Source organism: Xenopus tropicalis, chromosome 4 (assembly GCF_000004195.4).
Source record: "Xenopus tropicalis strain Nigerian chromosome 4, UCB_Xtro_10.0, whole genome shotgun sequence".
Classification (NCBI taxonomy): Eukaryota; Metazoa; Chordata; class Amphibia; order Anura; family Pipidae; genus Xenopus; species Xenopus tropicalis.
In genome coordinates, this window is record NC_030680.2 from 123443177 (window position 1) to 123515265 (window position 72089).

The 72089-nt window shown below is 40.4% G+C and overlaps 1 protein-coding gene across 1 annotated transcript; it reads left to right on the forward strand.

Annotated features, from left to right (window-relative positions):
* The first annotated feature begins 6204 nt into the window (after window positions 1-6204).
* Window positions 6205-59232, forward strand: cacng2 (calcium channel, voltage-dependent, gamma subunit 2). Its single transcript, NM_001102948.1, has 4 exons — window positions 6205-6532; window positions 49006-49089; window positions 57227-57367; window positions 57909-59232. Exons 1-4 carry the CDS (start codon window positions 6322-6324, stop codon window positions 58436-58438), a joined length of 966 nt encoding a protein of 321 aa, NP_001096418.1. The 5' UTR covers window positions 6205-6321; the 3' UTR covers window positions 58439-59232.
* The last annotated feature ends 12857 nt before the right edge of the window (window positions 59233-72089 follow it).

Below are 72089 nucleotides of genomic sequence, written 5' to 3' on the forward strand. Positions count from 1 at the left end.
AGTGTCACCAGAGACACTTGGGTTTAACAACAGTTTATATGTCCACTGTGAGCTGTAGTAATGATACACTGCACAGAGGTGTAGCCTATCAATAGAGGACTCCAACACACAACTGCTTGTGTAGTCTGGTTTCTCAGTGAGTCAAACTACATGAGATGGGGTAGTGCTGCCTGTTAAAGGGGGGATTCACCTTTAAGTTAACTTTTTGTATGTTAAAGAAAAATCAATTCTCAGCAACTTTTCAAGTGGTCTTTCAATGTGACACTTTCCAACTTTAAAATGGGGGTCAGTGAAAAAAAACTATTGCTCTGTGAGGCTAAAATGTTATTGTTTTGGCTATTTTGTATTACTTATATTCCAATTCAGGTCCTCTCCTATTCATTTACTCTCTCATGTAAACCACTCCCTGGTTGCTAAGGTAATTTGAACCCTGGCAACCAAACAACTGCTGAAATTCCAAACTTGAACAAAAAGTGAAGTAATTAAAAAAAACACAAATGTTAAAAAATTAAGGCCAGTTGCAAATTGTTTCTACATCATACTAAATGTCAACTCAAAGGTGAACAATCCCTTTAAGGTTCCTATACACAGGTGATTATTGGTTCCGTTCTTGAATCAAATACATCTACCCATGCATAGGACAAACACCTTCCCTGATCAATATATCTGTTGCCGCAGATGGATATTCTTATGGATGGATATTCCCTGCTGTTTAGCTGTTGTTATACTTTAGATCCCAGCATCATTCAACAGCAGGAGGCTGCCAGGGAAGGTTGTGGTTCCAGGCTGAGGATCCATGATCTCTACTGATTTATTTAAAACTGTGAAATCCCACCTTTATTAGAGTGCCTACTGCTTCTGTAACCCACAGATTTTATCTAGGTGAGGACATTTTAAAGGAGCTCAATGAATGTAGTATGGCTCATATCACTCCTGTGCCTAATACCAACCCAATAAATCTCCAATGAATAACAGGGCCCGAGATAGTGTGGTTTGTGGGGTTATTGTAGTTATAGTGCACTGGGTGTAACTTGGGTTCTTTAGGCCCCCTTCCCATGGGATCCTCTGCAACCCACTTTTAGCCTTGGCTGAGAATTTCTTTACAGACACCGATGCAACAGCAGCACTGCTCATATTATACAGTCAGCTTTTCTATAGATCTCTAAGCAGAGAAATGTTCTCTTCAGTCAGAATGTACTGTAAATGATTAAAGGGATTCTGTCATGATTTTTATGGGGTACTTTGTATTTCTAAATTACCCTGTTTACATAGCAAATAATTCACTCTACCATTTAAAATTGTATTCTTGAACCAACAAATGTATTTTTTGTGTGTAGGCGCCATCTCAGTGCATTGTGCCTGAGTCTGAGCTTTCAGAAGGAGCCAGCGCTACACATTAGAACTGCTTTCAGGTAACCTATTGTTTCTCCTACTCCTATGTAACTGAAGGAGTCCCAAGCCGGACTTGGATTTCTTACTATTGAGTGCAATTCTGATATCTACTGGGAGCTGCTATCTTGCTCCCTTCCCATTGTTCTGCTGATTGGCTGCTGGGACGAGGGGGGGGGATATCACTCCAACTTGCAGCACAGCAGTTAAGTGTGACTGAAGTTTATCAGAGCACAGGTCACATGGCTGTGGCACCCTGGGAAATGAAGACTGTGGCTAGCCCCATGTGAAATTTCAAAATGAAATATAAAAAAAACCTGTTTACGTTTTTAAAAAACAGATTTCAATGCAGGATTCTGCTGGAAAAGCTCTATTAGGTACAGGGGAAGTGCGTCAGATACAATGCACATTTCCTGGCCCCATGTTATATTGGTAGCCCATCCTGCAAACTATTGAGAATATCATCATTATCAGTTATTGATATAGCGCCAGCAAGTTACAAAGGGCTTTACATTAATTTATAATGGACAGGGGTCTTGCAATAATTTAACAAACAAGGGTTATAGGGTAAAAAAAATAGGATAAGAAGGACCTGTCACAAGAGCTTACAATATGGGCAGAGGTAGGTAGTTAAGACAACCATGTGGGCTTTACCTTGGGCTATGTATCTTTTGGAGTCCCCTAGGTCTTGCCAGTTCTTACATATAAGCCCATGATTTGAACTTTCTTGCCTTGCATATGAGGTATGTACAGAATAGTTCCAACAGACTGCAGCGGACTCAACCATTTTGTGGTCCAAGATGTATTTGGGCCTATATAACAAAATTGCATATGATATGTCTGAAAGGTAAACCTGCTTTCTAATACTGCGGAACTGCATATAGTGATGCACTAAGGAATGTGTATTATAAACACAGAACATTCTGGGAGGTTTGCATTTATACATACAATTGGGATTGTTGAATTATTTGTCTGAATTGTATGTGGTAGCTCTTACCAATATCTTGATAAAGGTAAGCGATTTTGAACAGAAATCCAGAACATGAGCATCAGTCTGGACCAGGGTCGGACTGGGCCGCAGGGACACCGGGAAAAATCCCGGTGGGCCCAGGCTCTAGTGGGCCCTGGCGGCCCAGACCGACCCTTGCGGCGCTCCCCCTGCCCGACCGCTCCTGCCCCGATGCGTTAAATTTACGCACTCGGGGAAAAACGTTGGGTGGGGGGCCCTGCGAGGGGGGTTGGGGGGAGGCTATGGGCCCGGGCCATATGGGCGGGGGCCCCGGTGGGCCCCAGTCTGACCCTGGTCTGGACCCTCATTGGATACCTTATCCTCCTATGCTTTTGCATGTGCTGCCTTCCTTGTTGATTCTATAGTAGCAATTGCAAAAAGCACAGGCACTTTACCACCACTTGAGGCAATGTTGTTTTTGTTGTTGCTGCAGGAATGCCTGGGCTGAGGAATATAATCACAATGTTTTTTTTCAAAAGTGCAGCATTTCATTTTCTTTCCAGAATTCCATTATTCTGGGCATTGGCTAAGTTGCATCTGGAAATGCCGCTAAACTATTCTTTAGAGCAGGCTGGGTGCATCGACTCCCTGTAATTACTCGCAAAGGCAAATAGTATGCATGGGTACAAAAACCCTTAGGAGTGGCATCAATGCTCACTCAATTTTTCAACTATTTTAGCACAGGGCAGTTGTGAAAAAGTAACTGTAATTTTTTACCATTTTTTTGAAAGTGGGGCTAGGACCACTAAGTTTTTATAATACCAGGGTCAGACTGGGCCGGCGGGGCACACGACCTGAAACCCCACTGGCGCTCACTCGGCTGCCAGTCTCCCTCCCCTGACGCGCTGGACTTATGCATGCTCGGGGGAGGGCAGGTGGCGGGGGGCCACCTGAAGACCTGAAGTGTGAAAACACACTGAGCCACTAGTAGCAGCTACTTTTTCATGGCTACTAAACTCCAGCCATAGACAATACTGAGAATTGCCTCTGCTAAAACACATACAGAGCCAATTATCAGTAAATGATCAGCATTGCCTATTTTAGTAGCCACGACAAGTAGCTGCTACAGTTGTTATATCAGTTACTGCCCTTCCTCTGATGCAGCTGAGAAATGTATCACCTAATGCGGTAAACGGTGGTGCAACTACATACAGTATACAGCAGATCCTGCAGTCACAGGGGGACCAGGGGACAGAGGAGCTTGGACCACAGGGGCTGCTGTATTGCCTCTCTCACCAGCCTCCCTAGTAGTATAAACTTAGCCACCCACCAGGAGGGGACTGGTGTGTCCAGGGCCCACCGGGGCTGCCACCCCAAGGCCCCCACTCCAGTCACGCACCCTGTTCCTGCACTTATAGCCTGCAACCCCACCTTGTGCACACCAGCCACCCCACTGTGAGCACGGCGTCACGTTTATTTTATTAGGTGCAAGTTCGAGGCAGCAGGGAGCAGATCTGGGCCAGCTGGGGCCCACTTGGTTTCCGGTGTCCAGCCAGGCCAGTCCAATCTAGAAAGTTGCCAACCTGTAGCTCTGTAGCTGTAGTAGCTCTGCGTGAGGCAACAAACCATTAACCTACACCAACCCACTCTCAATCCTAACCCGACCTTTACTTATATACCTGTACTTAACCTGCCTGATTCTGACATCACTGAAGGAGGCAGGAGTATATACATTTTAAAAAACAGTCATTATTTCTGGTGTACAGGCCTTTCTTGTGCTGCACCCTAGCCATACACAGAATTTACTGTCTAAATAGCCATACACAAAATTTACTGTCTATGTATAGAAATCTGTTTTTTATGAGACAGAAAAAAGACTTATTTTAACTTCAGACATTGGAATACATGATATTAAATATACAGATATTTGAATGGACTTCATATTCAGGGGCTGCTTATAGATTACAAAGTAGTATTTCCCAGTATATGACAATGAAAAGTGACTTTCCCTTTTTTCCCACTTTGGCTATGGAAAGTGTTCTTATTGCCTTTGTCTTTGTCAAATAGAGGGTTAATAATCTTCTACTGAGCATTCATTTCATCTCTCCCAAATGTTTCAGTATTCCAGAATTGGGTTGTCAGCAGTGCAGGGTGATTATCCCAATTAACTGGGAAATAATTAAACTGCAAAAAAAAATGAGATTCCTTAATATGTTAACTAGCAATGTAGGGCAGTTATAGAGTAGCCTTGTGAGAGTAAGGCAGTTAGGAAGTACCCTTCAGAGAAAGCTGCCTGGAGATATCCCCTTTCCCACTGTTAGTGCAGCAAACCAACAAACACTACTTGTATAAGATACACATACTGTATATGAAATACCCTATTTATCTGAAATAGTTACCCCCGCCCCCCCCCCAATAGGGACGGCAATAAGATAACCTATTCAAAGGAATTCTATTCTTATGCTGATAATTATTATAAATACATATACTGTGAATGGAAGGAGAGGAGAGGGAGGGGTAAACTCACTTAACTGCATTGTTAAAGACAATCGGAAGCAGAACATTTTAAATAGGTACCAATCTATTAGATCACTGAATGAAGAAGCGGAGAGGAGGGGGTGGGTGTGTTATCCTCTGGGGAGCAAAATGCCTGATTGAAGTTTTTTTTTTCTCTCTCCTGTTGGACTGATCGTAATATGAGGTTGTTATGTGAAGCTCTAGGCACGTATTGTTAGAATGGCAAGGAGACTGGGAGACAAAATCTGAAGAGAGCAGCCTCCCCCTAGCCTATAAGAAGCATCCCCCATCTTATTGCAAGGTTAAGGAAACATTTTGGCCGAGGAGCTTACAGGGGGATAAAAAGGGAAGGTAGGAGGTGGGCTGCAGAAACCGACACCCCCTCCTGGAATGTGAGCAGGGGTGGTGACTTAGGACAGCACAGAGAGGAGGGATATGAAGGTTCACATCAGCTGGCTGTTCCAGCGCAGGAGGTCCTGCATGAAAGTGCTTTCCAGCAGGAGCAGCCGCCGCCGCGGTATCTAGGAGCTGTCCACTTCAGCACCACATCCCCAGGCGAGGCGCACACCCCGACATTCAGCCTGAGCAGCTGCAGCATCACTTCCATGCAGCAGCAGCAGGAGCACAGCTACCAGCCCACCCTCCAAAAGAAGCCTGCCTCCCTCCCAGGACATCTAAGTGGGGGCCTCAGTGTGATCTTCGGTTGTAGAACCATGGATTGCAAAACCCGCAGTCCCTCTCAAGCCAAACCTTACAGCATCCAGAGGAGACTTGTGGTGTAATCAACAGCAGGGGAGGAATCCCACACTCCAACAGACATCCACACATACACACACACATCTACATACAGACACCAGAAGAGGAGAGGAGAGAGAGAGAAGAGAGAAGAAGAGAGATCTCTGGCAGGAGCAGGGGGCAATAGAGAAGAGGGAGAGAGAGAAATCGGGATTCTTTTTTTCCCCCTTTTTACATGGCGCAGGCTGCAGAGCAAAATAAGGAGAGCAAAAGCTGCATTCCTAACCCTATAATCTCCCATTGCCTTGGTCCAGATGCTGAACGCTGGTGATGAAGATGCTGCATTTATATTCCTGCTGAACAAAGCTCCCCAATTAGCCAACACTTATGGAAACTGAAGATCAAAATTTCAGGAAAAGGGATTAAAAAAAAAAACAAAAGGTTACACCATCTCTGTGTCTTAGCACTGCTGCTCCCCCTCTGTGTATGTGTCTGTCTATAGAATTCTCTCTTTTTTATTTTTGCTACCTGCATGTGGACATGATCTGATGGACACGGAGCTCTCCATCAAGAAGCCTTCCAGCTTTACTTTTGCTATTTTTTTAATACGATACCTCATCTTTTGGGCGACGTCCAGCATTATTGCTAACTAAACCCGTAACGTCCAGCGCCTATCACCCCCCACCACCCCCAAACCAGATCACTGTTGGATGTCTATAGAATGAAGAACTATGGGTCTGTTTGATAGAGGTGTTCAGATGCTCTTAACCACCGTGGGGGCATTTGCAGCATTTAGTTTGATGACAATTGCTGTGGGCACAGACTACTGGTTATACTCTAGAGGGGTCTGCAAGTCCAAATCCATAAGTGAAAATGAAACCAGCAAAAAGAATGAAGAAGTCATGACCCATTCTGGATTGTGGAGAACATGTTGCCTTGAAGGTATTTTGGTGACTGGATCAGACCCTTTCTTATCTTACATTCCCCCCTCCTCCTCCTCTACTCCCATGCTCCCCTCCTTCTCTCCTGAATCAGAAAACTACATATTCCTCCATCTTATCATTTCATTTTTTTAAACAAGGGGCGGCTAGACTGAGCTAATAAAACTGGAGGTGGGAGGGGGGGGTTGGGGAGAGAATGATCCACTTGCAGGCATTCAGTGTGATTATGTGAATGATAGATTTTGTTCAGATGGAAGCAGCAGGGCACAGTGAATAGTAAAAGGTGTGTAGAATGCATTACTCTGTGTTTACTGTGTATGCTCCTCTCATGCATTGAACCAAGTGGGATGATGCCGAATTCTTATTTATGGGAGAAGGGAATAAATCATGGGTCTGCTAAGTTACCTGGGCTGCTTACTGCTATTTAACTAAAATGGATGGCAGGGTTTGCAGATGTAGAGAGTATATGCTGCACAGGCCTGCTAGAGATTATACACAGGCTAAGGGAAATTTGGGGAAAATGTAGGAAATATTGAGTGTGTATAAATATATATATTTATATACATTGATAGACATAGAATTAAAATGAATGATGGTTTGTGATATATATATATTTATTTTCATGTATGTACTTAATTGTTATTATATTGATAGCCTCTTTGTCATGATATTTTGTAATTAATAGATATCTGGACAGAAGGCCTGGATAGCTGTTCATTTAGGGGTTAATAGCGTTATGTTCCCTTGCATATGATGACAGCTTTAAGTAATAGCACCCACGAATCCCAGGGGTTCAATAAACAAACCAATAGATGCCCCCTGCTCAGCTGTATCGTCTCCCTGTACACGTACAGGTTAAAGTGAAGTTTGTGTGGCGGCTGCCCATAGGTCTCCCGTCGTGGATTGTGTAAAAGTGATTGCCACCTCCTTGGCTGTGAGTGATATTGGTATTTGTGCTTGGCAGGGGAGGGATGGGAGATTTTATGAGGCCTGTAGCCAGAAGGCCGCTTATACTGTGCTGAAAGAGTTAATGGATGCTGATTTGAGGCGCCCAGAACTGCCCCGAGCCGCCTTTTCCAGTGACCTTTTCACGCCTGTGGTCCTGCAACACATTGCAGTGTGAAAGGAAAGGGTTAAAGGCAGCAAGTTAAAGGGGGCAAAGAGTGTGTGTGTGCCAGGTGGAGCGAGGTAACTGTATGATTAGTACAGTGCTACACAGACCACCCACCCCTCCCCCACAACTCCCCTCTTCAATCACTGCAGGTCAGCAATCCAGCCATACACACACACACACACAATCAGCTTTCTGCCTGGGGCACAGCAGCCGTGAGTGTGTTCACTATTTGTGCCTGACTCCTAATGTAGAGAGAAATAGAGATCTATTAATGATCAGACACAAAACCCCGCACTGTGTTGATATTACACAAATGCACACAATGCACCATTTATCCTTCCCCACAGTATATTTGGGTGACATTAATCACTGCAAGTGACATCAGTCTATGCTTGGAAAGGCTAATTCCTTATGATTGTGTGTATGTGTATGTGTGTGCATTGCTATCTCTGGCTACGCCAGGAACAGATTGTCACCACACATGTCCAGGCACATACACTTAGAAACACACAACATGCGGCTTCTGCCAAGTGCACACATTCCACACACCATATGCAAGGCCCAGACACAAAGTTTAGGCGCATATGTCCACACACACACATATTACAAACACACCAATGACACCTCCTACACACACACAATCATTTTCTCATTGCGCACCCCAGATTTCTTCTGATGTTCTTCAATGCATATGGCTCCTGATATCTCGTACAAGGGCACAGAATATACACTTTATACTCTGATTATCACATTTGAGCAGGGTAACTAAACAAACAGGCACAAAATACTGATTATTTCCATAGGCAGAAAGCTTGTGGAAAATAAACCAGGGATTGGCAACCTTTAGATCTTCAGTGTTGCATAACTACAACTCCCAGAATCCACAGCTGAACTCAGCTAGTGGGCCAAAGTTAGCCTCTCTCTAGGTTCATATATCTAAAGGATGGTAGAAAATTGTCAAGAAAAAATGGCCCATTTTAATGCATGAACACATTTATACAATGTACTACCCTAATATGTGCATTCATTCATTCACAATGCACATGTCCTACTGATACACCCTCCTCTGCAAACAGGTAGAACCCAGCTCCCTTCTCTAACTGTTGCCTCTACAGATGCACCAAATCCAGGATACAGGCTTTATTTAATTCTGTAGCATTTGGCTGAACCATATCGAACCCTTGTTATCATGTGACTCTACTGCACCGGACTGCAAAAGGCAACATCATATTTCTTTTTTAAACCACAAAAAGATTCATTTTGAATAATTAAATTTTAATGCAGAAAGTCATTTTTAGTGATTAAGTAGATATTAGGCCAAAACCAAAAATGATTGATTTGGTGCATGTTTTAATGCATCAGGCGTAGTGATTCCTTGTGTTCAAGAGAGCTATTACCTAAACCCTTAACAATGGGCTATATTTCCCATATTGTACAATGCAGAGCTGAACAAAATACTGTTATCCTTTGACTACAACTCCCAGAATGCCGTGAAAGCTGTAGGAGCTATAGTTATATAGTAACAGCTGGAGGTTGGACAACCAGTATATATTAAAGTACAACTCCCAGAATGCCCTGAAAGCCTTCAACAACATCTAGGAGCCAGCTGTCAACACCATCCTTGGTCAACAATCAATACAAATGCTCCACATTTAAAAAGAATATAGAGAGGGGCATTAACGAACACAAATTGCATGCATAACCCCCATAGAAACGCGCATGATTTAATTAGAACAATACTCTCATTGCAAATTAGATGTATCAACCCTTAATTCCTAATGTAACAATCAGACTGTGTAATGTCCTATCAAGAGCTCCAAACACACAAACATACACATACACACAGTCTATGATTTGAATTACACAGATAACAATAAACACAGACACAAACCCAGCCACATTACAGAAGTAACAGGTCCATTCATGAATCCCATTAAGTGGTAAACAATAATTTATAAGCAGACTACAATGCTCAGTAACACACACATCTGATTCAGTGCACAAACAGCTGAGAGTAACCACAAATTCACAAGCCTCTCTCTCTCTCTCTCTCTCTCTGCTCCATAGCTCCCTGCCCCTATCTCTCTCTATACCCTGTCTTTCTCTCCCTCTGCCCCTGTCTCTTTCTCTCTGCCCCTGTCTCTTTCTCTCTACCCGTGTCTCTTCGTCTCTCTGCCCCTGTCTGTCTCTCTCTGCCCCTGTCTCTCGCTCGCCTTCTCTCTCAAGCTCTACAATTCATATAGTCAATCTTTCTGTACCAAACCCAAGAAATACCCATGTTATGTTTATTCACATATAATACCAGGTAATAACAAAGTGGAAGGGGATACTGGGAATCATAGTTCTGCAACAGCTGGAATCCCAGAGATGCCTATCTCTATACACGTTCATAAACCAATGGATGGAAAATGCACATAATGCAGTGAACCCCATTAGAAGAAGTCTCTGCCAATGTATGTGGTCATATATATGTTTTATTAGACATCTGTGATCACTGTGGCACATATATGTACATTACACTAAAGCATTAACTCATAGAGTTCAGGCATGAGACCCAATACACATACCCAGATATCACACCAAATACATTGCCAGTGTATGGCCAACATAAGACAGACACACACAGACACCAGTCCAGCCTGTGGGACACTTTGGCCCTTCCTCCTCTAGAGCTGGGCTGTGATGGGACATGCTCTGAATTGCTAAGTGCCTCCACTGAGCGATGAGAACAGTTTGACGCATTAAACACGCATAGCGCATCCGCTGAGCCTCTCCTCAGCCAAGCCTGCCTCTTAACATAATCTGCAGAGAAACATTGCACAGAATAGAATATGCCGTCCCTCCCCAGCCGGGAGAAAATCAATAGCAATGAATTCACCCTGATAGATCTCAGTCCTCCCCCCCACCTCACCCCACAGCCACCACCATCCACAACACCTCAATCCCACCTCCCCTCCTTCCAGGAAACCTTTTCAATTGATGCTCCTATTTATTATGTGTCCCTAAAGTGGCTAGTGGTTGCAATTAAAGATTTATAGGATGCTTGTAGGAATTTTGTTTAAGCTGCTGCCTTTTTATTAACCGCTTTTGAAGCAGGACACTAGCAGACAACTCCAGCAATGAAAAAGCCATTTTATTGTAGGGATCACATGGGGCCGGTGGGGGGGGGGGGGGTACAGATGGGATGGTAGCATGGGTCTGGTTGCACTTTGGGAAATAGTCATTCCCTAAATACAGCTAGTTTAACTGTGCTTGGGGTATAGCGGAGGGAAGGTGTCAGTGTAGTACAGGTGGCTAGAATTTGTTTTGGAAGATGGAGGGGGTGTTCTGTCATGTGTGTTGGGGGGAAAGGGGCCATGCGCAAAATTCTGTTTAACTAACTGGTTAATGGGGGATTGTCTAATTTTCAAAGACTGCACAGGGTGTGTGAGAGAGAAGAAGAAAGGAGGGGGAGAGGAAAAGAGGAGGAGGGGGAGGAAAGAGAAGGGTGGGTGTGAGACAGGGGGAGGAAAAGAAGAGGGGGAAAGAGAAACAGACCTTTGGAGAGTGGGAGGAGAACTGATGTAGGAAGACAGGCAGAAAGAAAGAGTGTGATGGCTAAAGACTAAGGATCATCTTCTTAACTAGCGGCCCTGGTATACGAGTGTGTAAGTGTGGAAAGGGCTCTGCTGATTCCAGACATGACAGCCAGAGTGAGGATCTACTTCTGAACTTAGGTCTTGGGAATATGACCAAGTCATTGTGGCAGGGTTCTAGATATTACACTGCAACAGTTAGAATCTACTACTGAACTAGGGGCAACGTTAGGGGTGAGTGAAAAGTGTGTTGTCGGCCTTGCTTATCCTACCCACTCAGCCATATGCTCTTTATGAACTTCAGGCCATGATATATGAGTGTTTCCTTCTGCGGATTCTGCCGATCACTGCAGGACTAAAGCTATTGTAGCCACAACTGCATGACTGAGAAACAGCTTCTAAACTAAGGTCCAGTATGTGTGAATCTGTAAGTGTGAACAGGGTTCTGCAGATCCTAGGCATGCCAGTAAGACTGCAGTTTCTATAAATGACTGCAAGCAGGAGGATCCTCTGAATTAAGATTTCCCATGAGCATGAGTGCATATAACGTTCTACAGAGTTTAGAACTCAAAGGAAGAGTTTGACTTATTTTCTGAACTATTGTCTAGATTTGATGTAGGATTATGGCTCAGATGAGGCTGTAACATGCCACAAGAATGAGTTTCTACATATTAACTAAGGCTAATTATTTATATAGCTGTCTGGAGTGAATCATTTGATCTATCCCAAAACATATACAGTGTAGAAAAAATGTCCTTATAGTCCAGATTTGTTTATGGGATGGGGGTTGTGAATGGTAACAGGAGAAGCCCCTGCAAGAAGAGGGAGACAGTCTATTGCCTTGTCAGATTATAGTTGTACAACTTCAAATATATTATTGTGTATTTGTGTATTCCAGCCCCAAACGTTACATGTGAACCTATTCATATTCCACCATTTGGATATTCTGATCAGTTCTCTAACTACTCATGGTGTGAATAATAAAAAATATATTTTGTGTTCAAAGTTCTGCAGATTTTAGAGCCTGCTGCTATATTGGGGGTCTTCCTTTAAAACAAAGTTCAGCAAATATATATATATATATATATATATTTATATATATATATATGAAAGAAGGGCTGGCTGATGCACACCAGGACTTTGAAAAGCTCAAGTCACTTTTATTGATCCAAAAAAGTGACTTGAGTTTGTTCAAAGTCCTGGTGTGCAATAGCCTTTCTTGCATTTTTGTATACATCTTCACCCAGGCATATGGCTGAATATGTGTGTGCCTAAGTCAATAACTATATATATATATATATATATATATATATATATATATATATATATATATATATATATATATAATAAAGGATATTCCGCACTCGCAGGTCTTATAATCAAAAAAAGTATTTTATTGAAAAAGTGACTAAGTAGTCATAGTTACTTTTTCAATAAAATACTTTTTTTGACTATAAGACCTGCGAGTGTGGAATATCGTTTTCAAATACAGATGATTTTTTTGTATACTGCACCCAGGCAGACTATATTATTGGTTGACGTGAGTGCCTGCTTGGTTCCTTGGTTTTTTATATATATATAAATATATGTGCTGGATCAGTACCCTCTTTGTTGAAAAAGGTCCCCAGGAGGATCAAAACGTTGGAATTGATGCTGTTCAATAAATAAAATCATATTCTTCGAGGGTTCTGATCCAGTTTAGAACTATATAAGCATCATTTCATCTTTTGATCTCACACCTTGCATTACTTATTGGATTGAGTACTTTTATATATATATATATATATATATATATATATATAACACAGTCCACATGACAGCACCACTTGAAAAAGGTCCCAAAAGGGTACATGCAATTATAATACACAAGAGATTTTTTGAAACACAAAGACCCTTGGTGCTGGCTGTTTTATTTTGATTTATATATATATATATATATATATATATATATAAAAATTATTGCACTTACGGGAACTTCACAGGAACAGGAAGAGCACAGTTGGTGTTCGAAACGTTGGAATTTTTGAAAAAAATAGAGCAGTACAGATTTTGTAAACTAATATAAATGTGTACAATAAATGTAAATGTGACCTGGATGAATGAGAATCTTCATAGACAATATAAATGTGGTGATCTGTTTATGAAACTTTGGTTTAAGTTAGGGGTATTAATGGATTAATATATATGGTTCTGTAGTTTCCAGGACCTTTGGACTGGCTTTCAACATAAGGACAATGATATATGGATTAATGCAGAGCTCAGTGGGTTTAATGGCTCACTGCAATAGTCTGGAGCAAGTTGTATGTGGAAATGTGCCCCAAGTTCCGAAGATTCTAGAATCCACTGTAAAGCTGCTGAACTAAACCTAAGAGTACATTGCAAATACTGTATTTGTGAGAGTGCATGGATCTCACTCAGCGAGGGAATATAAAAGTGTATTTGTGCTACTGGAGTTATCGATACAGGATTTTATGAGGCCATAGCATCCTGCTGTATGTAAGACCCAATATTTTCAGAGTGGAACTATAAAGCCCACTTATTGATAAATTTTATATTAAAGAATTAGAGAGTAAAACATTATATCTGCTCCATGTCCTTAAAATAGGTAATCACTATTACTGGGGGAATGATTGCTGCTCCCAGGCCCTTACACTAAAGGATGATTACTATTGCAGAGTCCTTACGCTAAGGTATATTCACCTATAGTGAAGAGTGATTGCTGCTCCCAGGCCACCCACTCAGGGATTGTCACTTCTCCTACAGATGGCATTGATACTGCATCTGTGTAATAAAGCCTGTTACGCTGCCAAGAGCACTTTGTAACATCATTATTGTTTGCCTTATAACATTACTAATATATGCAGCACTATAGACAGGATTTGTAAGGCATGTGGGGGTCATTCATTATGGTGGTGCAGTATGAATATTCCCACTTCTTTTATCTTCCATGAAAGAAAATCATTGATGCATAAAGGTGCACTAGAGTGGGAATGCCAACTATAAATATTGTGCCCTGTGGCACATGGGGGTCCTCGTATTAGGAGTAGCCTGTGCTTTACATTAAAAACACATAACCTAAATCAAATGCTCTCAAGGACAGTGTCAGATGCATCTAAACAAATGTGCTGCTCTCCAGGGGTGCTACTTGTCAATACCCCATGCAGTGTAAGGTATATTCTGAGCAAATCACTTAGTGCCCTCTGATATTTTCCACTTCACAACTATCAGCAAACAGCTAACAAAACATTGTCATGGAGATGTGAATACCTAGAATGCTGGTCCTTCTATTTTAGCCCATTCCTTATACAAATCAGCTTCAGCTCTGTATGAGTTTCCTCACATGAACCGCTCGCTTTAGGTCTTTCCACAACATTTAAATTGGATTGGATTGGATTAAGGTCAGGACTTTGACTTGGCCATTCGAGAACATTCACTTTATTCTTATTTAACCAATATTTGGTAGAATCCTGAAATTAGGATCTTGAAATTTAGTTCATGAACAATGTCTTGACATTTTCCTTTAGAATTCTCTGGTATAGTTCAGAATTCATTGTTCCATCATTGATGGCAAGCCGTCCAGGCCCAGATGCAACAAAAAAGGCCCAAACCAGAACACTCCCACCGCCATGTTTCACAGATAGGATAAGGTTCTTATGCTGAAATGGAGTGTTTTTCTTTCTCCAAATATAAAACGCTCCATTCACAAAACATTCTTCCAGTTCCTTCTGGTTTGTCCCCATGATCTGTAGAAAACTGTAGACTGTCAGCAATATTTTTGGGGAGAGCAGTGGCTTTCTCCTTGCTATCCTGCCATACACACCATTGCTGTGTTCTCCTGATGGTGGACTCATGAGCATCACCATTCGGCAATGTGAAACAGGCCTTCAGTTGCTTAGAAGTTACCCTGGGTTCCTTTGTAACCTCTCGGACTATTTGATGCCCTGCAGTTGGAGTTATCTTTGATGGTCGACCACTTCTAGGTAGGGTAACAGCAGTCTTGAATTTCCTCTATTTGTACACAGTCTGTCTGACTATTGATTGGTGGAGTACAAACTCTTTAGAGATAGTCTTGTAACCTTTTCTAGCTTTATGGGCATCAACAGCTCTTTTTCTAAGGTCCTCAGACTCCTCTTTTGTTTGAGCCACATCCACAAATGTTTTGTATGTGTGATCAGGCTTTGCTGGATCCCCATTCTTTAAAGAAATAAAGATTCTTTAAATAAAGATAGGTTATTGGATCTTTATCTACTTTTAAAATATAAATATATAGAAAATTTTAAAGGGTTCCCACATTTTTAAGGACTACTGTATATATGATCTTTGCAGGGAAAATGAATATGATTTGCATCAGCATGTGGCACAGAACAGATCAGCAGCACAGTCTCAAGAAGGGATGGCTGGTTAGTAGGGACCTGCAATAGCCATGACGTGACATGATCAGAGAGCGTACATGAGTCTTGATGAACTCTGGGGTGAGGCAAAGTCATATCCTGGTGATGCTGCATAGATAGAAATGACAGCACTTTGATAAAGAGAGAATGTGGGGAATGAGGGAGAGAGTCAAAGATAACACCTAGGCAGCACCGTTGGAAGGCTGGAGCGATGGTGTTATTTACAGCAATGGATAGATCAGATATGGAAGTGATGGTTAAGGGAGGAGATAATAATAGCTCAGCATTGGAAATGTTTTATATTAAGAATCAGTGGAATAGCTATAGAAATAGGAAAGTTGATATAAGCAAATAAGCAAGACAGGCTGAAGGTATCTGGAATGTGAATAGGTTGTAGATGCCATATGATTGTTATTAAACCCTCTTTATATAATTAAAAAGTGCAGATAAAAACAAAAATATTAGAAAATAAAAACAACTAGCTACCATCTTTCTCAGACTTCAGAGAGTGCCCCCCAAAAATGCCTATAAAATGTTAGATATTCCTTGCGGTCACTATGCAACATACACTTGACATATTTAATAAGCTGACACTAATTATTGTATTTTTGATGGAGAAGAATGAATGTTATTGGCTCTAGATCCTTCTTGTTCATAGCCAGTGCATTGGTACTGCGAATGTGGCTTTTTGGGGACCCCCAAGGCCAACTTCTGCCAAAGCAATTAGGCTGGACATGAAGAGAGGATTTGCCCAACACAGTTTAGTCATTTCAGAACTGCATGAATGTGTGAACTGGAAACAGTTTGATCAATTAAACTCAAATTATGATTGTACTAGCATTAGACTAGATTTGAAGATGGCCCTGTGTGTGAATCATTGGTTAGACTCTAACTGTATGAGGCTGCACACTTATATAGAGAACATTAATATAAAGATCAGTGTGATTTGTCATGCATCAGATCCAAAAAATGCTTTTGTGCCAGTATAGAAATAAAAAGGCTTTAAAAAATTTGCCAAAACTAAGCAAACCATTCCCTGGTTAAATGTTATACCCTTGAGTACTTTGGGACTTAGAGCTAGCTTCTGAAGATGCAATTTAAGAAGGAAATATATGGAGGAACTGGACTCTGCAGCTTATCTGTGCATGTATGGGCACCCCCGACGGGGCTATCTGATCAACATCTGGCCTAAAGTTGGCCAAATCTTGATCAGGCAGGTTTGATTTTCCTGTCAGATCAAGGACCACATCTGCTCGTTTTTCAGCAGCTATCCAGTTTGACATATTAGCAGCTATCTAGTTGCTAGGGTACAGTTTACCCTAGCAACCAGGCGTGGTTTAAATGAGAAGGTGGAAGAAGAATAACATTGTAGCCTCACAGAATAATAGTTTTTTACCTGCTGGGTTTAGGGGCTCATAAAAAGAGGCAGAAGAGGAAGACAGACAAATCATAAACTAAAAAAATGAGCACCAAGAATATGCCATTCTATAACAAAAGTGAATTTAGATATAAACTGCCCTATTAATAAAACAAGTGTAAAATGTCATGAATCACAATATATTAGCAAAAAAATAAAACTGCAACGTAGCAGTGAATTTAATGTCTGCCTTAGGCTGGGGGTAAGTAGAGGGCTCCTTAGTACCACAAACCTTGCCGGTGCAACCTTACCTGTATGTCTGAATGATGAAGTTAGGGGGCAGGATAGGAGATGCCCATGTGATACCCCCAGCCCACCCATCATGAATACAGGACTGCCAAATGAAGCAAGCAATGTATATATCCTTTTGTATCAACAACAACACCACAATACACAATGGCAACTCATTTTTTTATAAATACCCAATATTTTTATTCAACGTGCAAATTCAAGGAAAGGAACTACTGAAAGGCAGCTTCTCAAACTATTCAGTAAAGAACACACCTCCCTATCTGCATTGCCCACCCACCCAGAATATGCAATGCTGCTATACATCACCTCTGTCGCTTCATTCTAGCAGATATTCCTCTGCAGATTTATAGACAAGAGTGGAGGCCTCTCTATAAAGAGGTTCTGATACATACATGAACAAAATGTAGCATTTTGTAGTGGAATAGTGTATATATATATCCAATCTATGGTTGCCGCGTTAATCTCCAGCCAAGCCCATGCAGCATAAACAAGCTGCGCATTGGGGAGAAAAGTAACATTTCTCTTTGTCTCTGATACAGCAGTTAGAGGATCAAAAGACTTTCCCATATTCCAACTGACTGAACTGTATCTTTTCATCTTATCTGCTTTGCAAGCCTATTACAGGGGATAAATGGCTGCCTGCTCAAAGTAGGATATGCACAGCTGGTTCATTGGCTGCCTGGAAAGCCATTCTCTCCTGTATACTCTGCTGGCTTCTCTGGGCACTTCTGCAGGCGCTACATTTTCTCAGATATATTGTTAGCCAATGTTAATTGCCATTTAAAGACAAACGCGTTATCCGACATTATATAGAAAGGATTAAAGTAAACCTTTGCAGAGAGATCTTGATCATTATAGGCAATGGGGGTATGGAACAACTGAAAAACATACATTTCGGAAAGATGCTGTTATTACTGAGTATACTAGGGATGGGCAACATGCAGTCTTCCTGAACATTTCGTGCTACAAAGTCATTTGTGTCCTTGGCTCTCAGTTGTATGCTGAATATGTTGCTCAACAAAGTCTAAAAGGTTCTCATTGCTGCCATATAACTCATTGGCTATATAAACAAGGGTATCAGGAGCAGCACGTACCTTGTGCAGGCAGCAAATTGGATCCCATTCGCCAACTGGGGGCTATTGACAGCCAGATCATGAATTAGCTGAGCAAACACCTAAATAGAAGAGAGATGCACTCATCCATTTGGTAATAAGCCAACCAATAACAATAACATTCCAATAATACTGTTAAAGTAGAGAAGGTGGAACACACACATTCCAATAACCAAAAGCTTAAAAAAAAGAGTGAAACAGACGTGGGTCAATCTTGGCCTAAACCTCTAAAATAAAATCTGTTTTTATTTGAAGAAATTCTTCTGTAATTTTCAGAAATATGCAGAAAAAGTAACTAACTATTTGGGGGGCAAATTCCCTTTATAGCCCTATTATTTACTTGGTACGGAATATAGGTAGGAATATTATAAAACCCTAAAAGGCAGGTTTCTGCTATTTAAAGGGTAACTAAAACAGAATAGCAAAACTTAAACTGCCATTGCCTGTGGAAGTTATACAATATCCCATGATCAGCAGCTTTCTTCTGTGGTCACTTCTATCTAGTCTCCCTATTCAATGATTATCCACAAATGCACCTTGGGCACCTCCATTTCTGTTGGTTAGTCTTCACAGAAATAGAGTAACCTGCAGAAAGGAATCAGACCAAGAAGATGAGCATCGGAGGGGCACAATTTTAATCTCGAAGACTTGCTTTATGCGGGAAATGCTGCAACTTAGAAGCTAATACAAGACCAAAGAATTGTCTGTGTATAGAGTTGTCTGACATGGGAACCAATATTTAATAGCAATATTCCAGCCTTTAACATCAGTAAATATTATGAAAGCATTTATTCTGCACAAATAGTCCAGCATATGGTAGCCCAAGGCTTTGATTGGTGCTCCAGAGTAATATATGGTTCAACAGACCAGCAAGCATTATCTCAGGCCAAGTATTATTCAATTTATTCATTTATCAAACCACAATCTCCTTTTCTTTTATAAAAGAAATGTGATGGTGGGTTGTTATATGCAACATGTCTGCTGATATGGTTCAGTTCATTTCCTTTAAATTGTGCAGCATAAACAGCTTATTTTTTTTTTAGTTATAAAATGGTCTATTCTTAGCAACTTTTCAACTGGTCTTCATTTTAATTATTTGCCTTCCTCTTCTAACTTTTCCCAGCTTCCAAATGGGGGGCGCTGACCCCAGCAGCCAAAAATCTGTTGCCCTATGAGGCTACAATTTTATTGTTATTGTTACGTTTATATATACAATATAAGATGTGCAGCAGGGTGCTTTATATAAAGTATCACAGGTCAGAATATTGCAGCATATTAAAGAAGCTTCTCTGTGAAGTTTAAGTTGGCATATAACAACAACATTTTCAAATAACCTTGGATGAGTATCATAGATCGTTATACCATGGCACAGGGCAGCATGATATGCCAGATATTCATATCCAAACAGTCTTCTAGACGAGCATATGAAAAAAAAAACATATAAAGCATGATGAGCATGTGGTAACACAAAGCAGCCAGTAGTATCACAGATCTGGTTATGGGGCAATAGCAGCTTCACCAGCAGACAGTATCCACTTCAAGTGCACACAGGGATATTGGATTACCAAGGAAAATAGAGGCAATCCAACATGGGGCACCAAGTTTAATCTCTTCCCAATGTTGTCATGGCAGTGACTTTTAAAGGAGGGTAAAATAATGCAGCTCATACTGGTGTGCCCTTTCTCTAGGCTTCTATTTTATCCATTAGGTCACTGGCACACAGGACATTCAGATCACATTGCTAATTGCTGTGCTCATTAACACACCCACTGATTACTTGGCTGTATAGGGATACATTGCCCATACTTTATGCTTGCATATAGTGGTATAAACCATAGCACCATTGAGTAACTATTGTTTCAGAATGGGAAAGTCACATTTTCCCCATGATACAGTATGCCCGAGGATTGTGGGTTTTCTATTCTGCTACATGGGAAGCTGATGCTGATGGAGATTTTCCATCTGTCCAGTTCTCCTTGACAGAACTGCAGTGATGAAAACACCTTATGTGCAATTACTATTACAGCTCCCTAGAAATTCTGTGCTTGTTCTTTTGACTGATTTGATTTTTTCTTTAGTGTCCTTATCTTTTCCACTCTGCCAAATTGTTCAACAAAGTGTCTTATCTAACATCTCTAATGTAAACAACCGAATGCCTATGTCTTTCTGATGGAGATTAATTGACTAGTCCTAGCAGGGAAAAGTCTTTAGGAGGTAGAGCCTACGCAAAACTAAAGTAAATGGCTATTTTTGAACAAGTGGGATGCGTCATTGTAATGCATAATGCCACACCACATAACTTCCAGCCCCAAGTAAGTGTCAAGTGATGCCAGGCAGATGCCTGGCACACCTCCAGATAGATCTTCTCTGTGGTACTATTGCCTTAAAGATCCTCTCAGTTAAACATGGCAGACAAGCTCATGGATACTCATCATGTGGTCACAAAGCAATTATACATATACAGCTATTAATAGAGAAATATATAATAGGTTGTTAATATAATAGGTCCATTTTTTGCCAATGACCTTTCTTGAGTTAGGGATTTAGGGAAAAATGCACCTCTGCCCTTGGCCATAACCAGTAAAGGTCAATGTTCCCCCTTATCTGTGTGTTTTATTAGGGCAGCGGTAACTAAGACCTTCCATTTTACTTATTGAGTTGCTCTTCTGCAGACTTTGTCTAGATCAGTATTATACATTTTGAATCTGGAGACCAAATCCACACTGCATGTACTGTACAGTGCTAAATAGAACTATATAATGTTTTACCACCCAATAATTCCATGCTTACTACAACTTGTTGTGTGTGCTGTAAGGGCCGTGACACACGGGGAGATTAGTTGCGAACGACTAATCTCCCCGCAATGCCATCCCACTGGCTAGAATGTTAATCGCCAGTGGGATGGCATCCTTGGCACCGCGATTTGCCTAAGTCTCTCAAGGCAACTTCGGCGACGCAGCGCCGTGTATGCCATCCCACTGGCAATTTATATTCTAACTCGTGGGATGGCATTGATTAGTGAGCATGGAATTATTGGGTGGTAAAACATTATATAGTTCTATTTAGCACTGTACAGTACATGCAGTGTGGATTTGGTCTCCAGATTCAAAATGTATAATACTGATCTAGACAAAGTCTGCAGAGGAGCAACTCAGTCAATAAGTGAAATGGAAGGTCTTAGTTATGAAAAAAGACTGACCAAGTTGTGGGTGTTTACACTGGAGAAGAGGTGCTTAAGGGCTCTGGCACATGGGGAGATTAGTCGCCCGCGACAAAACTCCCTGTTCGCAGGCGACTAATCTCCCCGGATTGCCATCCCACCGGCGAAAATGTAAATCGCCGGTGGGATGGCATACGCGGCGGCGCTATTTCAGTGAAATCTCGCCGCCGCGTTTGCCATCCCACCGTCGATTTACATTTTCGCCGGTGGGATGCCATTTTGGGGAGATTAGTCGCCCGAGACACAGGAGATTTGTCGCGGGCAACTAATCTCCCCGTGTGCCAGAGCCCTAAGGGGTGATATGATAATAATTGTAAATCTCTTTATTCACCAGTAAATCCTTTCAGGAGACACAAGGGCATCCAATCAGATTTTAGGAAAAGAGGTGCCATTTTAAGGTGAAGATAAATGGAATTTTACAGTGAGAGCTGTGAAGTTGTGGAATTCTGCCCCTGAATCAGTCATACTGGTAGATACATTAGATAGCTTTCCTCTATAGATCTGCTTTCCTCTAGATCAGCTGCAGTTAGGCAGGTATCATTTAGACAATATGGTTGAACTTGATAGTCTGATGTCTTTTTCAACAGGAAACAACTGTGTTATTTATTTTGACCTTCTCAACCTCTCTAAACATCCTTTAGAGAGCAAGATATTTTGTGTAAATGGCCAGTAAGACAATAGAAGTAGCATTGGTGAAGACCCTGAACTCCGATTTCAAAGAAATGTGTGCCAATTAAATCATCTTCTCCAAAGTCTGGGAAACAGGTGGGATCAATTTCTGGTGGGCCTTGTAATGTCCATTCATTCTGCCTCAAACTGTCTAAGCAAAAGAAATCATCCAGAGGGTATGCAATTATATCCAACCCTTGCACAGGGCTAGTAAATAAGGCCCAGTGTCTTGCCAGAGGCAATTGTACATACAGTATAAAGACAGCAGTTCCACTCAGAGCAAAAGAACACAGGAATTTAACCTGTCTCCTCGGCATCCACTGGTTTGTTTGGCCACAGCCTTGTAAGAAATTTCCCTGCTTAAAAGAACATTTTCAATGCACAGCAGAGGTTTTTCTCCCAGATCCTACTTTCATGCTCCTTCAGAACTCCCAGAGCATTCCCCCTCAGAAGGCAAATCCGCACCTTGTAATGATAAGATCCAATAGAATCAAAACAGCCTCTCTAGGAGCTGAAGTTGCAGCTTTGAATCCTCACCTGCACATATGCTTTAATGCTGCAATTCATTTGGCACAAAGGTACAAAAGTACAATTTACACACTACTACTTGCAATTTCTAGATAATAGGGAAAAAAAGCCTAATTCTTTGGTTGAATGAGTCCCCTAAAGAGGTTATGCTGGCAGATACAACTTATAGTTTAAAAAGAAGATAATACAGTAATTGTATCTGTATTTATATACTGAATGTTTAAGGCAGCAGCAGCTCCTTTTGTTGCATTGGGAAATGTTGCCTTTATATTTAAGGCAACTGTTATAGATGGTAAAAGCTGCTAAGAGTCCAGCCATTAGAGCAAGTGTAGAGGAGGTGTGCCTTAAACAAAAGGTCCTGTACTTAGTGCTTGCCCAAAGCCTACACCTTGACCGTGTTTAAGGTGTTGCATTCACATGCAGCTAAAATAAAGCTCACATAGAACATTTAAGATATCAATATATTTGAAGTTCATACAAGTCAAGAAAGCCATTTGGCCTCCCTCCCATGGCAGTATAAAAGCCAATCCACCTTTCTTCAGACTGGGTCAGAAGACTGAAGATATTTGCAAAGCAAAATTATTCTACTGTGCATTAAAGGAACACATAAATGAGGAAGCAAACTCAACTGGAATTCAGTACTACATACATCATGTCTTTATGGTTCTCTCAGTCAGCCATCCTGTCAGTCTGCATAGTGAGGGGGAGATGGCAAGGGCCCATAGAGTACATCTTCCTCTAGCTGATAATCCACAATAATCTTTATATTAAATATTAGATTCAGAAGAACAGTTAACCATCTAAGTTTTAGGTTTCTCAACCAATTTTGGACACCCAGCTAACACCTATTGTTAGCCTATAGCACCACAATTTTCAGAGTTGATCAGAGTGCTCTGAATGTAACATAGTACCAGAACCCATGGCAGCAAAGTGGCGACAAGAGCTGCACAAAGCCAAGCACATAGAGATCGGCAGGGGTCATACAAATTAGGTGCATAAATAAAGTGAGATATTAGTGGTTGCAGAACACAGTTATGTTAATAAGGAAAAGAATCCCACACAAAAAGAACAGGAAGACAATGAGGTACTGTACATATAGGGATGTATTACATGGAGGTGTTGCAATGCAAGAAATTGTTGTGTGTGTGTGGTTCTTATATAAGGAACCACACACACAACTAAGTATTATAATGGTGCTAAACCTATTTATTTGGCCACAGAGAGCACAACACAAAAATAATGTTTCGGGCATTCATGCCACCCTTTCTCAAATGGAGGTGTTACCAGAAACGGCAACAGTTCATGGGCCAAGAGACTGGAGAGGTAGGAGAGAATTAAATAAAACAACAGAAGGGATTTATGAGCAGTCGTACCCAGGCACTACACTGTACATAGGGGTTGTGCATAACATTCTCTATAGTAGAGGTTATAAGGAGCAGTTGTACCCAGGCACTACACTGTACATAGGGGTTGTGCATAACATTCTCTATAGCAGAGGTTGTAAGGAGCAGTTGTACCCAGGCACTGTACATAGGGGTTGTGCATAACATTCTCTATAGTAGAGGTTATAAGGAGCAGTTGTACCCAGGCACTGGACATAGGGGTTGTGCATAACATTCTCTATAGTAGAGGTTATAAGGAGCAGTTGTACCCAGGCACTGTACATAGGGGTTGTGCATAACATTCTCTATAGTAGAGGTTATAAGGAGCAGTTGTACCCAGGCACTGTACATAGGGGTTGTGCATAACATTCTCTATAGTAGAGGTTATAAGGAGCAGTCGTACCCAGGCACTACACTGTACATAGGGGTTGTGCATAACATTCTCTATAGTAGAGGTTATAAGGAGCAGTTGTACCCAGGCACTACACTGTACATAGGGGTTGTGCATAACATTCTCTATAGCAGAGGTTGTAAGGAGCAGTTGTACCCAGGCACTGTACATAGGGGTTGTGCATAACATTCTCTATAGTAGAGGTTATAAGGAGCAGTTGTACCCAGGCACTGTACATAGGGGTTGTGCATAACATTCTCTATAGTAGAGGTTATAAGGAGCAGTCGTACCCAGGCACTACACTGTACATAGGGGTTGTGCATAACATTCTCTATAGTAGAGGTTATAAGGAGCAGTCGTACCCAGGCACTACACTGTACATAGGGGTTGTGCATAACATTCTCTATAGTAGAGGTTATAAGGAGCAGTTGTACCCAGGCACTACACTGTACATAGGGGTTGTGCATAACATTCTCTATAGCAGAGGTTGTAAGGAGCAGTTGTACCCAGGCACTGTACATAGGGGTTGAGCATAACATTCTCTATAGTAGAGGTTATAAGGAGCAGTTGGGTAGAAAGGAAGGGAACTATGTTAAAGAATATGTACATAGATTATGTGGACAAGAAAGGGGAACATTTATTTGGTGTTCCTTTTCTGATCCTTTATTTTCCAGTCTAACCTTGTGTCTTTTCCTTTATTTTTTTTTACTTTATTGTCTATATCTTTGGCCATCTTAACTTATCTTAACATAACTATTTTATTTATCCTTTTCGTCCTGTCTTCTCACTACTCTGTTTCTCTTCCTACCTCCTTCTTTTCTCCTCCACCCCACATATTTATTCTCTCCCATCACCACCTTCCTCTCCTCCCCTCTTCTCTCCCCCCTCTGCCTCCAAATCCACCCCCCCCCCCCCCCCCACCCCACGGCCTTGGTTTTAGACCTGAGATGAATTGAGCTGGGGATCAGGGGAAAGATACTTTATTAAAAAAACAAATGCTCCCTGCTGTAAGTTATTAAGAGAGTCTTTTACAAAACTCACCCCCTGTGTCCTTCACAAGCTCTGGATGTCTTGCTTCTCACAAGCAGCTGTTCCATTTTGCCTGACAGGAACAAGATGGTCACTTTGTGGAGCTAGGCTACCCTCAGCTACACAGAACCTCTCAGGGAACAGATACTGCTCCTCCCCTGGAGGCCCTGGAAATGTATGAAACATTATGTGAAATATACAGGGACCCCAGGTGTGCAAATAAGGGGGGGGGGATGCTGTTTTTCTGAATCAGCAATATGTATGCCGCTGTACCTGGGCCGATACTATTGTATACATTCATGTGGGTAGACTGTATATCAGAGCTTTATGTGATTATTGGTTAATCCCTTGTTTGCCAGAGATGAAATAATGACCTCTCTGCATCCAAGAAGTTAAGCTTTCATAGTTCTGTAAATACACATTTCCATGGATTTCATGAAGATTCTATGGAAGAGAATCTAAGTAGGATATGGGGGACTTAAACGTGATTAAAAATCCTGCTCTATAAAACCCTCTAGAACATATCTGCTGTTAATAAAAAAAAAAGTATCTCCACAAAGAGCCCTTGGAAATTTATATGAACGCTGTTATGGGTGTGAGGGGGTTTCATTTATATGCCAGATTTGCATCCTCTCACATCGGACTCCTCATTCTAATAGCATTTATAAACCGGGGTAAAACAATTTACCAGAGGCAAATAGTGTAACAAATGGCGTAAAATGAATGGTGTATTTAGAAAGGACTCTTGTTGCCCTTACATAAATGCATTGTGATCACAGAAATCATCCAGAATCTATGGAAAATTATTTTACAGGTATAGGATCTGTTACCTAGAATGCTCGGGACCTGAAGTTTTCCAGATAAGAGACCTTTCTGTAATTTGGATCACCATATCTTAAGTCTGCTAAAAATAATTTTAACATAAAATAAACCCAATAGGATTGTTTTGCAACCAATACGGTTTCATGCAGCTTAGTTACCATCAAGTACAAGGTACAGTTTTATTAGTACAGTACAGTCTTTTTTTTCAAAAATTATAATGATTTTCTTATAATGGGTTTTATGGGAGATGGCATTCTCATAATTTGTAGCTTCCTGGATAACAGGTCTCTGGAAAAGGGATCCCATACCTGAATTACTATAGGTATTTTGTTTTACACCACTTTAGAACTGGTCTAAGCCATTTCAGGCAATGGAACAAAAAGACAAGTGGTAAAGAATAAATGGTGTAAAAAGCAGCATCGATCACCGCAGCTTTTTACAAGCAAATAGTACTTTATATGCCAGTTTTAGACCTTACTAAAGATAGGTTAAATTAACTCAACAGCTTTATAAAGTTGGCCTACTAAAGAATTTTACCAAAATGGAACATATATATCAGTAAATATTGCCCTTTTACATCTTTTACCTTGAGCCACCATTTTGTGATGCTCTGTGAGATCACCTGACAGGAAATAATGCAGCTCTAACTGTAACAGGAAGCAGTGTGGAGTAATAGACATAAATTTGTCCATTAATTGGTTAATGTGACCTAACATGTTTGTGTGCACTGTGAATCCTAAGGGGACGGCACTTTGTACTTAAAATAGCAAGTTTCTATTTAGAATTGCCTAATGGCACATACTACTAAAAAAAGTATATTTTTATGAAAATGGTTTATTTAGATGAAGCAGGGTTTTACATATGAGCTTCTTTATGCAATATATTTTTATAGAGACCTACATTGTTTGGGGGTATAGTTTTCCTTTAAAGTGCCAGGTTTGATGTAGTGTAATGCCACTTTTGTAACTCATGCTTCAGAAATAATAACATCAATACAAGATAATAATCTTAATAAGCTTTTAGGTAATGATGACTATGCTTGCACTTGCCTCTGTGCTGCCATTAATCAGTTGCATGGAATGGGGCTACCTTGGTCTTTCACTTTTCTTTAGAAACAAATCTGGTCCCAGTAGGTTAAGTAGGACTGCAAGATGTTACCAGACTAGGCACTGATGCAGTTTTTTAGTGCACAGTGTAAACTACCCAATCAGTGGGCATTAGGAGAGACAAGATTTTGTAAAGTAGGAGTATGACATTATTGGTTAGTCCCAGCAATGGGCCTATTAAAGAGAGAGCTGTGTATCTGTTGCACTAGGCCAAACTGGTTCGGTAATACAGACAATTTTCTGTTGAAATATGTACTGTTACAATGCAGAGTTGCCTGTATTTTAGAGAATTCTGTGACACTGACAGGTAAATGAGTATGCATGCCTTGATATGTCTTTAGATACTTTAAATATCCAGCACATTTTAACAGCAACTGCACTTTCTAGAAATCTGAGTGTCTGAAATAACATCTTGGCAAGTGGAAGTATTTCGGATTACCAAGGACAGACGGAGACAATGCTGAATTTGTGCAGAAGGTTATAAATTGTGACCTGTGTATAACATTGGGACAAGCATAGATGGTGCTGAACCTGTATCTTGCACAGGGGGATCCCATGACTTCAGGTTATCATGCACAGCAGTCACGGCTTTCTATATAACACGTGGTGGCCCCGTCACTGCAGACTAACAGGACAGACACAGACAGTGCCAATGATTATATAAATCCAGATTATCAGGACATGCATGGACAGTGGTGGCTTTTTGTCTAACACTTGGTGGTCTCAGTGCAGCAGACAGGTACATACACCATCAGTGCAGATGATCAGGACAGGCACAGAGGTCGCCAGTACTATCTTTTCTGCAGATTATCACAAGTAACGCACACAAGGATGACTTCATGGATGCAGATTATTAAAACCATTTTTGATGGATTTGGCTTTATATGTTCTGTAGGGTAGTGTAGATTATCATCGCCAGCCTAGAAAGACCTGAGATAGAAATATCATCTATTATGTCCCCATAACTGCAGATTATCAGGACTAGTTTACAAAACGTTGAGTTTGTAATATATGGTGACTTCACACTTGCCCACTACAAGAGCATTTTAGATAGATATGTACATGTACATCTGTGCCTGATGAAAGTTCCATTTAGGAACTGAAACGTTGGACTGAATAAAGCCTCACTCTGAATTACAGGAAGGCAATCTCCCATAGATTTAAATTTTAATTGAACGCATTACCTTTTTCTCTATAATAATAAAACAGTACATTGTACTTGATCCAACCTAAGATATAATGAATACTTACTGGAAGCAAAACAATACTATTGGGTTTCATTTTTGTTTAAATTATTTTTTAGTAGACTTAAGGAAATACCCCTTATCTGGAAAAACCCAGGTCCAAAAGCATTCTGAATAACAGGTCCAATAACTGTATTTTTAAAAAGATGGCTCAATGGCTAACATATGACTGCTTTTTATACATCTGTAACCTTAGTATCACAAATTTATAAGGATTTTGTAACTTAGTGCTGTCATACGTAATACAGGGTAACTCTGTGACTGTATCAGGGACATTTTTTCAGAGTTTGGTTTGTATGTAATGAATGTTGACCCCCATGGCTGCAGATTATCAGGGCAAGAATAGATACTGCTGAGTTTGTAAATAACACAGGGAAATCTCATGTCTGAAGATTATCAGAGAAGGATCAGAAATGGCTCAATTTCCCTTTATTCTAATGTAATTTCTCCAATGCAGATAATCTGGAGATACTTTTCTAGTACTGTGTTTGTGTCTAATAAAGGCATAACCCAGACCACCCCACACAAGGAACCCATTTGATATGTTGTTTCATTTATCATTTATAAACCTACAATCTTATTAGGCTCTGGGTTGTGTGACCATCAGTAGAGACAAAGTATATGTACAAAATGTAAAGTGACCTCATGCGTTTTAATAACATGACATGCACAGGCAGTGATGAGTTTGAGGTTGCAATCTCATGTGGGATTATTATCAGCCTCGGGTTTGTATCTAATGTGAGTGACCTCATACCTGCACTGAGCTTCTATATAACACAAGGTGACATCAAGATTATCAGATCTGGTGATCTCATGGCCGCTGCTTATCTGACCCAAAACAGGCATTGCCACGTTTCACTCCTATTTAAAGGAAAACTATACCCCCAGAATGATTATTTAAAGGGATTTGGTCATGATTTTTATGGTATACGTTTTATTTCTAAATTACACATAGCAAATAATTCACTCTACCATTTAAAATTTTATTCTTGAACCAACAAATGTATTTTTTAAGCTGTAATATTGGTGTGTAGGCGCCATCTCAGTGCATTGTGTCTGAGTCTGAGCTTTCAGAAGGAGCCAGCGCTACACATTAGAGCTGCTTTCAGCTAACCTATTGTTTCTCCTACACCCATGTAACTGGAGGAGTCCCAAGCCAGACTTGGATTTCTTACTATTGAGTGCTATTCTGGGAGCTACTGGGAGCTGCTATCTTGCTCCCTTCCCGTTGTTCTGCTGATCGGCTTCTGGGAGGGGGGGCGGGGGATATCATTCCAACTTGCAGCACAGCAGTAAAGAGTGACTGACGTTTATCAGAGCACATGTCACATGGCTGTGGCACCCTGGGAAATGAAGAATATGGCTAGCCCCATGTGAAATTTCAAAATGAAATATAAAAAATCTGTTTGTGCTTTTGAAAAACGTATTTCAATGCAGGATTCTGCTGGAGAAGCTCTATTAACTGATATGTTTTTGAAAAAACATGTTTTCCCATGAAAGTATTCCTTTAGGGCAGTGGCACACGTGAATATTAGTCACCCACATTAAATCCTCGTTACTGCGGGTGACTAATCTCCTTGACATGCCATCTCACCGGCAAGAACGTAAATCGCCGGTGGGATGGCTTACGCATCGCTTCAGTTTCCCGAAGTCGCCCTAAGTTGCCTCTCAGGGAAATGCCAGGAAACCGAAGCGAGGAGTATGCCATCCCTCTGGCGATTTCTTGCCAGTGGGATGGCATTGCGGGTAGATTACTCGCCCGCGGTAATGAAGATTTATCACAGGGCGACTAATCTCCCTGTGTGCCACTGCCCTTAACCAACAGATAGCGTATACAGTATAATATTAAGTGGCCTATAAAAGAACTTACCAAATCTGAATATATATAATTAAATACTGCTCTGTTACCTTGAGCCACCATTTAGTGATGGGCTGTGTGCTCCCTCAGAGATCACATGACCAGAAATAATGCAGCTCTAACTGTAACAGGAAGTAGTGTATGAGTAAAAGGCAGAACTTTGTCCACTAAATGGCTGATGGGGCCTAGCATGTATGTGTGCCCTTGGTTTGTTGATTTGTACTGTGAATTTTATGATCCCAGGGGGCAGCCCTTAGTACTTAAAATGGCAAGTTTCTATTTAGGATTACCAAATGACATATACTTAAAAAAAAGTATTATTATAAAAACGGTGTATTTAGAGGAAGCAGGGCTTTACAAATGAACTATTTTGTTTTATAGAGACCTACAGTATGTTGTTTGGGGGTATAGTTTTCCTTTAAATGACCAAATGCTTCTGTGATGAGCCTGAATTGCACATGGTGGTGTCATACTTGGGGGTTATCAGGACAATCCCAAATGGGAAGGGGGGGGTATCTATTGCGCGTGGCCTTGTGGCTGCTATTTATCAGCACTGGCTCATGTAATGCTGAATAAGCAGGGTTCCCTCAAGCCCATAGATAATTAGTAACAGGACTGGCTCATACAGTGTGCTGTTTGGATCCAAGGCAGGGTTCCCTTATGTCAGCACATTATTGGGATTGGTTCATGCAGTACAGAGCCTGCATCTAAGATAGGGTTCCCTCATGCCGGCACATTGCCAGGACTGGCTCCTGCAGTGCTGAATTATTTTAGAAAGGGTGTCTCTCCGGAGCAGCAAATAATAAATCAGTACAAGGCTCTTCCAATGCAACACATCCCCCAACTCTATATACTACAGCGTGTAGATCACAGGCTCTTGTCAGGCTCTCATGGGCACGGGATTCTCACTGTCAGCAGATTTGGGATTGCAACAGACTAGTCTGTATACGAGCGGCCATGAATCATTATTAAAATCTCCATTCATCCACATCTGCCTGTTATTCTACTGCATCTGCCTCCTCTGTCTCTTGCTTTTATTGACTTGTTTAAAAGAGCGTTAATGTTAAAAATCACTAATTCTCACTTCCAGACGTGACAGCAGGGATTTCAGTGGTGGTACTTTTGATTTTAGCGCATAAGAGTGAGTTTGGAGTGATATACTTTTATTATGGAGTTACTGTGGAATGCTCACCCCCCCCCCCCCTGCCTTCCCTTGCTACAGCTGATTGTGCAGAGGGAGTGGTGCTTCCATTGATTTCTTGCTGATTGATACATTAGTCTTGCGGCAATAAAAATGTATACACTTTCACTGTGCGCCCTGATTCAGCACCATGTTACCCTATGGACTAATAAAGAGCTTTGGTCCTGGCATGCTTCATCTTAAACACTGGGATATACTCCTGTGTATTACACACAATCTAATGCTCTGACATGATTTTTTACTTTTAACATTGGAATTTATTAATTCCTTAAACATCCTTTGCAGGGCCCCCGGTAATGTAGGAAGGCGGGGGTCTTCGAGGGTATTTTACCCATCTTCAAGGGTAAAATACATGAATCAGGGGTGTCCAACCTGCAAGGCTTTCAGGAGTCATTTGCGACCAAAAGGGTAGTTATCGTAGGGCAATTTTGAGTGCAACATCCATTTTTACCATAATGCATTGTTTTCTCCCAAAATTCCTGCACCGTTATGCTGTGGAAATTGATGGTACTGCAACTGCACTCTAAGAGGCATATTTATTATGCTGTGTAAAAAACGGAGAGAAAATTCACCACACATCGCCAGGCTTCGCGTAAAAACGGCGTAAAATCGGCGTAATTGTTTTACGCATTTTTTCTTCCACCGGAACTTATGGAAAATAACTGCGTGATATCCGGCGTTCAGATGCCGATCTTTTCCATTTAATTTACACAGTTTTTTACTCCGTTTTTTCGGCGAAATTAGTTTTACACAGCATAATAAATACGCCCCTTAGTCGTAAATGACCCCTTTTCCCTGTTGGTGGTTGACTGCTAGCATTTGCAGTTTATCAGCACCTGGATGACTGAAGGTTGGACATCCATGATGTGTATACTTAAAGAATATAGGATAAACGAAAAACAAATCTTGTAGGCAATTATGAATAATACAGGGTGCTAGTTTCACTCTGGGCTAAAAATTATCATTATTTTTAAAATTGGAGCTGCTGTGGCCCCTGTCTGTGTTTCAAATATGGGGTGAGCGTGTCCTAATGGTCCCTGCCAGAAGCACAGTAGGAGGGGGGTAGCCAGTTACAGCCCTGCAGTCCTACAAGACTTCAGTCCCCTTTCAGGTCAGCATAGCTGCTGATTGGTTCCTGTCCTACAGGGCAGTGTGTGAGTGCCGCCGCTCCCCCCTGCACAGCCTGGGAAAAGAAGCAGCAGGAAGTAGTACAAACGGGTGGGGCTAGTAGGGTTTTTTGGAAAATTCCTCAATAAATCAGACATGAACACTACTTTTTAAAGCACATTCCTTTTATATTTAGATAAGAACAATTCATTGGCACTATATTTTTTTACACAATATGTACCCTTTAATATATTGCTATTCAATATATGTTTGCATATATGTGTAGTTTTAACTATGTTATTTGGGAATGTAATAAAGTGTCCAATCTGCCCTATCCTAAAACTGGCCCTGGAAGAGTTTTTCCTGTTCCTGTGTCACCCCCCCACCCACTTTTTATCTGATGCATAATGTAAGCTGGAACTAGGTCATGAAGTCAGTTAGGCATGTAAGTAAAGGGTTTTTTTCTCCACTCTCTGTAGATGGGGGCATATACCTATACTGTATTTTTAACTTCACAAAAGTAAGGATGCACTGGTCCAAATTCATCATTTTGATGCAGCCACATACTAAATCCTCCACAAAAGAACCTCACTTAAGAGTGAGCAAAATCTACAGAATCAATGTATTATTTGATAAAAGTTCTTGCTGTCAGTTGTCCATCACTTGAGGGTCACATTACTTTAGAGATGGATATTCAGCTCTACAGAAAGGATCTGGCTGATTAAAAAGTGCTGGGATTTGGCTGAATAATGAATTTGGTGCACCACCCTTACATGTAAAGACCCATTTAGCTTTGGCTATACTTTATTGTAAGGCCCCAAAAGAAAATAAGAGGATAACAAATACTCTGCTCCGTTCTCTGGACTCTTTTGACTTTTATCACTTTAAAGGTGCCCTGCCCAGTGGCTTGTAAACTACTTCATATTATATCTTCATACCTATATTTACAATAGTAGTAGAACATATGAAAGCAAGTGCCACAGTTGTCGGCAGGTCAAGGTGTTTGGACAGTTGAGGCACTCCTTGGATATATATATCGTGTTGAGGAGATATCCTTGAGAAAAAAGTGATTTATCAAAAAAGAATTTGTCAATAGCAGTGCAAAAACAGTGCAATTTTACTCCAGTTTTTACACCAGTACTTGCATTCAGTTTCACATTGATAAATTCACATGTTGGTGAGACCTGAGCCTTAGTTAATAGAGATGCTATTGCCATAGGTACAGCAATGTTCAGGCCTCAGTAACATTTATTTCAGTAGATGTCAGTGAGAGTTTTACAATTACATCTTAATTACAGTTCCCACACTCATTCATCAAACTACCCACCAGTTCTTCATTTATCATCTGTCATCACTTCCACAGTTCATCTTTTGTCAACTGGGCAAAGGCACACTTGTCCACATTAGTGCCAGAAGCTAGCGGGAGCAACAACTTGCAATAGGAACACACTAATAGCACTCAGAGCCCCTATCAGAAAACAGGGGGATCTAATACCAGTTTAGTTTCATACCAGTTCTTCATTTATCATCTGTCATCACTTCCACAGTTCATCTTTTGTCAACTGGGCAAAGGCACACTTGTCCACATTAGTGCCAGAAGCTAGTGGGAGCAACAACTTGCAATAGGAACACACTAATAGCACTCAGAGCCTCTATCAGAAAACAGGTGGATCTAATACCAGTTTAGTTTCATACCAGAAACAATAAGGAAGTATAATACATTGACAGCTGAAACAGGAACAAATCCTAATTCTGCAGTAAGAAACACTAATATTTGACAGTTTCATATCTGAAAAGACCAGTAACAACAAAATCTAAAAGGGTTATCTATGGATATATAGAGTATGAAAGAGAAAGTATGCAGTCATGTGCAGAATGAGAGAGGGTAGTATGCAGTAGTACTTAGTATGATAGAGGGGATTATGCAGTTGTATGTGATATGAAAGACATAAGTATGCAGTTGTGTGTGGAATGAAAGAGAGAAGTATGAAGTTTTGTGCAGAATGAAAGAGAGAAGTATGCAGTTGTGTGCGGAATGAAAGAGAGAAGTATGCAGTTGTGTGCGGAATGAAAGAGAGAAGTATGCAGCTGTGTGCGGAATGAAAGAGAGAAGTATGCAGCTGTGTGCGGAATGAAAGAGAGAAGTATGCAGTTGTGTGCGGAATGAAAGAGAGAAGTATGCAGCTGTGTGCGGAATGAAAGAGAGAAGTATGGAGTTGTGTGTGTAATGAAAGAGAGAAGTATGCAGCTGTGTGCGGAATGAAAGAGAGAAGTATGCAGTTGTGTGCGGAATGAAAGAGAGAAGTATGCAGCTGTGTGCGGAATGAAAGAGAGAAGTATGGAGTTGTGTGTGTAATGAAAGAGAGAAGTATGCAGCTGTGTGCGGAATGAAAAAGAGAAGTATGCAGTTGTGTGCGGAATGAGAGAGAGAAGTATGCAGTTGTGTGCGGAATGAAAGAGAGAAGTATGCAGCTGTGTGCGGAATGAAAGAGAGAAGTATGCAGTTGTGTGCGGAATGAAAGAGAGAAGTATGCAGCTGTGTGCGGAATGAAAGAGAGAAGTATGGAGTTGTGTGTGTAATGAAAGAGAGAAGTATGCAGCTGTGTGCGGAATGAAAAAGAGAAGTATGCAGTTGTGTGCGGAATGAGAGAGAGAAGTATGCAGCTGTGTGCGGAATGAAAGAGAGAAGTATGCAGCTGTGTGCGGAATGAAAGAGAGAAGTATGCAGCTGTGTGCGGAATGAAAGAGAGAAGTATGCAGTTGTGTGCGGAATGAAAGAGAGAAGTATGCAGCTGTGTGCGGAATGAAAGAGAGAAGTATGCAGCTGTGTGCGGAATGAAAGAGAGAAGTATGCAGCTGTGTGCGGAATGAAAGAGAGAAGTATGCAGTTGTGTGCGGAATGAAAGAGAGAAGTATGCAGTTGTGTGCGGAATGAAAGAGAGAAGTATGGAGTTGTGTGTGTAATGAAAGAGAGAAGTATGCAGCTGTGTGCGGAATGAAAAAGAGAAGTATGCAGTTGTGTGCGGAATGAAAGAGAGAAGTATGGAGTTGTGTGTGTAATGAAAGAGAGAAGTATGCAGCTGTGTGCGGAATGAAAAAGAGAAGTATGCAGCTGTGTGCGGAATGAAAAAGAGAAGTATGCAGTTGTGTGCGGAATGAGAGAGAGAAGTATGCAGCTGTGTGTGGAATGAAAGAGAGAAGTATGCAGTTGTGTGCGGAATGAAAGAGAGAAGTATGGAGTTGTGTGCGGAATGAAAGAGAGAAGTATGGAGTTGTGTGTGTAATGAAAGAGAGAAGTATGCAGCTGTGTGCGGAATGAAAAAGAGAAGTATGCAGTTGTGTGCGGAATGAAAGAGAGAAGTATGGAGTTGTGTGCGGAATGAAAGAGAGAAGTATGCAGTTGTGTGCGGAATGAAAGAGAGAAGTATGGAGTTGTGTGCGGAATGAAAGAGAGAAGTATGGAGTTGTGTGCGGAATGAAAGAGAGAAGTATGGAGTTGTGTGTGTAATGAAAGAGAGAAGTATGCAGCTGTGTGCGGAATGAAAAAGAGAAGTATGCAGTTGTGTGCGGAATGAAAGAGAGAAGTATGGAGTTGTGTGCGGAATGAAAGAGAGAAGTATGCAGTTGTGTGCGGAATGAAAGGGAGAATGAAGTGATTTTACAGCAGATAGAACAGGTTTTATATTTGTTTACATCTTGTGTATGGCTGCTTCACCTTATGAGTAGCAAGTAGATTTATTGCCTAAACATCTGTTTTGATGCATAATAGGTTAATGAATTAGGTGGGAGGATCAACATGGAGCATCCAATCTCCCTATCTACGCCCTCCTACAGGCAGCTCCCCTTGCCTCTGTAAATACTCCAAAACCCCAAATTCATTTGTCAAGGATTTGTAGTATTTTTGTGAGAATTCTGTGGAGAATTATCTTGGGATAAATATGTCCTTTCTTGTTAAAAGTGGAGCACAGTATAAATAAAGGTACAAATACAAGTTTGTTATTTTACCTTATTTGTTGCCATGTTCAGCCCTCACTTTCATTATTATGTATTTAGATAAAAAGTTAGTTCAGCTGTGTGTAGCTTTCACATGGGCTCCCTGACTCAGCCAAGAAACTATTGCTAATGATATTATTTATTACATGTTTCTATTCAGGCCTCTCCTATTCATATTCCCTTCTCTCATTCAAACCGCTGCCTTTCTTCTAGGATAATTTAAACTCTAGCAACCAGATAGATGCCAAAATTCTAAACTGGAGCATTGAATACCATATGAAAATTGTCTCAAAATATCACTCTCTCCTAAAAGTTAATTTTAACCAACCCCCTTTAATCCATTACATCACCAAAATCAGGCAATCGCTGTAAAACGCTTCTGTATTTTTACCACTGTCACACCGCATCCCAGTAGAACTTTAATTACACTTTAGTTCTAAATTGCCAAGGCATAAAGCCAGCAAAATCTGCTCTTTTGACCAGACAGCAAATTTGTCCAAAATGGCCATTTAAAGGGGAACTCCGGCTTCCGAACCAAATTTTGTTAAAGAAACCCCTAATATACCTATTCCTGTAATCTGTTTATGAATAAATACTGTTTACTAGTGTAAAACAGAATAACTAAACAAATCATAACAACTTCACCACAGCTTACAGACAGCATGCAGGAATTACATAACCCACAATGATCTGTGATGTCCCTTTCCTTATGGAATTGTGGGATTTGCAGGATGCAGGCTGAAGGCTGAGGACAGCTGACTACTGTTATATTTTTTCTCCCCGTAGCCAGTCAGATCAACAGGGGGTGGGGCTTACAGAACTGTACCAAACCATATTATTACATTAGAAATCATGAAAAGGCTGCATGTTTTTAAATTGATGTATACTGCAAAGTTGCTTTAGATTATGTTTACTTATCAAAACCTTATGTTGTGTTTGGGTGGCGTTCTCCTTTAAAATGATACTGACACAAAAAAACTACTTTTTAAATATCAGTCTACATAAAAAGTTCCCTATAAGTCATGTTGATCATTTTTTGCTGATAAGGCTGCTTTTATAAGTAATTGCTACTTGAAGTTCCTAAACTTGACTGTTTTGCCAACCTGACTGTCCCTTCTCAGCCTGTCAGTTATAGCTTCTAATGCTAACGGACTACTGCTGCACAAATATGGCCGCCCCCTCATAGAGAAACACGGGGGATCAGATAGGGAATGTAAAAGCATCAGGGAATACTTCTTTGGCAAAATTATAAAGCTTATGCAAAGACAATGTTATGATAGATGTAAAAAATGTTTTATTTCTGGTGTCAGTATCACTTTAAGTAGACCAGATGACATTGATCCTTATCAACCCTCAGGTCCTTTATAAGAGCACATGGGGGGCCTGTGCAGACATCATCCATAACCACACTTGTTCCTCTGATAATGATTATAGATCAGTTTGGGCCAATACACTGGCCAACAGCCTGTAGAACTAGTCAATTGTGGTCTGTGCAAAGTCAAATCTGTACCGGCTCAATGTGCCAGTATCAGAAATAGGTTTACTGATTAGTCCACAAAAAGGAAAGCAGCTCGCACACTATTGGGATCATGTAATGAAAAGTGCAAAGTACTATACTGTTCTAGTAACCCATAGCAACCAATCAGCAGGTGTCATTAGCGGCCAGCTGTTGGAATGCAAATATCTGTTTGCTATGGTAACTAAACTTGGGCAAACTTTGCATTACATTAACCTGTATGCCTCCTTTGCAAATGAGTCCCTCTGCCCACATTTTACAGGCCTTAATAAGAGCTGGGTAATTCCATTGCTGAAAGATACTTCATTAGATGCAATTAGACTCTGTAATAATAGCTATATATCTTTGCTATTCATTAGGGTGGTTGTAGCTCTAGCCGGCAGGATTACAGATGTTCCCTCTTCCCCAACCCCAGAATGCTTCTGTGCAGTGTATACCACTCCAGGTCCTGGGTTTCTTGAAAAATACCAAAAATATATTGATTGGTTGATTAATTGGCTTCTGTGAAATGATGCTATAGTATGCAGATGAAGAAAAAAAAGCATCAAGTGAAAGGCAAATGTATCTTTGCATTGCAACAGGAAGGGGTTACCAACCTCTTATGTTCAGGTATAATCCCCATGGCAGATATTAGGCACAAGGTAATCACTTGCTCATTAATGCTGAGATATGTATTCTGGCCTCTGGTAAGAATGATCTCTTTGTTATTCTATTGCAGAGGTATCAGTTACTGCCGTCTCATAAGCAAGGCATTGATTCTTGATTTCTATATTTAATTTTAGCGTCTGGGATCATAAGTCAGTCTGGAAGTCTACAGTCCTACACTCCCTGCCCTCCCAGTGATACAACCATACGACCCATCAGCCCATGGCAGTTTGGTTTTCTGTGTGTGGAACAGCTATGTAATATTCTGCTTGTTCTGGCCCATGGGGGGTTGTGGCAGCTTAAAACCTGCTTGTACTGCAAGTGATGCCACTGATACCATGAAGTTAGTTGAAATACTTGTAATTTATAACATTTGCCCATATTTTTACATCTATTCCATCTCATAACACTCTACTAAAGGAGCCCTGCAGTGCCCAAGCCAACAGGCTATGCAGCAGGGTGGCCTTGTTTCAATTTCAGCAGCAAATGATTGTGACCTTAAGCAAGTCATGTAATTTCACTGTGCCCCCGAGTACCAAACTGAGTAAAATTTGCAGCATTATATAATAAACTGACTGGCCTAGATAATATAGGTCATTGCATTTCCCAAGCTCCTTGTACATGTGAGGAACATGGGTTGGATACACTTCTCTGCTCCTATTGATTGGATAATGTAGAATAGGCCTCACTCTGTTGCTCACTGGTAGTTTCTCTCTTTTTTGCTGGTTCTTTCACTTGTTTTCTAATGGTACAGCAGTCGTCTGTTTCATGACTCTCCCTTCATTTTCTTTTTCATTGTTGTTCCAGCGGTAAATCGTATGTAGGATGTTGTTACACATCTAGGATTTAACTATCAAAGGGAATAAAAATTATCCTCCATCGGAAGCAAATACAAATGTATTTAATGTGCCTACAAATACCCTTTGTTGGAAAGAGAGGCCCCACGCATGGATGCTTTTTGTGGTGGTGTAGCTCTATATAAAGCACTGGTCCATCTAAGATATAGGGCTTTCTCTGCTGTGGAACTACATCTCCCAGAACTCCCCCTTTAGTGGGTGGTACTGTACTGGGGCTTGTACAACGCTTAAAAAGCAGCTGGGCAGCACTCATGTACGGCTGTACTGTGTTTATCCAATGCCAATAAACAACCCCCCCAAATTAAATAATGTACTATGAAAATTTTGAGCCAATGCTTTACCAGTGTGATGCAGTGGTGCCTTAAAAAAGGGTGTAGGAGATTTATGTTCACCAAGAAAGTATATTTCTTCCTGAATTCCTTTTTAAATCAGAAGATTTTGGGTTTGACATCTGACTGGCTTGTCAAAATATGTAGGAAATTTACGCTAGCCAAAAAAGAATATTTCATTCTGAATTTTAAATCAGAAGATTAGGACTAGAAAGATTAGATTAGGAGATTAGGATTAGAAAAGAGTATTTATTCAAAATATTAAAAGATAATTATACAACCTCTTCATATGCTGCATAGTGGGTGAAAGAGAGAAAGCAGTACTTTATGTCATCTTCAATCATCTTCTTGATGGTTTGTTCCTATCTGTTGCAGGTTTTCTGCATCTGAAGACCCTATCTTGTAAGGGTCAGGTTTCATTTCAGTTCAATAGAGATGCATTGAGACCCCTCTAGATCCATTTGGTTGAAGTCCAAATAAGCTCTCAACCCAAAATAGTATATGTCCGCTTGAGGGCACGTTTGGGAACATATACCATGACCATATACTGAGCAGAAGGGAAAAAAGCCCAGTATAGAATACCCTAGAGACTAAGCCTCAGCCACTGGGTTTTAAAGCACCCAAATGCACACCTGCTTTGCCCTTATTGGGGCTCTTTAGTGCAATGCATGGTTTTCCAACCAGCATATAGGTACATCATATATAAACATACAAATATACACATACAGTTGTATCAAACCCTTTTATGTAGAACAATGAATACAAAAACATATATACTGTATATTTTAGACTTTTAAACATATACCGTCTGCAAGATGACCCAGTACATGTATTTATTCCTGAGAACTTAAAGTTGCTTTGTGACCAGGCCAGCAGCGGCAGTCAAGCCAAATGTACAACCCAAATGCAGCCCTTCCTTACTCCTGCACATACACATTCTCTACCTTAAAGACCACAAATAGATCTACAAAAATGAGAAGAATGTGAGAAAATACAACTAAACCTAAAAAATAGGGATTACCCAAACAGCTAAGTAAGGAGGGTACAGGAGCAGTTGCTCACAGATGAAGGACCATTCTAGAACAGACAAATCTGAAATTAGTCAGAATTAATTTTGTATGTTAAACACAAATGAGGTATCAAAGAAATCTTACATTGGGGACCTAGCTAGGAATCAGGGACATAGCTAAGATCAGTTTGACTGTGTAAAAACTATGGTAGTGTTCTTTCAGCCATTGGGATTATCTAGTCAAAGCTTGGCATTAATAGTACACCCTAAGTTATTCCAGTACCCCTCTCCTTCTGTGTTACACCAAGTCCTGAAGTTCTAGGGCCTTTTTTTACCTTATAAGTTTTACTGTATGTCTGTGTGCTTTTCAGTCCTACTTCTACTTCCATTTTTTAGGGTAGGACAGAGAGCATTTGGTCTTGGACCCCAAGCTCACGAGGCATGCTTGTCCATTAGCGTAGAGAACAAGTAGACACTAAATACTTTGCTATTTGAATAGTCATTACATGTCTTCTGTATTAATATGAGGGAATCTGCAGCCCTTTAGCTATTGTTGAACTATTCACTAGTTCAGCTGAGGAAGTGGATATTGTTTCCTTTAAGTTAGAATGAACAAAATCCCTGCAGTTCCCTGGGCTACTACACTGGGCATTGTTTCTAATAAGCCTGACCATCATTTCCCCTCTAGGCCTGTGCTAGATGCTTCTGTATTTTCTCCCTCACATTTCTTTTCTTCTTTCGTACTGTTTTCCCTTCTTTCTTGCTCTCACTCGATCTCTCTATCTTCTTGTCAGTCCGCTGCTGCAGCAATGGAAGCGCCCCCAGACGGCCCTGCTGCTAAATTCTATGTATTACTAAACGTTCCTGCTGCTGTCACCAGTGGGATGCCAAGGAACTGTGACCGAGCCTCTAAGCCACAAAGCAATTAATCACACCCTCAGAAATTACTCTAATAGCAGCTACAATTATTGTAATTATTGATTTGAAAGCTTGAGCTGTTATCCATTCATACACAAAGCTGGGGATCAAACACACTAACAAGCCCCTTAGGATGAGTGGGTGAGGACTTAGGTCGCCTAATATCTGCAACGCAGCACTGCTTCGCTCTCACACCCTTGCAGCAAACAAACAAGCATTTAGGGGGGCAAAGCGAGTGGGCTACAGGTGAGCAGAATAGGGAAATGGAAACTGCCATTCTAGGATAGATATGGAACTTAATGGGGTGGATTTGTATGAAGATACAACTGTCAGCTGCAGGAATAAAAGCAAAACCAAGACTTCATTGCCCCCTGCTCCTGTGTGAAGGAGTATTTTGGTATTCCTTTTAGTCCGAATGCTCTAACAGTTACAGCATGGATGGGTAACATGCAGGCCTCCAGCTGTTGTTAAACTTCAACTCTAAAAACTCCCGGACAGGCCTTGGGAGGTGTAGTCTAACAAGAGTGTCAGAAAAGGAATGGTCAGAAAGGGATCATGGGATGCTTATATTGGGATACTGCATAATATAATAAAATGTCAGTTGTAGAGGGGTCTCTCAGGTTCAGAGCCCAGGACAAATGCCCTCTCTGTCCTGCTTTAAGAGCTGTATGTTGTTAAATCCTGATTTACAGTATTTGTAAATGTTTGAAAACCATGTGACATTTGTGATAAGAGAGTACCATTTTTTTCCGCTGGTATCACTGATATTGCCAGGTTCTAAGCCCTGGAGCCTTACAGCAGGGCACAAAAGGCATCTTCTTCTTCTGCCCGGCAGACAGGAACTAGTCAGCTACTTGCTTTCCCCTATCCTCTGTGAAGGAGCTACCGACAGTCTGCAGTTTTATGCATGGGTATGCCAATAGTATGCCAATTAAGGCTAGGAGCAAGTATGGTCTAGAGCAGGGGTCCCCACCCTTTTTGACACATGAGCAACATTTAAATATAAAAAAAGTTTGGGAGCAACACAAGCATAAAGAAAGTTCCTGGGGGTGGCCAAAAGGACTGTAATTGGTTATTTTTTAGGCCCTATGTGGATTGGCAGACTACAGGATGCTCTGTTATGGTGATACCTGTAATCTTTATGCCTCCGAAACTTGCTTTCAAGATAGAAATTCAAGAATGAAGACCTGCTTTGGGGGCACTGAGAGCAACATCCAAGGGGTTGGTGAGCAACATGTTGCCCCTGAGCCACTGGTTGGGGATCACTGGTCCAGAGGGCTAGGGGGTGCTATGATGTCCAAGGAGGGAATCATAAGAATCAGCAACTAATAGTTTTCAACAAGCACAATCCTGTTAGTAATTCCCTAATCTGTACAGACATTTGCCATACAAATACAATAGCATACTTATTCCTTCCTATTATGCACATTTAGTGGGAAACTATGAGGGTTTAGTGACCCTATTTATAAGGAATGTAGAGACACACAGCACAAACAAAATAGTGAATGTGTGGGATGAATACAAGCAAATTATAGTGGTATTTCTATCTGAGTGCAGGAATAATTGTGTGTTCCTCCAATATTTTCACAGAATCAGCTGCCTGTGCCAGAATCTGCAAATTGTCCCTATTATTATAATTATTGGACCAGCGTGCCACAGTTTGACTATATTTATGCAGAGAAAGAAGTCCATTATTTGGGCTCATTTAACACCAAGGTGTAGGATGATGCAGTGTTAATAAGAGCTATTTGTGAATAAGATTTACAATTTTCTAGTTGATTTATACGCAGATCGGGCACACTTCTCTTCTTCTTCTCTTCTTCTCTTCACACGTTTCTTCCCAGCCACACGTTTGTACTGACAGTGATGGTGCGTGTGAGGTGGGGGCTGAAGTGTGCTGCAATCGTTTGCATGCTATTTGCTAACAGTAAGGAGTATAATACATTCCTTATGTGCCTCTGCTATACGTCTGTTTTACCTCTGGTCCTGATTTCATTTGTAAGGAAAAGTGCAAAAATGGCCATCATTTTCCAAACAGGTATAAGTTTTGTTATCCAGAAACCCTTTATCCAGAAAGTTTCAAATTAAGGGAAGGTCATGTGCCATAGACTCCATTTTAATCGAATAATTCAATTTTGTAAAAGTTATTTCCTTTATCTTTGTAATTATAAAACTGTACCTTGTACTTGATCCCAAATAAGATATAATTAATCCTTATTGGAGGATTTTTTAGTAGACCTAAGGTATGGAGACCTCTTATTCGGAAAACCCCAGGTCCTCAGCGTCCTGGATAATAAATTCTGTACCTGTATTTGCAAACCTTTAAATCAGCATTTTTTTCTTCAGAATTCCATCAAAATTGTATTTACTGAATGGTGGTCCATGTGTCCTGGGCAAAGGTATCCCTAGTCAATGGCATGTGTAGAATACGAGGCTCAGTTGCATCTCTGCAGGATTCACTTTGCCTAGCACCTCATTCATATCAATAGGTGCAAATGGTAGATTGGTACTACCAAACAATTTGGAAGGGCTATGTGTATTAGAGCAGTCCCTCTGCACCCACGGGGTCTGCTTCCTCTGCAGCTATGCCATTGGGCCTAATGGTTGTGCCAGCATTAGTACATGAGTTATTATGTACCTAAAGCTCTAACAGTTTCTGCCTATCAACCAGTTGGTGTTATTAAGCAACCCTACTGGAACTGGACATAGAGGGCCCAAGGCAAATGGCTGTTCCACCCTGCCCTAACTGTCCCATTAACTGGGTGACTCCTGTTTGATTTCCAGGAGTGTAAATGGGGATGCACGGAATGCAGAACACCAATCAGGCTTCCGTTATTTAGCTTCAGAGCAACAAATCTAGAAGTATGAAGGAACTGCTGTATGTAGGGCATCTAATTAGGTGACACCTTAGCTAAGTCTTTCTGTTCAGCAAATTAAGAACTCCTATTCCTATAGGTAATTCTAAATAGCATCCTTATAGTTTCTTCATTTAACCTTTCCTAAATATATTCTTAAACACAGATGACCACCAAAAGGCAAAGGATTCTGACAACTCTTTTTTCTAAAGGAACTGGAGCAAAAAGCTGCCCTTGATAACTTTAAGAGCAGGATTTCTGATTTTACCTGAGGAATATAGTGTAGCAGAAGGCAATTGCACCCTCTACACTAGCGTTGCCATCTTCATGCCCCCATGGTCTGAACTGCAACAAAGGCAAACAGCTTGGGGAGTCATCAAGTCTAACAACTAGGGCAGAAAAGTATGCCCCTGAGTTTATTGAAACACTTGTATTTGGCCAATGACCATAGCGATATTTCTTCTTGAAAACTGTGACTTATAGTGTGACGTGAGCTTCACATTTAAAACACAAAGGCCACAGATCTCTATACCTTTAGTAAACTTGGAGAATATTCTTTAGCTGAATAAAATTAAGAGAGTATAAAGAAGCAAGTTGTGTTCTACAGCATTTGGCACATTTGTGCTCTTCATACTCTGTGAATCGGAGGATTATGCCCGAGCCATTATTGCGATGTGACTGATTACGTGCACGCTCAGGGAATTCAGATTACAGTGCCGTATGGATTTCCTAGTGCAGGTGCTTTGCCCACGACAACTCACACAACAATGCGCGCTACAATTCGAGGCACTTAGCACACGTAAAAATGCACAATAGGCATTGATGAGCGCTTGACTGCGGATGATGAGAGTTGTGCTTTAACAACAACAGCTGTACAGCTGCAGATTGGTCATCATTGCCGTACGTACACATGTAACAATCTCTTCATCAGCCACAAAAGAATGAAAGCAAATTTGCATGCAAGAGAACTTCAGAGATCCGTCTTGAGATAAATGGCCTTGTTCTGGGGTCAAGCGGGCTAAAGCGCGGCGTGTTCCGGCCAACAGGAGGTTGCAGCGCTACAAGGTCGTTAAAATGAGAGGCATTTGTGCTTCCAGGAAGCAGCAGACATAAGAATGTGAAAAGGCTATCTTTAAGGACCAAGACACGCACAGAAGCAGAGGGCAATTAGCTACTCCGATGTAATCGCCCTAAAACAAATTGTGCACCCACATTTACAACACCCAGGCACAGAGTACATAAAACATTTTGGAATCACACCAGCTTTTCTTAAGCTCCACGCTGCCTGAAAGAGTTAAATATTTGTCGAGCAGTGCTCAGACCAAACTCTTTATTGATGTCAGAGGTATGGGATACTCTTATCTTGCTGATAAAAGCTGCAGACTGCCTTTGGGAGGGCATGCCTAAAGGGGTCTCTGCAGGCCACCATTATGAGCCAATCATTGCCCCAGGGCTGAACAATCTGATCATCCCAATATGGTCCAGTATGTTGGCGTCTAAATCAGGTTAAGGGACACTTGTTTGGCTTCGCCAAATGAGCAGTCTATAAAGTGTATGCTTAACTTCACAAAATTAGAAGGGAAATGGTCTGAAATATTACCCTTATTGTTTAAAAACCAGCACAAGCTGGGGGTCTCCTACTAACTGTGAGTGTAGAGAAGATGAGAGGATCCTCTCCTTGTGTGTTTGGGCAGATGTGATCTTGTTTGTATCACCGACTGTAGGAAAGGTGTGTGTTTGTGTGCATGGGACTGTGCATATCTAGGCAGGAGTTATTTGATTATTTCTCATTCTTTGGATAGGAACGTGCACCATTTACCATTATAATCACCACGTGTCATAGCCCTAATGTTAGTGGCACAAAATCTGGAACAAATGTGTCACCAATGGTTAAACTGCAAGGGTATTTTTGTTTTTCACAAGACGCTAATGAGGAAATGTAATTAAAAAATGAAAAATAAGAACAAATATTAGCATGCTGTAATATTATTCATTAGCCTAGCCTACAGTAAGTACCTCCAAAATGTATTTCTTTAATATTGAACAATAAGCCAGTCAGGTCTAGTCCCCTTTTGTGGTCCAACCTTTGTCAGAACCCCCTAACCTAAAAACAAGATTATAGATACATGAAAATGTTATGTTATCAGTTTGAAGAATATTTAGGAAAGTATTATGTGCTCACCTCAAATATGACTTTACCTGTTTTTTAGTCTCTGCGTCCAATAATATCTAAGAGAGCACATTCACCCCTAAGTTTCACCATTTAGGAATGGGCCACCCTGAGGGTGGGTGAGCCCTACACTTTGAGAACCAATGCCATAAGTCTTTTCCTGGCACACCCGTTAGTACTGTAGGTGTATTCGTCAGTATAGGCTAAACGGTTTGCAATAAGCAAAAGTAGATGATTTTTGCTGGACAGGGCATTTGAGGCAAACAAATTGATTAAACAAGTAGATTTACTCCTTTTTGTAGAGATATCGAAAACTGGTATGAAATGAGACTACACAGGTTTTTGCTACTAAAGTCATCTGAATAGATTTGTACTTGGGAACAGGTTTGAGCGGGGATTCAAAATAGGCCCTGGCATTTCTAGTACACAGAGGTCCAAACAGCCCCACACCAGCTCCTCTGGCATTTGCCAGAACCCACAGATTTCCAGTCTAGGCCTGTGCATAGAACTGTATTATTTTACAGCACTGTTTATGACATATGGGACATCAGACAAGAAATACATGTTATGTTATTACGTGTACCTAGTTCTATATACTACAAAGTACTATGCACTTTGCTCAATGTAGGGTGACCAGATCACTTGAAAATTCCTAGCTTAATATAATGATCTTTTGGAACAATCTAAACTCTGTCACTGCAATATTCTTTTTGTTGCCCTTACAGATCTCACTACTCTCCTTGCTCTTCCATATGGTTGTATAAATTCTGGAGGGAAGCACTTGGTGATTATGCTCAAAACTGTACTTTGCTCACTGCACTTGTGGATATATATGTGCCTTATAGTCTCTTCTGCTGTTTCTTATTTTATTGGTCACAGACGGTTTCCAAATGACAACCTTCTTGGTGGGATTAACGCCCACCTTCCTTCACTGGCACCTGGATTCAAATAATCTGAAACAGACACTAGCTATGTCAGGGGGATATCCACAACTGATGTGCTGTATAAGCCTAGGGAACTTCTTTAGTTGGCCAGCCCTATGCTGTCATGATTCTTGCCTGCCCACATGTGATAGTGTAGTTCTGAGACAAACTCAGGTAGATTCTTCACACAAGTCCATCTATGCTGCCATCTTAGCACACCTGGCACACCTGGCACACCCTGAGCCCATTCTTTATACTAATAATAACTACAATTTAGACAATAAAATGAATGGGTTGCAAGGTGTCTGAGACCCCAAAAAAAGCTGTATTTGATGGAGGCAATTATAAATGCCCCATGTTACTTTGAGGTGTACACAGTCATTCCATGATAATTCTAGGGAACCCCTCTGCTGACTACTAGTGGGCATGGTTGGTGCACAAAGTTATGGGAGTCATTAAGGGATTCAAGTGCACCAGGCTCTGTGCTGTATTTCGTATTATATAGGGTTCCCTTTAACATGGGAGATATTTTGCCAGTGCAGTATGTGGGCTGGGGCTGGGGGTAATGGAAAGCAGGTGAGTGGCAGCTCCTATGTAGATGTCGGTTTATAGACATGAGCTCATTAAAACCAGTGTGCTCCACTTACTGTGTCCAACAGTCATTCCTTTCTAGGCAGCCATTTATTGGTGAGTGGCATGGAGCACATTGCTTGACTGCATTCTGTTCATAAGTATTCAGAGGGGGAACAATAATATGTTGCTTGTTTATAAATAAAATCAGTCTCTATATTACCAAAACATCCCCATGAAAATCTCTTGTCTTTTCTTTGTTCCTTTTTAGGTAATTTTAAGGGCGTGTGCAAACAGATTGATCACTTTCCAGAGGATGCAGATTATGAAGCAGATACTGCCGAATATTTCCTCCGTAAGTACTGCCCTTCTGTCCCTACAATAGCTTTTTCATCAATTTACCCTCATCGGAGAAATGTCTTGCAAGTGATCTTTAGTCCTCATTATCCCAGTTCCCAGCACTGCATTCCACACCAGTCCTTAAGGAATCTTTCTGACCAGCCAGGTGCCTTGTATGATATACAAAACAACCTATTCCTTTAACAACAAAATAAAGAAAAAATATAGGCAAGAAGGCAAGTGTGGGGCTTCTTTTGAATGATGAGGACAGGTATGGGTCAGGAGAAGGGAAGTCTATGAACCCCCACCCCACCTGAGTACAGCACCACTAAGCACAGGCAACACTGTATTCATGGGGGGTCAGCCTGCTCAGTTTTGCAGTACAAAGACCTGCGGCAATTCAAGAAAGTGCAGGGTAGGGGGGTGCAAAACATAACAATTTAATCCTGTTTTTGCACTATATGACCTGCCCTGCTTAGTAAATGATGGCTTTTGTTAAAGTTCTGTTTTATCCATCTTTACTTTTTCCACCCTATCTATAAAGAACTTCTGTTCCTTTTCAACAAAACATTACTGAAAGCCAATACCTGCCATACCCCATTTTGTCCTGGAGGAGGATAAACGACTTTCTGTTTGGCAAAATGAGTAAAGAAATCATTAACATTTTACGACCTACCAATTCTATATCAGTCACATAAAAATATGTCAAATTGGGATTACAATGACATTTTACTGCTTCAATGACTTTTCCATTACTACATTGACCACTACTATTACTACATTAACGTCACTTCCCTCCCAATTCCCATTGAAGCCAACATTTTCTTAACATGCTTATTTGAGACAAATCAGTACATTTGACAGGCAAATATTTATTGGTTGTCTCTGTGTTCATATTTCTACCTTTATAGTTTAGTGCAAAAGCAAAGTAGGAAAAATCAGCTAATATAAGCTTATCTTAATAATGAATTTTTTAGCTAGGGCTATGGCTACTCTGTTACATTTTGTGATGAAGAGCCAGTTGGCTCGAAACATGTTGTGTGGAAAATACATTTTTTTAAACAGTTTTTCTGCCTATCATATACAGACATCTTCTTATGCAGTGGGCTACACCAGATAGGGCCTCAGTGGATGATTTAGTTCCATATGTGTCCGCAGCCTAAAGCTAAAGATTACATATGGAGGTTTGTAGCTGCTGCGTAGCAGATACAAATCTACATTAGTTCTAATTTCCATTATTATCTCCATTATTTTTTAGGTATTTTTCAATATTCCATGATTGCTTTACAAATATTCTTGCATGCAGCAGCGCTTAAATGTGCCACAGTGAAAGGCCATTTTCGGTTGTTTTGTCTGCTTCAGTGTGTCAAAACTCTAACAGTGTGGGTTTAATGATATAACCAGAAGATATATATCTAACTTTGTAACCCTAATTTAGTTTCAGTAGTGATTCCTGAAATGGTTGAGGCTTGGGTGTTAATTGTGCTATGTGAGGCCTGAAAAATCAGAGTAATTTTCTGTGCAAATAGTGAGTTAAGTTACATGTATGTTTAAATGGTTCACTTACTTTAAAGGAAATGTAAACACTACATTTTCCAAGCCACACCATTTTTATTGCGTGTATCCATTTGCCTGCACCAATAGCAGCTTTTACCCAGCAGCCACTTTCCCTGTGATTTTTCCAGATTTTTTATGAAAACCAGTGATTCCATCTCTTTATTGGCTGCTAGACTGGAGGGCATATTTAGTAACCTGAGATACTGAGCATGCTCAGTAGCCAAAAGCCAAACTAAATTCCAAAGGTGGGGGGCTGAGTGTGTTAGAGAAGAAGAAGAAATTAAGTGACTATTAACCTTTTAAGAACCAGAGTGGCAGGTATTTCTGTATCCTGTAACTCTTTCTGTGCTGCTCCCTTGATCTTCCCATGTTGGGTGTTGCAAGTATGCTGGCGCATTGCTCCTTTTTATGTTGGAGCCATAGATTCTATGCTGTCTAGCATGTAGATTGTTAAACTGCTGCTCCATTTTTGTTTTAAATAATTGACATATTTTTTCTGTATGTAGTTTAATTTTCCCCAGAAAAATGTTCTCCCAGAAGCTGATTGGATTTTGGGCTCTGTGACTGCTCAAAGTGTTAAGTTCTACTAAACTTTTGTTACAAAGATTTGTGTGCAGCCCCTGCCTGTTCCCTAATGGTACCGACCAAATCACAGCCCAGCCTGTTTACGTGCAACATGAGCCCTGTGAGTGCATATCTGTAACTATAAATCCAGGTGGGTTTCATGGACAGGCAGTAATAGCGTACTGGTCAAATAACATTTTGGAGGAAGGAAGCCGTAAAAATACGAATATGCCTCTATTGGGGGTTGCAGACCATTTCTGAGAAAAATAATGAAGAAATATTTAAGATCGGCAGGGCATTGGTTTTATTTACAGAGTAAATTTACTGTTGTCAAAATAAAAAGTGTTTGCTTTTGCAAAGGAGCAAGGTGCACACACGCTGGCACAAAGGAGCCTTGTAACTTGCCTTGACTAGTTGGTAAGTACAGGGCTCCCTTTGTGTGTTTTGCCCATAGGTGCTCCATATTGTGCTAGCTGAATCACACAATTTAAGATGTAAGTTACCAATACCCTCCCGATGTGCTGCCCTTTCCCTCGCAGGTGCAACTTGCACCCCTCTGCATACAGTTTAATAACCATGGCAAGTAACTGAGCCTACAACTTACAGATAGTGGCAGTCCTAGTTCCGATGGAAATCAGGGAAGCAATGTTGCATGCTAAGGAAAAATACATGGCCAATGACACTAGATTTTTAGCACTTTGCACCCATATATAAAATGAGCCCTCCATCTTCAGCTCAAACTTTTTCTAGCGTCAACCACAAAGACCCTTTGTTCTCTTATACCACATGAAGATGATATATAAGAGATATATAACTTTATAAGGATAAAATAAACATTTTCAAATAGGTTTTATTTGTTTTTTCTAGATCACTGCATTGAAATCTACACATTCATATATAACTATGTATTTTCAACATTATGGATGAATGAATAGAAAATCACTGCATGTGATCATAGTATCCCTTTACACTTTCAAGTGTAGCACCCAGGGAGGCCTAGGGTGGCACCGGACCTAAATACACCCCCAGACGGTGGAAGTGACATCATGAGCATTGGGTGCATGTGATATCACCTCCCGTGACGTGACGGGGAGAAATGCTCCAGATCCCACCGCCCCAGGCCCACCACTGGGTTTCCACCATTAGGTCTGGCGGCAGCTGGGGTGGGTTTTAATTCTTTTCATTTTTTTAAACTTAATTTATTATATAAGCTCACCCCTAGGCTGCCACCCCAGGAACAGGCCTTCAGGTGCCTATATATATAAATACAGCCCTGGTAGCAACACATTTCTGTGATACTATGAGTGCATTTCATATGGGTAATAGAACATGTGAGTAATGGTAAACATGTATTGTCACTGGGTCAGCAAAGGCATTAATGTATAGAATGAGGACATTTTATCAGATAAAAAATTAAACCGCTTGTCCCATATAATGATATTGAACTGCAGTTTTTAATGTACTGCCTTATGAAGAAAGCATAAAAAATGAAATTCTTCACTGTCAAAAAGGAAATGTGTGTTCCTCGATGTATCCATCGACCTGCACTGAAGTAACACAGAAGGCTTAGCCCAAACTCATATTCAAAACCTGTAGTGTAAGATTACAGTTCAGCTGTACTGAGCCTGCCTCTGCCCCAAGCCTTCCCCAGGGACACCCGCTGCCAATACCCAGGGCTGGTTTATTTCTAAGAAGAAAATGTGTAAATTTGGTCACTTGGGGGAGGGGTGGTGCCCCCAACAGTTATTTTTTTACTTTCCTGGACCATATAAGATATATGAAACCTGAGGCTTTGTTACAAACCTGTGTAAAAGTAAAATTGAGCCAAACAGAATACCTTTTATTTTAAAATCTATAATTAAATTAGGCCTGTACAGTAGACAGCTCTTTAATTGGCTTCCTATTTAAAGAAGGAAGGCTTGCTATACTAAAGTGGGTGGAGCTTTGTACTAGATAAGGAAGTGATTGGTTTCTGCAGATTGATTCAGCTTCTTTCTTAGAAAGGAGATGAGACTCAGTGTAGGGAGAGTTATACCATTTTGGGGTCTGTTTGGAGCTGTTTTATGGATTTTAAAATAAAAAGGCTTACTTATCCTTAAAAGAAAAATGCTTGTGGTAGTTATAGACTTTATAGGCAATAAATAAGTTGCAGTTGATGGTTTAGATCCCCCTTTGTTTTTCCTTCCTTCCTTGTTGTAAAACACTAGATCTTGCTATCTTACCCCTAATGCTAAATATTAATATATGTATATATATATATCTATCCACCAAAAAAGTCCTGCACTCCAAACACTTTATTGTTAAAACACATAGAAAAAAAGGCAATGTTTCAAAGCGTCCCGCTCCTTTATCAAGTCATGAATAATACAATAGATGCCACACTTTTTCAAGATATATATGACAGCATGCTAAAGGCTTTATCCTACTGTACGTAATATTTCCTTCTACCAATTCTTATGTTGGTTCCTATTCTTCAAGGGCTGTCATATTTAACTTTAAATGTTTAAGATTACCCAACAGGCCCTAATGTAAAGGCTGGGTCAGAAGGTATATTTTCCTGTAAAACAAAGCTTATGCATACCCCTAGCTTATCCACACAAATAATTTAGATGTTTTGTAGATAAATGCAAATGTACCCCTTAACTATAGGTTATAAATGCTGAATACATTTTATGTATGAGATACTCACTAAAATGCAAGATATCATTGGCATTTCTATGTGCTGAGTTGGCATGCATTGTGCATTGGTTAGATGTGCCCTAAGCCTTCAGTTATAAGGCATGTAAAGGGGATCTTGCAAAATCTAAATTTCTTGAACTTTATACATAATGTTGTTCTGGAAAAATCAAATGAATCCCATGATATATAAAATGCATACAAAGCAAGCAATATTTTAGGACTGGAGGCTCTTTCAGAGCAAATCTGTAAAAATTATCTTTAGTAGAATCATCTAAACAAAACACAACATCTAAATTTTAGATTTATCTGGAAATTGTGTGACTGTTTTGGTAAATATTTATTAGCAGGCCCGCAATCCAATCTTTAGTTCCAAGATAAAGCCGATTTCATGTAAACTATATTAAATAGCGGAATTTCTGACTGGCCTATTCTTGCTTTCTAGACGGTCCTAGAAGTGTATCTCAGTCCCACTAAGGGACACTTGGGCCTTGTACCCAAGTATCAGTTTGCATTTGCACCACCATTTAGCTCTCTCTTCTCTCATTCTTACACCCTTTCCATGTTTTTCAACCACACCCTTATGTTTATACTTTATCTTGTGCTTTGCTTACTTTCCCTTAAGCCCGGTGCACACCGATTGTTATTGGGCAGGCAGGCTACATGGTTGAACACTGCTACTTTACTCAGTTTCATTGTTGTGATGTGCAGGGCTGCTATCATAAAATGTGGGGCCCTGTAAAAGGTATTTATATGGGGCCCCCATAAACACAACCAGTACACAGTACATGTGTGAAAAGAAAAGTTGCAGAGCTTTACTTTCAACAATTCACCAGATTAAATTTGCCCAGTTTATGTAGAAGTCAATGGTCAAGATTGTCACAGCGACAGTTGGATGAAGTTGGGATTTTTGCAGCGACAATTCAAAAAAGTCGAGTTTTTTTACAACTTTTCCTTGAGACTTTTTCAGTAAATATCAGACATTTGGGAAAACGAATTCAGTTGAATTTGAAAATTAAAAAAATTAGAAATGATGGAGTTTTAGCAAATCTGCCCCTTGATGTTACTCTATAATAAGCAGTTCATATAAAAAGTTCTATTAATTAATGTGCTAATTAACATTCAGTTTATTGGAGGTCAGTGGAGTTGCCCTAAATTTAACCTCTTCCCGCCTACCTGCCCCTGCTCTGCGCTGTCATTGCTTGATATGGAAGTTACATGAGTTTTTGCATAGGTTACATAACTGTGTAAATGTAGGGGCCCAATGACTAGTCAGTGTTGTTTTATAGAAATAGTCAAAAAATGTGCTTATAAGGCAGTCTTTAAATTGTGGATCAGTTTTACTAGTTGCATACTAGTTGCATAGGTTTCTTTGAAAGTAACATTTTTTTTTTGTAAATTACATGAATTGTGTAAGTACAGGGGCCCAATCATGTTGCTGTTGGGCCCAATCATTTTTACTGCAGAAAAGTTCATATAGGAGACACTCATAGAATTCAGTAACCAGATCCCAATACAAGTATGGGATCCCTTATCCGGAAACCCATTATCCAGAAAGTTCCGAATTACGGAAAGGCCATCTCGTATAGACTCCATTCTAAGCAAAAAATTCTAATTTTTGAAAATGATTTCCTTTTTCTCTGTAATTATAAAACAGTACCTTGTACTTGATCCCAACTAAGATGTAATTAATTAAATATTGGAGGCAAAACAATCCTATTGGGTTTATTTAATATTTAAATTAAGACTTAAGTTATGGAGATCCAAATTATGGAAAGATCCCTTATCTGGAATACCCTGGGTCCCGAGCATTCTGGATAATGGGTCCCGTTTCTGAAGTAAAATTCACCGGGCCCAGCACACAAGTACCCCTTCTCCCCCCCCCCCTCCTCCGATGGTGTCCCTATGTATGTGAATAAATAGAACTGACAAAACTTACATGTAGCCTAATTAAGCAAAAGTGCTCATTCTTTTTTAACTTGTTTATTAATGACCTGGAGGTGGGCATAGAAAGTTCTGTCTCTATTTTTGCTGATAACACAAAATTGTGCAAAACTATAAGTTCCATGCAGGATGCTGCCGCTTTGCGATTTGACAAAATTGGAAAACTGGGCAGCAAACTGGAAAATGAGATTCAACGTTGATAAGTGCAAAGTTATGCATTTTGGTAGAAATAATTTAATGCAAGTTATCTACTGAATGGTAGTGTGTTGGGGGATCCCTAAGGATCTGGGGATTTTTGTAGATAACAAGTTGTCTAATTCCAGGTAGTGTCATTCTGTGGCTACTAAAGCAAATAAAGTGCTGTCTTGTATAAAAAAGGGCATTGACTCAAGGGATGAGAACATAATTTTGCCCCTTTATAGGTCCCTGGTAAGGCCTCACCTTGAGTATGCAGTGCAGTTTTGGGCTCCAGTCCTTAAGAAGGATATTAATGAGCTGGAGAGAGTGCAGAGACTGCAACTAAACTGGTTAAGGGGATGGAAGGGTTAAACTATGAGGTTAGGCTGTCAGGGTTGGGGTTGTTTTCTCTGAAAAAGAGGCGCTTGCTCTGTACAAGTACATTAGAGGGGATTATAGGCAAATAGGGGGTGTTCTCTTTTCCCATAAAAACAATCAGCGCACCAGAGGCCACTCCTTTAGGTTAGAGGAACGGAACGTTCATGTGAAGCCATGTAGGGGGTTCTTCACAGTGAGGGCGGTGAGGTTGGGGAATGCCCTTCCTAGTGATGTTGTGATGGCAAATTCTGTTAATGCCTATAAGAGGGGCCTGGATGAGTTCTTGAACAAGCATAGTATCCAAGGCTATTGTGATACTAAAATCTACAATTAGTATTGATGTTAGTATATATATATATGGCTTATGTATGTGAGTGTATAGATTGGTAGGTGTGGGTTGTGTGTGCTGGGTTTACTTGGAAGGGCTGAACTTGATGGACTCTGGTCTTTTTTCAACGCAATGTAACTGTTGGATTTCTCATTCCCCTACGCAGTCAGGTCCAACTATAAAAATCTGACGTACCAAAAATCTTTGTTAAGCAGTACATGCAAGTTTACCAGCAGGAGACAATTCCATACCTGAATGTAATTATTTATAGGGCTCGTCCCTGCCTGGTTAAATAGAAAATCTCATAAAGTCTAAAAATTAATTTTCAAAGTTTCAAGGGTGGTGTGAATCATTATCTGATCTCAAAATGTCTGAATTTAAGTTTTTGAAGTAGAACTTTCTGTGGATATGACAGACAGGTGAGGATCTATAATAAAATTGGAAGGGCTAGAACACAAAATAATGATGTATTTAAATTTCCAGCTATATGGCAATCAGGTAAGAATATTTTTTCACTCTCTTCCCTCAGGGGCTGTGAGGGCTTCCAGTATATTCCCAATTCTCAGCGTCATCCTGCTCTTTATGGGAGGGCTCTGCATTGCAGCCAGTGAATTCTACAAGACCCGACATAACATCATACTGAGTGCTGGCATCTTCTTTGTATCTGCAGGTAACAGGGTGTCACCTGGGGGGGGGGTGTATTGTGGAGTAGTGCGGGCTGGGGCTGTGTATATGGCTCTTATCATGAGCGGCCTGTGAATCTGAATATATCCTTTCTGCATTTCTAACATTCTCTTGTATTATTCATCTTTAATAAGCAACACATATTTATCCGGAAGAGTCATGGCTCTGAACTTGTTTTTCCATGTACTGTAGTTTAAAGATATGCACCAGTCAGGCCCACATTTTTGCTTTAGCTGGAATCTGGTTCTGGTGCAAAGTACTTGCTTTATCCACCAATGGTGGTTTGTGCCAGATTGTCACATTGCCCAGTGTCTCAGAATGTTCTTTTATTCTATTGACAGCTCAAAAATACTTCCATTTAGATATTATCTTTGTTTGGGCCTAATTTACACTGTTATTAAACATGAGCCTTGTTTTGTGTTTTTTTTTCTACTTAATTTGCAGTCCCTTCAGCCTTTACTTTTGCAAAATATTCCAATATTTTCTGTACTCATTATTATTTTCCTTTTCCTGTTTAATGACCACAGGCTTAAGTAACATCATTGGGATCATTGTCTACATATCAGCCAATGCTGGTGACCCTTCCAAGAGTGACTCCAAGAAAAACAGCTACTCATATGGATGGTCCTTCTACTTTGGGGCTCTCTCCTTCATTATTGCAGAAATGGTGGGGGTTTTAGCAGTCCACATGTTTATTGACCGACACAAACAGCTGAGGGCCACTGCACGGGCCACGGACTACCTCCAGTCCTCTGCAATCACGCGCATCCCAAGTTATCGCTACCGCTATCAGAGGCGCAGCCGCTCCAGTTCTCGGTCAACGGAGCCATCACACTCCCGTGATGCCTCCCCTGTTGGGCTCAAGGGCTTCAATACCCTACCATCCACTGAAATCTCCATGTACACGCTGACCCGCGACACCCTAAAGTCGGCTGGGACCCCCACTGCCACTTATAACTCGGATAACAGCTTCCTCCAAGTTCATAACTGTATACCCAAAGATAACAAGGACTCTGTGCATACCAACACAGCGAACCGCAGGACCACCCCAGTATGAAAAAGGATGGAAGAGAAAAACAGGGGGATAAAAGAGAACAGAGGGTCAGAATGTTAAAGCAGTATGGTCAAGTCAGAAGGATCTGTGTATCAAGCTTTGTCTGTGAAATAAACATTTTTGCTTCTTATTTAGGCCCCTCATCTGGCCTTTTTTAAATAGGGCTCAAAAAACTGAAACTACCCATTTGCAAAGTGCTAAAATCAATTCATTAAGTATTTTTCTAGTCTAAATTTTAGCCAGTTCATTTTAGGTTCTATGTTTTGAACTTAGAAAGTGCCCATTCTCTAATATTCTAAAACACATGGGACAACAAGTATTAAATTAGGTTCTACGATTCTCACAGGGGACTGAGGTTAAAAATTCTGAACGTTCCATGTCTCCAAATTGCCAAAATGCCTCCATTCAGCTGACAATTGAGAACAAAATGCTGTTTCCAGCTAACATAGATCAATGGGAAGTTTCAGAACACCAAGAGAATGAGTCTGATACACAGATCCAGTAGCATTACAGGCAGTGCTTACCCTTTGTAAAACCTCCTCAAAACAATACCAGGTATTGTTTTATGTTGTTTTTTCATTTGTTTGTTTTTTTGTTTTGTTTTTTCTTTTGTATTTCTTTACTTTCTGCATTGTCCTTGGAAATCTAAACACCTTGAGGCCCGTGGCAATGCTAAAATCATAGAAAGCAAATTGGAAAACCCAAATTAATTTTCTGGTCTTTAAAATCTGGTCTTAAACGCCCAGTCTATTAATGCATTCTAGCATTTGAATATCTCACATAATGAAAAAAAAAAAGAAAGATTTTCTGTTAAACCATAGAGATTATTTCCCTTACTGATGTATTGAATCGAGTTGTTATAACACATACATTGAATTTTGAGGCTATGATTTACAAAGGATTCAGTCTGTCTTTAAAGCAACCTTGCTTGCTTGGGGGTGAAAAAATGTTAATGTTTTTCACTTCAAAAAAAAAAAAATAATAATAACTGACTGCAGCTGTGCTTTATAATGATTCCAAGTATCTTACATACCTAGTTATATATCTCTAAAAAAGAATGTTTTGCAGCCTAAACGCAATGAACTTGTAGTGAGATAAGAATCACCATTCCAGACTGTGTTATGTCCATTCTCAACACCATTATACAATGTAGTAGATGGCCATCTCCAATCATGAGATATCAGGGGTATAAAATACTCACAAATCATTCTGCAACATAGTGTGTCGCTGTATAGACATACATTGCCTCATTATAACGAGCACTCCAAGTATTACCAGTGAATAGAGATACTCAGCATCATTTTAAAGTGCAGTGTGTAAAGATTGTCATCAGCATGAGCATTATTATACTGTGGTATTGTATTGGCAGATTTAATATGGCGGGATGTTATAGATTGTTAAGCAGTAGCAGGTAAGATGTTTTTGGTGCAAAATTGTCATTATTTTCCGAGAAAAACTTCTCCCCCATGCAATCAAGCTGTTTCATGTAAACAGTGGGTAATGGTGTGACTGCAAGATGACAGAAAGGGCTAGTGACCCAAATGGATCAAGAAAACACAAGTACGAAGAAAGAAATGATGGGGAAAAAAAATCAATGGAAAAAAAAAAAGATTTCTTAAAAAAGACAAAAAAAATTTCAAAACACATTTAAAAAAAAAATCCCCGAAATGATAGAATGAACCAATGAAAAAAAAATGCATGAAACCCTCTATGTACCCATTCATTTTACTAAACCATTTAAATAATGAAAAAAAGGAAAAAAAAAAAAAATAAACTGAAGCTAAAGGACGAGAAAATTTGGGGAAAAATAATGGGGGTTGGGGCCAGAATATATCATAAAAGGGACGAGATTTTTGAGACAAAAAAAGAAAAAAAAAACTCAAACAAAGTGGGAATTTGTGTGACCAGGATTGCAGAGCAGGGGGTTAGTATTTTTTTTCCTTTGGTTGCATTTTATTTCTTTTTTTGTTTTTTGTTTTTTTTATACTAAATTTACCAGGGGAGGTGTAATGACACAGAAAATTCCAGGTCAGGCTTTTTTAACCTTTCTGGGCTAGGGTGGTCCCACATCGGACTCTTTATAAGAATACCAGTGGGGGGAGAAAGCTTTGTATGAAAATGATATGTTTTCCTTTTCTTTTCCTCTTGACTCACTTCATGCCAACTACATACAAGAACAGCAGAGTACACGCATACATATGTTTATACCTACATGTCAATTCTGCCTAGATTTAGATATATGTATGTGTATATAGAGATACAAATATATAATTATTTTATTTTTATATTCTTTAGATTTATATATGCAATGCAAAAAAAAAGAGGATTTATCTCATATGGCTATCTTCAGATAAGGACTTGATCTGATTTAGTGATTTACTTACAAAGAGAATGAAATATTTTCTGCAAAGTGTTCCCCTTCTAACATTTAAAGAAACTATAACGTACAATAGGAATAGATTATACAGTGACCAAAATGCTGCTGATCTGCCATTTTCATTGACTGGTATTAGTAGGAACCACTATATAGTTTTGTTTCAGTGGAGGCCTTCTTTATAGACAGAGCATAGCACTGAGGATGCAGTCGATCAGGCCCAGCCTGGCAGTCTGAGGGGCTGCTGTAAGATGCCATAGACAGTCACTATTTGTTGGAACTATGGGGGGCTGGTTGGGCCTTTGTGTACTTGAAATGCCAAGGTTCCCTTTGAATCCCAGTCCAGGCCTGGTAGTGTCTATGGAGACATTGTAGACTTATCACATACAAAGCAATCCATACGGCAGCCCCCACTCCAATGTAGAAATGCAAATCTATGGAGACAAAATGTTCTGCACAAGCAATGGCTTCTACCTCACTATTTAAAGATGCAGTATCATAAACTTGCCAAAAATAAGTAGTAGTCATTAAAGACAAAACAAGCCATTGATAATATTGTTAGTTTGGTTTAATGTGTACCCCTATCAGCTGCAGTTGGTAACCTGCCCACTCACTAATCTATATGTTCTTCATTACTTTGTTGAATGGATAGTGATTGTATTATATGAATTTTAAAAAGTTGGGGACTGGGAGGCATACAGAGCATTGAGAAAGCACAAGCCAAGTCTGGCAAGGAGAACAGCGCTGTTACCCTGTAGGCGTGCAAGTCAGGTCCTCAAATTGATGGTTCTACTTCAATTTCAAGTGGTTTTAGGCTAGACCATGGCAATATAACATTAATATAATATAGAATATATTTTGCCTATGCTATCCGTGGCGAGCTTTGGGAAGAAATAGTTAATGAACAAGAAGGAGTAAAGGAAAATTTCTATTGTGTATAATTTTAGTTAGAATGACAGAGAAGCATTGGGAGTGTCTGAACAAAAGATTCTGGTGCAACTGCGATATAACCAGCAAAGGTGATGCCCCAATAAACCCTTATTAAATTTTTTTCTCCTTTTTAAGCAACTGATATGCCCCAAAATTGCTCTGATGGTTTGGTCCAATTTTTTTTTTCATTATAAAATGAAATACTCTGACTCTTGATATACAAAAGGATTAAAGGGAACATATTATCCTTATTGTATGATTACTATATAAGCTTATTGTGTGTGCAGAACATTCCTTGCCTTTAAAAATGCAAGTATAGGAGAGATGCTTTGCATCAGCTTGGCTTAATTAGAAATCAGCCAAAGGGTCTCCTGGAAATAGCGTAAAGACAAATTGATCCATATCTGACACTTGCTTTGGGTGTGAGTGCCATAACGGTAACTAGCAGCGAAACCCCCTGCCAAAACCCAAAAGTGCAAATAGAGCAAAATTACACTATAAATGCCAAACTGTAGGGCAAGAAGAGTGCGGTACCTCTTCAACCCAAATTATCCGCATAACTATGTTCAGTGCACAAAATGGGCTATGATCTCACAACTGCAAATAAATGTAGATTAAACAGAGGGTGTACTTTGCCTTAAAAGATTAAGAAGCAGAGAATCCAATCAACATATGTATACAGATTGGGTTCATTTTCCCTTTAATGGGGATACGTGATGGGTGCAAATGATATTTATTTTGCTTTGTGCAACCCTAATCTTTGGATACTATAGATAATTTCAGACAGTTTGCCAAGTAATTCTATGTCATCTTCTAATTGTGAGTGCTACGTACTGATACAGCGAGCTAACAACTGGCTTCCTACGTACCACACACAACTGCTTATTAAAGTTACATTCTATCTCAAACCTCCAAATCACCCTATATCCATATATATATATGCCGACCAATAGATTAAACACATCTATTTTTATTTATTATTATTATTTAAGGGCAACAATTCATATTGGATAACGCATTTATAAATTTAAGGGATAAATTTACTAAAAGCTGGTGCATTTGTACATTATTGTTTTTGTACTAATAACCTGCCATACTGTATTAAGAGCTGGAAGTTGGTGGAAGGCCTTTTGCTATTCAAACCCTTAGCTACTGTCGCTCTTTATACATTCCCCTTAGTGTGCTGGCAGTAAGATCACTGCCCAGCATTAAACACTGAGCCCTTTTTCTTAATTTTGGGTCCTGAACTACAACTCCCAGAACCCATCAGTGAATGATGAGGAGTAAAAGCATGCAGGCAGCTGTAGCTACATCTGGGCACTCACAGTATCACAGAACAGGCAGGCAAGTACATTTAACCAAATAAAACTAAACTAAACAACTACTGACGTAGGTCTGCCTAATTCAAGTTAGAGTACATAGATATAGTTTGACTGCTTGGCATATATTAATGTACTTGTGCATCTCATGTTTGGCAGACATTTTTTTAACAATGGCAGACAGATCTTTAACCAAAAAAAAAACTGCAAAAAGTAATGTTCAGTAAATTAACCCCTAAATGTATAAATATATGTGCGATTGTGACTTATTTGCCATACACTTTGGGCCTGAATTGTAGCACCATTAGTCCATGTGTGGAGCCTCCTTATGTTTACACAACCACTGGACAAATAGATCAATGAGCCCAAGATGTAGGAGTTGAAAAGCCAAACCACACAAGTATGGCCGCATAAAGAAAGTGGTGGCCTGCTTTAGACAAAGGGGGGATATAACTACATGGGCACAAGTAGCTTCCAAGTGGAAGGTATGTTTATTGTCTGCATCTATCCTAGGGATAGACCATCTCCCAGCGAAGCCCTATCAAGGGGATGCTGGTAGTTTAGTTCCACATCAGACAGGGACGTGGTTTACAGACTGTGAAGCCTGATTGAAGATCTGCTAATGCCCAAGTGGGATCCTTGTTCCAAGTAGATGTTGCATAAAGTCTATCACAAGTGCCATAATTCTGGTTCCCAGTACTTTTTCTGTGAATGACTTACACCTAGTGACACCCACAAACATATCTGTAGTTGAGTAGGTTGTTCAGGTGGGTAGGGTCTATGGTGAGCAAGTGAGGCCTGGTGGGTAATGGTTGGAAACTCTGGGACAGAGCATCGCATCCATATCCCTGATCTTTCCTTTTGCCATCATTAGCATTTTCTTCCCCAACAGCCATATTTTACTTTTTTCTCCTTACACACAAAGGGTTTTCACGGTGGTTTGTATTTGTGGGTTCTATAAGGGAAATAGAAAATATTTAGAGGATAAATCTATAGATGTGTTTAACAAAATAGGGATTTTTATAGCTAAAAGAAGCAACTTCAGTGTGACTCTGAACCATTATCTTAACCCACTCAGCAAATGCCATCCATGTGGTTATAAAAGCCTGGCCTGCCTGTATTTATGTGTCTTTATATATGTATAATATGGTTTCAAACCTCCGTGGAAGGAAGGGAATGCCGAGCACTGATTGACCGACACCCAACAAGAACATTTCTGAGCAAAACATTAGGGATTTTTTCTGATTCCGTTTCATTTTCAATTCTATATTTCTTTATTTTTTTCCTTTTATTTTTTTTTTTCCTTTTTTAATAAAAAATAACCTCAAGATATATAAATAAATGTAAATATGTAACTGATGTCCTGGCGAGAAGTATGGGTATGGTGATTTATTTCATTGCTGGATGGTGGGACAGAACATGATTGTTATTTATTTTTTGTTTCCGCTAAACACTGTGACATCCAAACAAGAGATGCGTTTAAAAGTCTCCATTGGCCTTGCTGTACCTGTGCCGTGTATACCTGTCGTCGTGTCTGTGTGTTTGTGACTTTGCGCAGCTTGTATACTGTGACCATGTCGCTTAGAGGGAAGCCAATTGGAAGCTGGTACTGACACGTTATCAGTGCTGCTATGTGACCTTCAAGGGTATTACACTAATTGGTACTGGGACACAGCCACTGTGTATGGCAGGGAATTCAACATTCACCCCTGCAGTTTCTGGGAAATACAACTCCCAGCATCCTCTGTGTTCCACGTCAGACCTCTGCATTGTGGGTATACAAACCATAGGAGGGTGTGTGAGGGCACAGCCACTTTAGGCATACATAGGTGCAATAAGCATGGCTGTATGGCATCTTCGGTGCTGCAGGAAAATAGAATAGAAGCTAGCACTGCTGTATGTTAGCTCTGAGAAACAGGGGCCCTAGGCAGGCACAAGGTGGCTGTTCCTCTGCTCCTTTGCCGGAGAAGAAGCAAGCTCCATTAACTTCAGTGAGTGCTTCTGGTTGAGGAGCCGGCGTAGGGAAGGGTAAAGCAAGTGTTGCAAGGTCATCTATTGCCTTCTAGCTGCAATCCCTTCATACACTCTCTGCACCTCTTTTACTAGTCTCGGCGTATACTCACCCAGTAATACAGTGCTAAGCCCAAGGGTTAACCCCTTTCTTGCCTACCTTCTGTCTGTGTCGCTAATAAATCAATCTGTGGACCCTGTGGCAGCTATAGCGTTAATCCCCCTTATACACAAACACACAATTCTTTTTCCCTCCCGTCTCCCTGCTTGACTCCTTCCCCCACTCAATCTGTCCCACTCCATCAGTCCCTATCTCTTCACTGCTCTCTCTGTCCTTCCTCTCTCCTTTCTTTCCCTTCCTATGGTTCTTTCCTTTCTTCCTTTCTCCCACCCTCCCCGATTCTCTCTCTCTCTTTGCCCTCCTCTTTTTCTATCTCTCTCTCTCTCAACCTCCTCCCTCTCCCCTTGTGCTCAGCCCTTCTCTCTCTCCCGCACTGCAGGCCTGTTTATCCCCTGCAGTCCACTATCACAGTGAGAAATGTACTGCACCTAGCTTCCCATGTCAGGCTGCAGCAGGGGCTGCGATGTGGGGGCAACGCCGTGTCCACCCACCTGCAGCGTCCACTTCCATGACTGTGCAGCACACATCCTACTACATGGATCGGCAACACACAGACAGACAGATAGATAGATAGATAGATAGATAGATAGATAGATAGATAGGCAATATATACTTAAAACTTGCATAAATACAAATATATCAGTGAATTTTTTATCTGTACAACATGGCACAGCACTGCTTCTCGTACAGCAAGAATTTCATATATATATATATATATATATATATATATATATATATATATATATATATATATATACATACACCCCTTTGTTTGTAAACTACAGCTCCCAGAATCCCCTTTTGATTGTCACCTTTTTTTTGTTCATCTATAATTCTATTCCTACTTTCTACTGAAATGGATTTTCCTTGCTGTGAAAGTGACTTTATCTTTCTGAAACAACATTCAAAAAAGTCATTTTTGTTTTTAAATGCCACAACAACTTTAACCAGTATCAGGGGTGGTTTTATTGACCTCTATTTGGTTGGAACGCGAAAAGCTTTAGCTATCAGTGCTGAACTGGGACAGCTGAAGACATTTAGCACAGCTCTCTATGTATGTATATGTATATATATATACATACATACATATGTGTATAAGTATATACATATATATGTGTGTGTAAGTATATATTTCAAGTTACTGAGGAGTTCCATACCATAGAAAGCCACAAGGCCAAAGGCTTTTTTGCAGAAGGACAGAGAACTCCAGGGTACATTATTTTTCTAGTTTCAGTGTGATACAGATACAGTGCAGGTACAGCTTTCAATGAGCCGTTTAGAACACATTTTATTAGTAAGCATCAAATACAATCATGTAGAATCATTACAAATAAACACACAATAACAATATATTTTTTTGCATACATAGTACTTATGCTATAAAACACCCTGCTTTTCCCTTCAGAGTGTTCAAATCCGGCTAATTACTGAGACTTGGGGTCTATGGGTATATACAGAGATAAACTGAGCACATAGGTGTAATAGTGGCACAGCGACTTGTTCATTAGCCGTCCCTTAAACCTAACTAGTATTAATGTGCCCCTCTAGACTGTGTAGCAATGCGATTCATGGCCAGATATATATCATCCGTAGGTACCTAATATTATCAAAATCTTGGTAAAATGATCAGATCATTCCAATTTAGCAATCAAAGAGCCAATATAGATATATTGGCTCTTTGATGCTCTCAATATGATCTTCTAGGCACATATTTTAATCTGATCTCTGACTTGGTGGCCATATGATCATATCAGACCTATTTATCCTGCCACTTGATTGGCCAGACCTTGCTAAATGATCGGATCTATTCCTGTAGGATTTCATATAGACAGGATCAGATACAGACAATTTTTGCAGGGGAGTCTGGACAGAAATCTGTGTAGCTTACAGTGAGGTTCCTTAAAGATTCTTTAATTCAGTTTAGAGTTTAGTTTTCCTTTACATCTCACTGTATGTATTTCGACAGAACAGATTATAAAATGCACAGATTTATTTATAGATGTTACAGAGTGACAGAATACCATATGTTTGCAAACTCCGATGAGAAGTTTCAGCACATGAGCAAGTTACATCTTCTGAACAAGGTAGAAATGCTGAATCCCTTCCCCACTCAAAGGACTGGAGGATGAGTTAGGGCCCCACTGAAAATTAAAAAAACAAAGGATGAGCAAAGTTGCCAAACTAGCAAAGCAAGCAGCCTGTATGTGATTTTGAACTGGGGCAATTGTTAGGGACAGATTCCTTTGGCATTATGTGGTACAACCTAGCATGTTATGGCCTTCTAAGTTTTTTAATGGCTGTGATCTATACCAACCAATCAGCAATTACCTTTGATTTGTTTTGTTTATTAAGAAAAAAAATCAGATTGGTTGCTATGAATTAATGTACTTGGTCAAATTAAAATGTTGCTCCATAAGCCTGAGGGTGCCCATACACTATAAGATCCGCTCGCTTGGTGATGTCGCCAAGCGAGCGGATCTTCACCCGATATCCCCACCTACGGGTGGGCGATATTGGGTAGCAAGGGACTTGATCGGATTACATTTGAGCTTATGGGGCAGTCGGTTCCGACCGGATTTTCTAACCTGGCCAATCGAGATCTGGCCAATTTCAGGCCAGACATCGGTCGGCCAGGCAGCTCTGTTCTGCCCATACACGGGCCGATTAGCTGCCGAATCGGCAGCTATAGTCGGCCCGTGTTTGGGGACCTTTAGACAAGAACAAGCAGTGACACATCTAATAAATACATGTTGCAGGGCAGCACTGATTGCATTTTAATTAAACTGGAATCAGTTCAGCCCTGCTAGATGGATTTTCTAGACGTGTTCCTGAATTGGCAAGTGATCTGGTCACCCTAATTTACACAGATACTAGAAACTCTAGCACCTCTGGTGGTAACTAGAAGATAGAATCAAGAGAATAAACATGGGAGAGGCATATTATCACTGGATGTAGCAAAGCCTGGTTCTTGCTACTTGATTTTCACAACAGACTAAAATTGGTGATCTGGTTTAATCAGAAAAGATGACTTGGTGCAAGAAGTCTAATCAAAACCACAACCAAAGTGTCTATGGGAATGCAAAGCCATGTACAGTACCGCAGTCAATCAGATGGATGACCTAGACATGTATGTAACAACAATCAAGAGCAGGGATCCCCAAACTTTCCTACTCACAAGCCACAGTCAAATGTAAAAAGACTTGGAGAGCAACACAAGCACCATAAAAGTTCATGGAGGAGCCAAATAAGGGCTGTGATTGGCTATTAGGCAGCCTCTATGCACACTATCAGCTTACAGGAGGCTTTATTTGGTAGTAAATCTTGTTTTTATTCAACCAAAACTTGCCCCCAAGTCAGGAATTCAAAAATAACTCCCTGGTTTGGGGGCACTGAGAGCAACATCCAAGGGGTTGGGGAGCAACATGTTGCCCTGAGTCACTGGTTGGGGATCACTGATCAAGAGAGTCACCCTTATCATGTAACTAATCAAATGGATGCTTTCATTAGGCTAAATGCATGCTAATTGGTAACTATGGGTTACTGAGCAAGGGCAAAACTGCCCAGGTTTGCACTTATCCTCTATTCACTATATAGAACTTCAATTTGCAGCCACCCTGCTGTTTCTGAACTACATTTTCCAACATCACCTGATATTTAAAGTTTAGATTAGCAACAAAGAGCAACGAGTAGCAGGCAGCCCTATAGGGAGAAAAAACCTGTTCATGAAGGTGGATTAAGTTGGTTTAGCCAATTGCCATTGTTTATCATTGTTATAGCTCTTAAATTAAAAGGGCATTTTTAACTAGTTCCAGGCACTGCTGGAGAGTCACAGGATCCAGAGCCCCCCCCCCCCCCCCCATATATATGGCAATATATTGGTTTTACCAATATACACCACTTTCACATATACAGGTATGGGACCTATTATCCAGAATGCTCGAGACATAGGGTTTTCCTGATAAGGGGTCTTTCCATAATTTGGATCTCCATACCGTATGTCTGTGCTACTAGTAACACTATAACCCCATTCAGAACAGCAGATGTTGCCCCCTCCCAATATATATTGATAACAGAGTCCAGGGGTGACCCTGCCAAAGACTGCAGGTGCTCTAGGGGCCAACAAAGTTATAAGTTTTATCAATTACATATTCTGCAGCGCTTTACAGAGATTATACACAATTCACACCAGTTCCTGCCCAGTGGATTTTATCTTCTAAAGTCCCTATGACATTAATAGACACTATGATCAGTTTTATCAGGAGCCAATTAACCTGCCTGTATGATTTTGGAGTGTGGGAGGAAACCTACACAGACACACGGGGAACATACAGATTCTTTGCAGATGGTGCCCTGGCTGGCATCAAGCCTAGAATTACTGTAGCAATATTTTTTGATATGAAAATACAAGAAGTCCAGCTTGCAGTGCCTTCAGATGCTAATGAACTGTAACTACCATAATCCCCTTGGTTGTTGGGGGGGGGGGTTCAGGGAGTTGTAGTGTAACACCTGAAAGCCAGCCAGTTGGACATCCCTGATCAATAATTACTGCATTTCCAGGGGCCCGCTGTCTAACTCTGGCCCTGATAACTAAATAAGACATGTTAATATCTGCTAGTTTGTGCAGATGTATTATGGGAGTGTAATTTTCAAAGCAGAGCTGAGCTTATGTGATGAATCCAGTAACCATGCTGCCCTCTGCTGGCTACAGTCGCCTCTGGGAGGTTATGCACTCAGCAGTTCTCTAATCAGCAGAATGATCCCTTATCCTCTTTGGATTATTATCATGATTTTAAAATTAATCCAACTGGATGCAATTACCCCGATGAGTAAATCATCTGCCTTCAAATCCCTGCTGACAGGGTGGCAGAGTTGGCAATATTACACAGCTAACAATTAGAAAGCACGCCAGCAGAAAGGCTGCAGCGTTAATCTGGCCCAGATATAGAGGCAAATAAAAATAAATCTAGAAACAGCAGTAAGCCTTGATTCATATCATACCAGTTATTAGGGCTGGTTAAATACACATGCAGCAAGCGGTTTTTAAGTGCTGTTGATACTCAGTAATCCTCAAGTATATTTATATTGCTAATATGGTACCTAATGGTATAACAGCTTGTCTGCTGTATATCGTAAATCCTACGGCGTTACTCTGTGATCTACATAGACAACTTGGGGCATGATCAAAGCACCCAGGCAGGCGAGGGGTTAAAGTGGCACTGCCATGATAACTGAAATGCTTACTCCAGGGACAAAAAGAGCATCTTTTGGATGTGATATTATTTATCCTTTCTATTTGGCTGAAGGATTTCACTGGCACTGGATTCCTGACATTAAAAAAACACTTGGTGTAGATGTTACAGTTCTGAGATCTATTATCAGGAACCCTGTTATCCAGTAAGCTCCAAAATACAAGAATGCCATTACCCACACAGTCCTATTTAAACAAATAGTCCCTCATGTTGTTACTAAATTGCTTTTTCTCTGCAGACTATCATAAATCTTTGCTGATGCCAAAATAATATTTTTTTTTATTTCTAGATGTTTTTTACTAGCTTTAAGGTGTGGTGTTCTACAGTACAGAATCATCCAGAAAATCTCAGGTCTCAAGCATTTAGAATAAGAGGTCCCATACCTGTAAGCAAGATCATGTGGTGGGGGGCATTCTCTGTCACAGCCAATAAACTTTGATGGACGTGAGCACCTGCCAATCAGAGCTGAGCACATAACTCAACATATGTAACAGTAACTGCCAGACACACATGAGGGAAGAAACCACACTCTGCATGGAAAAATGTCAGAACTGAAAAATATTGGAGTATTTTCTAGAGGATCAGGAATCCATTACTGCCCTTTGTATACATGTGTTACAATTAAACATTAAATAAACCTAATAGGATTTTTCTGCCTCTAATAAGGATTAATTATAGCTCAGTTAGGATCAAGTAAAATAGTGAAAATAGATAAATCATGTTTTGAAGTAATAACCCCCAATTTTGTTATGTCACAGCAGCGCTTCTTCGAGGTCCTTCTTTGGCCAGTCATTTTGTTTGCATTAGAAAATTCAACACACACACACATTTCATAAGACACTTTTGGCACAATAGTAACTTGAATTATAATAATTATTCCAGTATTGTAGAAGGGGTGTTAGAAGAGCGGCTCTGTCTCACTGACTGTACAAGGCACAGAGTTGCACAGACATCAGCCGACTGCACTGAATCTGTATGGAACACTGGTCAGAACAAGGACCAGCGGCATGTAGCTTTATCATTTATTATATAGACAGTCAGATATATCAAGGTAATTATCAGGAGTTCAGTAGGGAAACAATTTTTTCTGAAATCATGAAGGGCTCTAAGGAAGAAGAATGTAAGTACATTTTCTGGAAATAAATGTCAGCCTTCCAATATTTGTATCTTTCTTCCCTATTAATGACATTGTATTTAGGCCAGTAAAATCCCAAGCCCAAGTATAAGGGAACACAGGAAGTACCCAATATAATATACAGTAGAACCCCCATTTTATGTTTTTTCCAGAACAAAATTATGTAAAATATTGGTGGGATCCCCATGTGGGAAAACTTCAAAATAATGGGATGTAAAATTAAGGTTTCACTGTATTAATCAAAATGAGGTGCATCACCCCTCCCCCCCCCCCCAAACCAAGGTTTGGGTGGCAAAGCTGACTCCAAGCCTCATTCTGGATCCCCTGAGAGACATGCTAAGAACCCTTAGTTGGGGTGGAGCAGTGCCAGGCCTAGCCAGTCGGGCACTGTAGGCAACTCATCCGGCTACCTCTCTCGCCCCCTCCCAGGTGGGGTGTTGGAAAAAGCTGGGGCAGTGGGGGGACAAGAGCCCAGACTAGGGCAGGGTGACAGAAGAGATGCCTAGCACCCCTTCA

Excerpts from the sequence above, each read along its gene's own strand:
- cacng2 (NM_001102948.1), top strand. The coding sequence starts at position 6,322 with ATGGGTCTGTTTGATAGAGGTGTTCAGATGCTCTTAACCACCGTGGGG. Across the intron at positions 6,533-49,005 it reads GAGAACATGTTGCCTTGAAG|GTAATTTTAAGGGCGTGTGC; the intron begins GTATTTTGGTGA and ends GTTCCTTTTTAG. Across the intron at positions 49,090-57,226 it reads TACTGCCGAATATTTCCTCC|GGGCTGTGAGGGCTTCCAGT; the intron begins GTAAGTACTGCC and ends CTCTTCCCTCAG.